Source organism: Nicotiana tabacum, chromosome 12, assembly GCF_000715075.1.
Source record: "Nicotiana tabacum cultivar K326 chromosome 12, ASM71507v2, whole genome shotgun sequence".
In the NCBI taxonomy this organism is placed as follows: Eukaryota; Viridiplantae; Streptophyta; class Magnoliopsida; order Solanales; family Solanaceae; genus Nicotiana; species Nicotiana tabacum.
In genome coordinates, this window is record NC_134091.1 from 7,166,364 (window position 1) to 7,238,452 (window position 72,089).

General features: G+C 36.6%; 3 protein-coding genes across 4 annotated transcripts; 2 read left to right on the plus strand and 1 right to left on the minus strand.

Moving 5' to 3' along the window:
• The first annotated feature begins 39,266 nt into the window (after positions 1-39,266).
• Positions 39,267-45,317, plus strand: LOC107787968 (auxin response factor 5). Its single transcript, XM_075226103.1, has 14 exons — positions 39,267-40,006; positions 40,311-40,423; positions 41,223-41,321; positions 41,418-41,474; positions 41,601-41,753; positions 41,846-41,930; positions 42,062-42,152; positions 42,289-42,453; positions 42,537-42,659; positions 42,765-42,840; positions 42,946-43,081; positions 43,157-44,406; positions 44,682-44,872; positions 44,995-45,317. Exons 1-14 carry the CDS (start codon positions 39,904-39,906, stop codon positions 45,131-45,133), a joined length of 2,781 nt encoding a protein of 926 aa, XP_075082204.1. The 5' UTR covers positions 39,267-39,903; the 3' UTR covers positions 45,134-45,317.
• Positions 45,318-47,642: 2,325 nt separating this feature from the next.
• LOC107764097 (uncharacterized) lies at positions 47,643-54,080 on the plus strand. 2 transcript variants are annotated; one of them, XM_075226105.1, is made up of 7 exons: positions 47,643-47,884; positions 49,710-50,321; positions 51,476-51,663; positions 51,794-52,017; positions 52,112-52,308; positions 53,580-53,705; positions 53,801-54,080. In XM_075226105.1, exons 1-7 carry the CDS (start codon positions 47,732-47,734, stop codon positions 53,897-53,899), a joined length of 1,599 nt encoding a protein of 532 aa, XP_075082206.1. In that variant the 5' UTR covers positions 47,643-47,731; the 3' UTR covers positions 53,900-54,080. The 2 variants fall into 2 exon arrangements, with proteins under 2 accessions (XP_075082206.1, XP_075082205.1); XM_075226104.1 differs by having other exon boundaries at positions 47,645-47,884; positions 51,473-51,663.
• A 691-nt stretch (positions 54,081-54,771) lies between these two features.
• On the minus strand, positions 54,772-57,412 carry LOC107773733 (uncharacterized). The gene is made up of 2 exons (XM_075226106.1): positions 56,954-57,412; positions 54,772-55,098 (listed from the first exon to the last, which is right to left on the minus strand). The coding sequence occupies exons 1-2, from the start codon at positions 57,308-57,310 to the stop codon at positions 55,069-55,071; spliced, it is 387 nt and encodes a 128-aa protein (XP_075082207.1). The 5' UTR covers positions 57,311-57,412; the 3' UTR covers positions 54,772-55,068.
• Between the last annotated feature and the right edge of the window lie 14,677 nt (positions 57,413-72,089).

Below are 72,089 nucleotides of genomic sequence, written 5' to 3' on the forward strand. Positions count from 1 at the left end.
TCCCCAAAGCTGCAATTTTTCCCGTTAATCTTTGTACTTCCTTTTTATTAGTAAGTATATCCGGGATTTCTTCTATTGCTTTGATCTGAGAAGGATTCACTTCAATACCACGATTAGAAACAAGAAAACCCAAAAACTTACCTGATACAACTCCAAATGCACATTTTCCTGGGTTGAGTTTCATATTAAATTTTCGCAAAATTTCAAAAGTAACAGATAGATGAGAAATATGATCGTGAGATTGTTGGGTTTTCACGAGCATATCGTCTATATATACCTCCATTGTTTTCCCTAAATGTTCTTGGAACATTTTGGTGACCAACCTTTGATAGGTTGCCCCAGCATTTTTGAGGCCAAAGGGCATTACTTTATAACAGTAAGTCCCCCTGTTTGTGATGAAAGAAGTTTTTTCTTCATCACCAGGATCCATTTTAATTTGATTATATCCTGAGTATGCATCTAAAAAACTTAAAAGTTCATGACCTGCGGTTGCATCAATTAGTTGGTCTATATGCGGTAAGGGAAAGGAATCTTTTGGACAGGCTTTATTTAAATCGGTATAATCTACACAAACACGCCACTTACCATTTTTCTTGGGTACGACCACCATATTAGCTAACCAAGAAAGATATTTTACCTCACGGATTGATCCGATTTTAATAATTTTTGGACTTCATCCTGAATCACCTGGTTCTTGAAAGCACCTTGTTTCCGTTTCTTTTGCTTTATTGGTGTGAAAGAAGAGTCCTCATTGAGTTTGTGAGTCATCACATTTGGTGGAATCCCTGTCATGTTAGCGTGGGACCAAGCAAAGCAGTCTAAGTTAGCTTTTAAAAATTCGATTATCATACCTCGCATGTTCGTGCTTAAATTGGCCCCGACATAAACCTTCTGTTCAGGCCATTGATCAAATAACATCACTGCCTCAAGCTCTTCAATTGTCGTTTTGATGCTTTCATTTTCTTCAGGTTCTTGAATTGTGTCAGGTTTTGAGTCCAAATTCGTCTTTTCCTGTTCAGTTGAAGTTTGATTTTTTTACCTTCAACTGTTTCCTGTAATTGCTATTTTTCTTTATTTTCGGCGCTCGTACTTGTTACAGCGTTGACACTTTTAGCCATCTGCTGATCCCCACAAATTTGGCAAATTCCCCATGGTGATGGGAATTTAATAACCTGATGTAGAGTTGATGGGACAACGTCCATATCGTGTATCCATGGTCTCTCCATGATCATATTGTAGGCAATTTCCATATCAACTACCTGAAATTTAGTTTCCTTCACAACACCCATAGCAAAAGTTGTTAGAAATACCTCACCTTTTGTTACTACACTTGAATTGTCAAATCCTGACAAGGTGTGCGCCTTGGGTATCATTTTGTCTTCAGTTTGCATTTCTCGTAGTACCCTTAGTAATATAATATTTACAGAACTCCCTGGATCAATCAAAACTCGTTTTACATTAGTATCATGTACAAGTAAAGATATTACCAGTGCGTCATTATGTGGAGTTGTCACTCCTTCGGTATCTGCGTCATCGAACGAAATACTTTCATTTTCAAGGACCTGCCGCACCCGTTTCCCGTGTGTAATTGTTACCTTAGAAACCTTGTTGGAGGCTGTGTAGGTTACGCCGTGAATGTCCTCTCCCCCGCTTATGACATTCACTGTCCTCTTGGGTGAAGGAGGTTGTGGTGGCTCTTGTCTGTTTTTCATATAAGCTTGTTTTCCTTTCTCACTAAATAACTCAGTGAGGTACCCTTGCTTCAATAAATGATCCACTTCACTCTGCAGGAATCTGTATTCTGAAGTTTTGTGCCCGTGATCGTTGTGAAATTCGCACCAATGATCCGGATTGCGTCTACTTGGATTTGACCGCATCTCTTTTGGCCACCGTACCTTATCTCCCATGCTTCTTAAAACAGCTACGAGCTCGGAGGTAGAGACATTAAAATTATATCCACCGAACCGTGCCTTTAAACTCCTGTCATCATCTCGTGATTCTTGTCTTTTCCGATCATTCCTGAACTTTGAAGAAGAGCCAGAATCCCGTTTCCTCGATTTTTGATCATATTGCTGGCTATCTTGTTTCGACTGTGGGTCCTTTCCTGCGGGTCCCATATATGGATCGTACCTATTTTTACCTGATCTTTTTTCGGTTTCTGACCTTCAGGTACCACCCCTTTCTTCATGATGGAGCTTAGGTACGGTATCTTCTTCGATTCGAAGCTTCGTGCTATACCTGTTGTAAACATCATTCCATGTGGTTGCAGGAAATTCTCGAAGACTTTCTTTGAGTCGTCTCGTGGCTTCAGAACTTTTGTCATTTAAATTACTTGCAAAAGCTATAGCAGCCCAATTGTCAGGCACACGAGGTAGAGTCATTCTTTCACGCTGGAATCTATCAACGAAGTTTCTAAGCAACTCCGAATCCCCTTGTTTGATTTTGAAAATATCTTCCATCCTTTTCTCAACCTTTTGTGCTCTCGAATGTGCTTTAATAAAAGAATCTGCAAGCTCAACAAAAGAACTAATAGAATTTTCAGATAAAAGAGAATACTAGGTTAATGCACCCTTGGTGAGTGTTTCTCCAAATTTCTTGACCAATACTGATTCAATTTCTTGTTTGGTCAAGTCGTTGCCTTTTACGCCGGTTGTAAATGCAGTCACGTGGTCACGTGGGTCTGTAGTACCATCATATTTCGGGATGTCAGGCATTTTGAACTTTTTCGGAATTGGAAGGGGAGCAGCACTAGGCTTCCATGGTTGTTGTGAGTATTTGTCCATGTCTACTCCTTTTATTATAGGTGGAACTCCAGGGATTTGTTCAATACGCTCATTTTGTTCCTTAAGCTGTTTCTGCAAGGTTAGTACTAAATTTTGCAAATACGAATTATTTAAATTACCTGGTCCCCCTTCTTGTGGTTCACTGGGGGTTGCTCCGTTTCCAGAATTATCAAGACCAGAACGGGTGTTCTCCAATGTATTATTATTAGGAGTTGGTGTAGGTAGCGCAGCAGGCAATCGACTAACAAGTGCCTAAAGAGCTTTGCCGACCTGTGCATCAATTAGCTTTTGCAAAGCTTCAGTTGTAACTCCTTCAAAATGTTTAGATTGCTCTTGTTGATCAGCACGGGATTCAGTAACATGAGTGCCTTCACGAGATTGACGTGGTGAATTTAGAGGAGAGGGAACCACGTTATCTTGATTTTGATGTATTTGATTCTCATGGTTTCCCAATGTGTTATTACTATTGTTGTCGGCGTTGTTGTTTGACATGGTGATGACAATAGATAAGATATAGCTTAAAAGGAAAGATTATCAGATTCCCGGTAACGGAACCAATTTGTTTAACCAAAAATCTGAGTCTTTGGTCAAAGCTAAAAAGAAATTCGGGTTACTGATAACGAGGAGAGAAAAATAAAATACTTTTGAGAACAATATTAAAAAAGCAAATAGATGTGTATTTCAGTAAATTCACAATAGTATTCCGTGTCCTTACAAATGATGATACTTCTTCCTTTTATAGATAATTCTAGGTAAAGGAATGAAGTCTCAGCTTTAATGATATAATCATGAGTAATAAATGACATTAAATAAGCCGTTATATAATCATTCCTATTAAATACCAATTTCGTAACGTATCAAGTATTTAATAATGAATTTGGACTCCTTTCTGTCATCAGATTTTTGCTTTCAATGACTTCTATCCGTTGGCTGTAAATAATTTAAATTGGTACGAGACTCGTATCTATACGTCGTCTCGTGCCTATTTAAATTCTTCTTCCCGTGGCTGTTTCCATCCGTGTCTCTTAGTCAATTGCTGTGCTTTGACCATTTAACTAATCCACGTGTCATGCCACATCATCTTTTAATATAAACTCAGTTTTTTTTCCAATACACAGTGGCAATGATTAAGTTGAACTGGAATTTCAGAGAAAATTAGGAAGATCAGAAACTTAAATATGTGCATATGTGGTTTGCAATCAAGGGACTATAGAGTCCTGAAGGGACGGCCTAGTTAAGTTTGGAGGGAATTGTCCACACGGGCAACGCGGGTTCGATCCCCCCTCAATGCCCTCTGGGTTTGAGCCTGTCGCACGGGGTTTGTCTAGTGTGGTTTATATCTCCTGTGTGATTTTCAGGTTATTACATAGTGGGGGTTTATCCAGTGCGCACAACCATGATTGTAGCGGCTGCCGGTTTTCTTGGGGTTCCAAAAAAAAAGGGACTATAGAACTTTGAGTTATGTACTATAGATAATTTGTTCTAGATCTAAAATAGGAGATGAAAGTAAGCAAGCATAGTATACATAAGATTTAACTGTAATATTGATTAAATCACACTATATAAGAAGAAAATGATTATTTCCATAATGTTTAACAGTCAATGAGGAATGTTTTTATTTGTCCCCCCCCCCCCTTGCTTCTTCTTGTCACTTAATTCATAATCTAGATTTTCTCCCTTATCCAACGGTCATTAACCATAGTACATAAGTCATTTGATTATATTACGGGCTGATCCTTTGAGATGACGTGATATCCAATTCGCCCCTCAAATATCCTAAATACATGACCTCGGCCGTGGTCAAGATGCGTGTCGTTACAGCGGAGTATGGATATGACAGTTTCAAGTAACTTTTCGTTGTCTCTCCCTACGCCGATTCTTGTCTGGTTAGATTTTGACCTATACACTATGATGTATCGACTAATTAGTTATGTGAATTTGTTCGGTACGACTATCTGTAAATATATGAAACACGTAGCTATAATTATTTTGTTTATTATGTGCTTTAGAAGAAACCTTGTACAAAATACTCGCATCCCATTCGCCCTAAAATTTTAGGAATCACAATCAAGATTACTCGGGAAAAGGTGTGTTCGGGATGATCGACCGATAGGAATCGAAATATCATCGTTATTGGAGAGGTAGAGATCAATATGATGTTTGCTGACGCAAAAAAAGTTATCTAACACAAGCTTTAAGTGAACATACATTTGTTAGCTGAACATGAAAAATCATGATATGTACGTATTTGAAGTTATTGGCATAGTATTTCAAACGAAATAACAGATCTATGCAAATTGTAAAATATACTTTGTCAGACAACACGATGCAAATTGGCAAATTAGCATTATCTTATGGCGTTGGTGACCTCAAATAATCCTCCCTGGATATAGTACATTGGAATTGAAAGGCAGGTTTGAATCATTGTCAATTTGATGTAACATCGTTCTTACATCCACGTTCAGCAACATGCTAAATGAACAAATAACCGGTCGAATTCATTGTTTAGTCTTCGGGTATAGGACTCTATGAACGAGACTTTCACTAAGAGAAAGATGAGCCTACAATAACAGGTCGAATTCATTGTTGACGCGTATGAATTATCTTTTCAGCCCGAGAAGCTAAGAAAAGTAGTATTGCTTATATACATAGACAATGCGTTCATTATACACGGTTATACATAATTATAGATATTTTATATATTCGCGATTATTTTTAGTTTAACCGAATGAATGAGCTATTTAATTAGGTTAATTTTTATATTAATTATATTAGGGGTCTGTAAATAAGTTGCTTGTTCCCGAGATATATTAATTAGTTCCCATAATCTCTACGAGCATGCAGTACAGCCCACAGCATTCATTTGCGTACACGCCCCTTACCATACCTTTTTTTATGTAACCTATCAAATTTAAAAACATTTCAAATTCTACAACAAAACGTTACTCTACAAAGTACGTCCTACATTTAGGCTAACACATCTTATTGTATGAAATCTACGTATTTTTACATGCAGTATAGGGTATTTGCATGCAATTATTATTGTTCGTTTTTAGTTGAAAATTAAAGTTAAAAAATCATTGATAATTGTCCTGCATTTCAGAAGAATAAAATTATGAAAATTGAAGTTGTATTTGGAGATAATTATTTTTTCTGAAGATTTCTTTTTGTAATTACTTTGAGTGGAATAAGAGATCTTGGCCAAAAGAATATGAATAATGTGGTTTGTTAAATTTATTTTTCGTGTTGTTTATGTAAGAATTTAACTTGTCATTTGATTGAACACTCTGCATGTTACTTTATTTTTTTTTCCTACCAAAATACTACTCCTATCATAAAAAGTAGAGAGGAAATTAAATAACCTCTAGTGGAAATTATATACCATTTTCTTTCTTGTCTCTTATTTCCTCTCTTCTTCCTACTACATACTTCAACTTTTTCTTTTCCTACTATTTTCTTTTTTACAAAAAGAAAGGAGAAAAAAGGTAAACAAATGCAGTAATACGGTTAACAGTTAGAAATATATAATTAAGAATGGGTTTAAGCAACTCATTGACGTGATTAAGGGACATAATGATGTAACTAAACGACCTTTATTGTGACAGTAGCGATAATGCAATTGTTTAATAACCAACAGGCTTGGTGGGTAGGATGTTGAAAATTTAATTAGTCTCAATCTTCAATCATTTTTACAATATTATTTATAATCTTTTAAGGGATCCAAATGATTGAAAATGATTGATTCACCAATATTGCTGCTATGCAAATTAGATACAACTATTTAATAATAGCCTATTATCATAATCATTTAGTGATTTTAGTGATTACGTAGCTATACACAGAGCTTAGAGATTTTCATCTTATTTTGTATTTGCAGTGATCGTTCTATATATTTCGTCTTTAATAAAACATTAGTAAAACAATAGAGCCAAAAAAAAACCTAGGGCGAATAACATTGGAACTTCATTAGCTTAGACATCGTGGATGTTACCTCTACTCCTTCACCTAGATACATTTTATTCTCCGCGCATCAAGTGGGTAAGTATACTAGTTTATATATATAAAAAATATTAAGATAATAACTCATTTTTTATAACGGTAGCGTGTAAATCGGCTCGTATACATCTCAAATCCTTGATTATCTTGATGGATACTTGTTACATGTTATTAGTGTAAGTATCGGTAACTCCACGCCAAGACTTAAATGAATTAAAAAAACCACATAATATTTTTTTACTTCTCTATTGAAATAGCAACGTGGAAGTGTCACAATTTGTTATTTGCACTTAAAAGAAAGACGACCAATGCACAAAGTATCTCGTATACAGGGTTCGGTTCAGAAACGTATCACAGATAATGCGATGTAAACAGTTTACCCTAATTCAAATATTATTGATTGCTTCCACGTCTCGAACCCGTGCGTTCTTTCTCACAATAGGAACAAAAGTAAATTTTATTAGCGCCAAATATAATAATACTCACCGACTGTTCCTCAATTAGAAACAAAGGATTCAAAGAAGTCATATCTCTTAGCGCAATTAAGAAACTCAAACTATTGACTGGACATAGAGCTAAAATACGAAAACCAAAGCTAACATTTATTGTCGCAAACATTAGTAATTACCAAAAATCATTTGCAGATCACATCTATCGAAGATACATGCAATATTAGGAGCATCATTTTTCTTTTAAAAAATGAAATCTGCCATAATTCATATCTGCAAAAATCTTTAAGATCTGTGGTCATTACGATAGTGTCAGAAACTAAAGAAGTGTGGGTCAAAATTGTAAACCAAACCAAACAAAGATTCGAGAAACTTAACTACTAACCCTAGGAGTATATATTATATAATAAACTTCTTATGATTACCCTCTTATTAAAAAGGAATAAAAATCAAAATACTACTACTACTTTTTAACAAAACCTGATATGGGCTATTTTTTATTCTCTGATCATTGAGAGAGAGAAATAATAACGAGCATGGAAGCATGTTAGCAGTCCGGATTAAACGGGAATTATTGTTTTTTCTCTCACAATTTTTTTTTTCTGATTATAAAATTTCAATCCTCACATGGGAGGAAGATGCATCATTTACCAAACTTCAAATAAAATGTACTCCATAGCTCATTTATCCCTTTTTTGACTAGTGCACCATTTATTTATCTATAACAAAAGTGTATTAACTAGCCTACACATTTTAGTTATTTCAGTGGATATCCATTACCTTCTACCAGTATAGGTATTAAGTAACTCCTTCCGGTAAAACTTAAACGGATTAATCACCTAATGTTTTTATCTTTACGGAATATATGGATCTTAGCGGGCGTTTAGACTTGAACACACTCTGGAGTTGTTTTTACATTTTTGTGACTGATTTGAAGTGAAATTTTGAAAAATAGCTTATTGGACGACTTTTTAAAATTTTCGAAAAATTTCGAAATTCAACTTCAAGAGAAATTTGAAATTTTCATGGCCAAACACCGATTCCGAAAAAAAGTAAGTTTTTTCCAAAATAAAGGCGAAATTTGTTTTATGGTCAAAGGACCCTAAAATCTTTCATGATTTTTCATTCAGATTCATTGATCACTAAATCACATTGGTTATTTCGATTAGGGGAGAACTAGGTAAAGGGAAGGGAGTTCAATTGAATGCACTCCATTAAAAAATAAGTTATGCAAGCAGGATAAAACTATCACTTGTTTTTGTTATATATAAATTGTTGATAGACATACGATGAGGTGCAAAATCGAAGTGAGTAATTAGGATACATTTTTAGCTTACCGAATATATGACCCTAGATAGGAGGATATGAAAATCGATTATTAGGGTAGAACGTTAGTAGGTAGCTAAGTTTAGGACACCGTATTTGTTCGGTATTTTCCATATCAATATTATTATTATTATCATTCTCATATTTTCTTATTCCTCGATCTCTGTTACTACTTGTTGTTCCCTTGCTTCGGTTTTCTTGTTGTTTATTATTTTGTTCTTGCTACTGTTCATGTCCGATCCGCATTATTTTCAACATGACTTCTTCATTACAAGTTTTCTTATTCAAACCTGCTAAGAAATGCTTTTCTTTTTTTCTTGAATCGAGGGTTTATTGGAAACAACCTCTCTATATTCACAAAGTAAGGAGAAAATAACACGAGCTAACCAGCTTTCGGACAAGTAATCCAAAAATAGCCGGCATTTACAAAGTCATAGAAAAATAGCCGTTATTTTGCTGAAACATAGAAAGTTCCAGCATAATATGCGGGATTATGGAGCTCCTGAATATAAACTTCCAGCATATTATGTTGGAACTCTAGGACACAAAAAGTTCCAACATAATATGCGGGATTCTGGAGCTCCTGCATATAAACTTTTCGCAGCAAATTATACTGGAAGCTCATATATAAGAAATTCGAACTCAACATACTACGCCTGAATATTTCGAGATTTTTAAGAGTGTTAAAAGTTGGTTAAATTTCGATTAACTGTGGTTATTTTTCAATTATCAGTTATAAATCTGATTATTTTTTATTTTTTCCCTAAAATAAAGGTAAGATTTGTATATACATTGCCCTTCCCATACTATGAAAATACAGTAACACTAGGGATATATTGTTGTTCTAACTGTAGTACTGAGTGCGACTCATGCGATCATTTATTATTTCAAGTAGTATTGTGTTTCTATGCAGCTATCATTTTCATCTGGATTTTTAGTGGGGTCATATTAGAAACATTAAAATATTTTGGGGGCCCATTAAGGAATATGGGTTGTTGTTGACAGAAACCCAATAACCAATTAATATTGTGATTGATTGCACTATAGTGAAACTTGTTTCTATTTTCATCTCTCTCATTCTCTTTAGTAATCATTAAGTACAATAGCACAAACGTAATGTACTTGCACCTCACACCACCAAAAGAAAATTTATTTTTCTATAAGATTTTTGAGTAAACAAGAAGGAAAAAACTTTCGAGTTTAATAACTATGCTTGATTGTGTAAAAATTATTTACACAATTAGGTAATTTAATTTGTCTTATAACAAATTAAACTATATTAATAGTATACAAAATCTTTATGCATTGAATTTTATTTTAAAGGTACGAATATCAACATTGAGATATTTTACTCCTCTGATCCGTGCAGTCTTATTAGGCCCAATGAGAAATGTGGAGAAATCAGAATGGGCTGCCTAAAACAGTATAGGCCTACTATTATCAATTACCAAAATGAATATGACTTCTTGGGCCATCTTAAAAAGCCCAACAATCTCATTGGGCTTGGGAGCATTGGAGGCCCATACAATTTGTGAGATCCAAATCCACTATATTCACATTTTCTTTGGGGGCTTGACACAAATAGCCTGTTGGATTCACCGTTATCTTTTCTAGCTGTTATACATAGATTATACACTGATTATACTCGGTTATACATATATTCTACATGGATTATACATATATTATACATCTGCCGGTTATTTTTAGCTTAAGTGGTTGGATGGCCGCAATTTAGGTTAATTCTTCATTTTCTTTGAACACTTTATAGTTTATACCATCTGGGCTCAATAGTTTGTCAAGATATTAACACTGCAATATAGATATTTGAGAAAGAAATCTTGAATTAAATAGGGATTTTTACTGAGATATACGAAATAAAGTCCAAATTTACATTAACTCATTCCAAAAATTAATTCTAGTTAATGATATGTTTGGTATGCAAGAAAGCATCATCATACTATTTCAAATTGAATCATTAAATGACTTCCTATATAATAGTAATAACTCTTAAAGATACTGTTTTGTTGTTGTTGTAACTCTTAAAGATATTGCTATTACAACAAAGTTACAATATTTTACTTAAGTTATGGTTAATCAAATCTCAATCGTAATTTACATAAGGCAAAATATAAAATTGGCCGATCGACCAAAATTAATTGTATTTTCTAGTTAAAAATTATATAAAATATGTATATTATGTGTATCTGATATACATATATACAAATTTATTGACTATTATTTTATAGATAGGCTAAAACTATATATATTTCTCTTTTACATATGTATCTCTAGGAATAAAATTAAGGCCCACAACAAGTAAAGGACCAAAGTGAAGATGCATATATATAGAGAACAAAAGAAGAGTTGAGTTTAAGAGGGACAAAATGAACATCAAACAGAGAACAAAAAACAAGAAATGTTTCCTTACTTCCCTACACTTTATACTGTTCTTTTGTTCCCCTCATAGCACGCCCCAATTCCAATTTTTCATAGTAATTTCACTTTCAATCATCACTTGTGGACCCCAAAAAAAAAAAATTTACCCCATGCCAATGGAGTACAAATAGCACTTTATTTGATCAATCTATTATGGTATTTTTCTTTTCTCTTTTTTTTCCCTTTTAAAACTTTGTTGATTATTTTAATAAATCTTATTATTTCTATAATGATGGTCTTAATCATTTGCCTGTGCCATAAAGTTCAAGCACTTAGTTGACTAATCTATGGAGTGCATATCCAATAACAAATCCTTAGTACTTGATATAGCACCCCACTTCCAACCGAGAGGTTGTGAGTTCGAGTCTCCCCAAGAGCAAGATGGGAAGGATGTCGGGGGTCTATTTGGAAACAGTCTCTCTACCCTAGGGTAGGGGTAAGGTCTGCGTACACACTACCCTCCCCAGACCCCACTATGTGGGATTATACTGGGTTTTTGTTGTTGTTGTTGTTGTTGTTGATATCCTTTTGTTTTGTGCTGAGTCCACTTAGTTGATTTTCTCATTAACATGTTTCACTAAAAAGAAAAAATGGAGAAAAAAAGAGAAGAAAAATAGAAAAAAGCATTACACCTTTCCCTTCCTTTTTTTTTTAAAAAAAAAGGGTTATATGTAGAAGGTATGGGAAGACAAAACCGGGATTATAAGGTAAGGAATCGAAGTGTCGCTAACAAAGTGTAAGCTCGGGTAGTCAATCAATTGAACTACTAAGATTTTCTAAACATTATACTTTCATGTATGAAATTCTAGTAAAAAAATGATTAATGAATGGTAACCAAAAAGTTTTACATGCAAATATGCATGCAGATCGATGATTTTGTGTTCGATATTAGGGTTACGGGTTCAAGTGGTTGAAGCAGTCATTAATGCTTGTATTAGGATAGACTGTCTATATCACACCTTCGGGTATGACCTTTCTCAAACCCTGCGTAAAAGCGGAATACCTTATGTATCGAACTGCCTTTATAATCAATTATAAGAACAATATAAGATGGACAATAGTCACCAATCTTTTTTCATCATTCAACAATCTTAAATTATTAAAAGATTGATAAAACACTAATTATGCATATTTTGTTTTTTTCTTATAGCATGAATAGCATAAGATATTATTCTCAGATGGTTATAATTGACTCTCCACTCTCACTTTTTTGAGTCTTTTTTTGTTTTCTAGATACGTATCTCACACTTTAAGAAAGTGCTTTTGCTTTAATAGAAGCAATCTCAGGTCAAAGAAAAAGAGAATAAGGACCCCTCCTTCACTATATGATTAGTTGATTTAGCCAGCAAGCTGGTGTTATAATTACCTCTTTTTTTGTTTTGTTTTTCTCCAATAATTTTTTTTTCTTTTGGTGGAAAAGACTCATCTTTATGTACTTCTATTGATAACAGGTGGGGTACGGGGTACCATTTTTCAATCAAAGTGATTGAGAATATAATAGGGAGTATAATTTATGAGTGAAAAAATGAAGTCAAATATCAAAATTTTCTCATGTTTCTTTAAGCTTTTAGTAAAAGGTTTGGTTGTTAAAGAAATTTGGCCTGCAAATTACGGTTACTAATGATCTTTGATTAGGAGTGTCAAAGTGGTGTAAGTAGGAACTAGGGATGTAATTAGGTTTACAAACGAATAATGGGTGATGTAAATTTGTACATGGACCTTTTTATTTTCCTGATATACTTGTCAAGAATAATTCTTTCTATTTATGTAATATTATTTTGAAGATTTTATTATTTATAAAAAGGGGTCTTCATGCTCCACTAAAATATTACCATGTGGCAAGATAGGTGTTGGTGGTATTCGAATTAGATTGTGTATACCGCAATTATTTCATTGAATATTTGCACCTTCTTTTATAAACTCCCTTCACAATTATCGACCCATTTTAGTCTATATTGAATATTTCAATAAGTTCAGTCTGTATTGAAATCTTCAATAAGTAAAAATTAAAAAAGACTCAACTATAACAACAAACGCGTAGTATTTTTCTTTCTATTAATTTCTACAATAATTTTTTAAGGAAATTCGTGTAAGATGTGTCTTTAAGTTCTACTCTATTAGGATATTACCATGTGACGAGTATCACTCTTTATTTTTTGATCCCGCTTGTTCAATAGATATAACTTTAGTTTAACAAGTGTTACCCCTCGCTTGCCCCGGCAAGCGGCAAATATTTTTAATTTTAAAGGTTTGCCAATAGAATAATGGCGATCAAACAATCAAGATTGTCCATTTTCAAGATTGTAATTTCTGAAATAAATTAAGAAAATCAAAAAGGGTTTTGTCACTTAATTGTAACTATGTAATATATATTTTCACTTTAAATTTTGATCCTTATGATTAAATTATTTGGTTTTTTTATAAACATTAAGTACAGATAAATATTTGCCTAAAGAGATCCTTGTGGATAAAGAGATATTCGTGTTTAATCGAGACTTATTTTAGAGGACGAATGGATTAGTTTTTACTACTTTCGGTGCAAATCTTGTTTGTTATTAGGACAAAAGATGTCCAATTGTCCAATTTGACTAGGTAATTGAGTTCAATTTCCTTAATTTGTTTTCAGTGCACTCTTTCATTTTTGTTTTTCCTTTTTCTAGAACAAGATTTGTCTTTGGTCGTACTTTTTCTGCTAGAGTTTCGGCCCCTAATAATTTAAAGATTTTAATAATTGAGCATGCTAAATTGGCCTCAATATTTGGTGCAATAAGACTAAGGTAAAATTATTGTTGTCAATAATGGCATTACTTTCATTCTCAGCACCATTATTAACTTAATAGTAGTACTCCACTACTTTTAGTTTTGGCTGCTAATATTATTCTTTTTCTTTTCACGGTTAAACTATTAAATATAATAAAATCATCATTATAATCATATTTATTCGACAATTACGCTAGCACTCTAGTACCTCAATCATGAAAAAGAAATACTACAATTTACTAAATAATAGAAAATTCAACAGATTAAATTTTCTTTATGAATCTTCACAAAGTTAATATACAGAAGTTGGTTTAGGACATTAATTTCAAATCTTAAGCTAATCGCTTCTAAAGTATTCACCTAAACTTGTTGTACACTACATTTGATTTGTCGTATTATGGACTAAATTGCAGGTATAAAGTTAGTAGTCTATTTGTTTCAATTTATATAATATTGTTGCTTTTGTACTTAATTAATCGAATATTTTTCTTATGAGGAATTTCCAATCATTCATCAAATAATCACTAAAAATATAATTTATAATAAATATGTACTTAGTGCACTTGGCTTGATTCAAAACTTTTTTAATCAAGTGTTCAAATTATTATTTAAAGTATTTTAACTCGCAATGATATGATATATTAGCAATTAATATATAGCTAACTAAATAAAAGTATTCTTCCCCATTATTTAAGTAAGCTTTTTTAGACTAGAAACTCGTACAATTCACCATATTAGAACACACGAAAAATATAGAAGAATTTATTTAAATATCCATGCTGTCCACAATATATATGATTAGAAAAAGTAAACAGTACACCGACTATTCATGTAAAATTCCTAAAATTTTATCAGGTAAATTTGATGTTTTAGAGAAATAAAAAAATCAATCTGCGAATCAACATTAGAAACGGCAGCGTTTGCTTTGAAAAAAGTTCAAGAAAAGGTCAGCTTTGGTTGAAAATTTTGTTTTTATGAAAAGCTAAAAATATTACTCGTAACTAGTCGTATTAATATTCAAATCCATTCGTAATTTCCACGTCACGAAATCAAAATGCGTCATCGATCCACCGCCTAAATCCAAGAGGAAATAATCAGGGACCCACAAGCAGTATACATGATCAACACGTGGAGACAAATCAACGGTGTTGGGGAGAAGGAGATTGTGGAAAGTATAAATAGGGAAGGGAATAATAGTGCAGGGAATGCGGCGAGTTTAAGTTCCAAAGGACCATAGAAAGCTGCGCTACTGCCTTGGCCCTACTCAAATACTACTTCCTTCGTTCCAATTTACGTGAACTTGTTTGATTGGGTACGGAGTTTAAGAAAAAAATAAAAAATTTTGAAATTTATGATTCTAAATAAGTTTAAATGGAGCCCAGAGTATTTGTGTGATTATAAAAGCTTCTCATTAAGGGTAAAGTTGTAACTTTAAGCTAAATTATTATCAAATTTAGAAAGGGTTCATTTTTTTTTAAACGGACCAAAAAGAAAATAGGTTCACATAAACTGAAACAGAGGGAATACATCTTTTTGATTTCTCTCAGATATTCATTTTAAGATCCGACTAAATTAAAATTAATATCGAAAATTTTATATTAGAGGTTAGATCGCTCCATAGCAAAGGTCAATTTACGCCCAAAGTTCCAAAGATTTCTGATTAAAAACGAAGAATACTTATCCCGTGATGACTTGTGTATTCTTTTTGGATATTTGGGCGTGCTAATTAGCCGAATCCCCATGTACTCCTAATTTCAACGGCTGTGATTTATTTATAAATCTAAGACAAATGCATGCGTGCATGATAATTCGTGGTCCTCATGCATATTTTCACGTGCCTCTTCCGGGATTGGTGCCTTCCCCTCCTGTTCCTTTCCTCTCCTACATTCCCATTCTTGCCCCCAAATTTTCATTTTGAATACTTTCTTCCATTCATATTATACGAGGTAGTTTGACTCGGCACAAATTTAAAAAAAAAAAAAAAGATTTTTAAAATTTATGATCTTAAAAATTTAATGAGTAAAAAGTTTGTGGGGTCATGGTATTTGTGTAGCTATAAAAGTTTCTCATTAAAGATAAATAGGTAAAATGAATGAGTTTAAAGTTAAATTATTTCCAAATTTAGAAATGTATCATTTGTTTTGGAACAGACTAAAAAGGAAAGTATTTCATTTAATATGAAACGAAGGGAGTACAAATTTTTAGTACTACTACATTTTCTTAGCTAGCTTTGGCCATAAATTTTAAATTTATTTTGAAAAAACTGATTAGTGAAGTTTGGTTTGAAGACGAAAATATATTTAGACATCAGTTTTTAAAATATATTTTTCAAATTTATTTTAGAAAAATATGAAGCATGACTTATACCCACAAGTTCTAAAAACTATCACAAATACCCAACAATATCATTATCAATAACATTTATTATATTATCGCAACTATACTATGTGGTTGTTGTTGTTGTTGTATATTATCGCAACTATAGTCCTGCACATAAACAAATTTGATACAAAATTATCATTTTTATAATGAACTAAATGATTGTTGCTCCCAAACGCACACGCAAGTATATGTGGTCAACAAGTAATATAGGATTGTAAGTCCAGATATCGTACGCACAAGGACTTGTGATTAACTATCAACTAAATTAAATCAAACAATTAATCTATTCAAGCGAATCCTAAAGTATGAATATTTTACTAAAATTAATCTAAAGTAACAAATTAAGAGATCAAAGAAAACAACGACAAGCTTAACGGCGAATTCAATGTGGGTGAATATTCTAGAGTTATGGGTTAGCTAACAATCCCGTTGAGTTTTCCACTTAAATCGTCTAATTAATTTATCTGGTTTGTTGGTTGACAGGGTTAATATTGCTCGTAGCTTTATCCCGAAGTACAACTCGCTTATTCAAGCTAATCTAACGCCTATATTCCTATGGAATTAGAATTAACAAGAACGTATTAATAATTCCTGTATAGTAACCAAGCAAGGCGATTAGGTATATTCCTACCCTAACAACAAATCCGCCCTCCCAAAGAGTTAAGATCTTGTTCTACTCAATCTTATATGCAATCTAGAATTCCCTCTCCCGAGTTCAATCCTAGATTCGTAGATAGTATTCAATTGGTGATCAAACAATTAAATATTAAGCGCAAGATTGAATAAATAAACCAATGTGATAAAATAATAAGAACAATCTAAGCTTCAAACTACAACGTTCACGTAGCACCCAAAACTCTAGAACTAATAAACTATGAAACTAAAAGAAGAGAAGAGAAGAAAAACTAGTTGGAAGCCTCCTCCAAGCGTGGTTTGTCTTCCTCCACATCTAAAGTGTGTCTAGGTCTAAGATCTGTCAAAAGTCTGTTAGATATCTTCAAAGTAACATTATTCCATGTATATATACCAAGTAGGATCCGACCCAGACGAAAACACCTTTTCTTGCGCGAAATAGGACTCTAGCTCTATAAATTTTGTACAGCCGCGCCGCGCCATGCGGCGCGCTAATGGAGTTTATCAGCAGCCTCAACTTTTCGCATCAGGCAGCATTTTACACTGCTGCGCCGCGCCTTGCGGCATCCCATGCGGCGCGGCAGTGTAATTTTCTCAAAGTGAACTTATTTCGTCCTCTTTTAACATCCGAACTTGGTATACGACCTCAGAACACAATCTCGTTTTAATGTCTTGGGCTTTTACTCAGACTTCAAAGCTTCAAACCACTTGAATTCATTCCATAACGCCTACATAGATCAGAATCACTCCTACAAGGCATAAAACACATATTTAGTGCAAAACACTAGCGATTAAAGCTCAAACTCAACTAAAGTACAGTAACTTAGAGTGTATCAAGCGACTAAAATACACAATTATTACCGATCATCAACACCCCACACTTAAACCATTGCTCGTCCTCGAGCAATCAAGCTACACTTTATATAGACACGACCTTTTTAAGCAATTCTCCTAATTCATCACACCAAGAATATTTAAAATAGACTAAGCACAAGAGTGTAACATCTTCACCTCAAGATTTGACTCACAAGTACCACGCATTATTCGCAACTCACCCACTTACTCTAACATAGAGGTCACTGACATTACCTTTCCTTCATGAATCAAGTGCCCTCACACAACAAAAGAGAGTAGTTTCACACACTAAAATTTAAGAACAATTAGGAACTCAAGATAGAAAGAATTCGCTCACTCTCAAAAATAACATTCATATGCCACAAAAGATGCACCATAGGCTTGCTCGTAGTGTATTACTCTACTAATCGAGCTCATTCAGTTTAGGATCAAGTGGGACTTTATTTGGTTATAATGTAGATATAAGAGTGACTATACCTCCCTAAGCACTTTAATACATATACTTTAACATTGAAAACCCAACACTTATGTCAAACCATAACTCCAACTTCATATCAACATAGATTAACTCCCCATTTCTTTAAGCACAATTACATCAAGAGTCACCACTATCAAAGCATTCTTTTCACAGCAATACAACTTTTTTTTCTTTTCAATTCATGTGGCTCTTACTTTTTCAAAACAGTGCACCTTTCTCCTTATTTCATTAGTTCCACTCAAAAGCCAAACCAATCACCCTACACTTTAACTTTTACAAAGTTCATAATAATTCAAATGCTCGTGAGAGGTGAAAAGGTTCAAATAGATGGTTAATTCAAACGAATGGGTAAGGCTTGTAATGTGGTTTCCAAATAAACAGGATTACAGGCTCAAAGGGGTTAACTATGATACATAACAATTAGGCGGGTAAGATATTTATATGGCTCAACAAAGAAACGCCTATATCACTTCCAGGACTGAACAAAACAACTATTTCACTTTGCAAACACACGGGGCAAGTTCTAGGCATCAAATGCAATGCACAGAATAACACAAAACCTTACACACACATGGCACATAATTCACTCGGGATTGGACTCATCAAGACACTCTAGTCAAAGAAGTTAAGCAAAGTTAAGATCATACAATTTAAGGTACTTATATAAGAGTCAAAAATTAAACTTAAGTGTCACAACAAAAGTACTCACTATTCTCAATGTATGACAAGGTTAAAAGAGATTGCTTCAATTCAAAACATAGCACAAGACTTCCTATTTATAAAAAATAAAAACTAACTATATCCGGTTCAAACAAAACTCTTGGAAAAGAACTGCGACACAAAGAAAAACCAAGGGGGAATTGCTACACTACCTACGAAGAAAATCTTTTTGTCTTTTTTCTTTAAACTTAAGCCCCTCAAGAAAACTGTCTAGGAAATTCATCGTTGGGAAAAGTCCAATTTTATTTTTTTTTGACAAAAACTCCTACTACAATTAAGCTAAAATAGCACAAAAAATCACCCAAACAATCTCCTCACTCCACACTTAAAATTGTACAATGTCCTCAATGCACATTATAAATAATAAGAGGGTAAAAGAGACTCACTGGTAGGCCAAAGGCCGAAGAATTAGCAGCTCACGGGATACTCAGACTTCACCCAGGTATGATCCCTTGTGCGGGTACCTCACACTTAGTTTCAACCACCTGCTCACTTTTGCACATGCCTATTGGCTTTGCCTCCTGCTTCTACTCCTACAAAACACAAAACTAATACTTCAAAAAAAAATCAACACAATAAAATATAAAATAAATAAAAGAAAAGGAAAAGAAAAAAAATAGAATTGGGTTGCCTCCCAACAAGCGCTTGATTTAACATCACGGCACGACGCCATCACTTCACTACTTTTGCTTCCACTTTGAGGATATGAATTGTGCCCCCAATTTTGTATCAATTTTTCTGTCACGTTCATGAGGCGGTGGTGTGAAAATAAAGGAACCAAGCAATAGATATCGCATCTTGCACTTCTTGGCCCTTAAGTGAGGAATGTCGTTTTGCCTCCTCGATATGGCAAATTTCAGAATTAAAAACTATGTTCCTCATCTATTGACTCCTCCATATGCTCGAATGGATCAGTTTCCATGTCACCAACCAAACACAATGTTGAAAAGTGTTTAGAATGAGGTCTAATACGCTCCAACTCCAAAATTGCATTATTTTTGACATCCTCAATTTTGCACTCTTCGTCAACCTTGGCATCATTAATAATATTTTGGTCGGATAGCTGGAATTCCTCTTTCCGCTCCTCAAGCTGGCCAGTATCTACAAAAATTTGTTGTAGGGCATCAGACGCCTCAACCTTTTAATTCAATTGATCATGAATGTCATGGATATCTAAGCCAAATTGGTCTATTTCTTGCCTGAGTTCAGTTCTTCCTTCTATCAGTTGTTCTATCAAATTTGAAAGACCATCACGGAGAAACTCATGAGATTTTATCAGTTGAGCTTGTTCCTCAAACCAAGATTGGCTCACTATATCTGCTTCTTCAAAATGATCTTCTTGTGGGAACTCGCTCTCTTTATCGAATTGAGGTTCTTCTTGGAAATTGGTTATTAATTCATCCATTCTAGCATGGAGCCTTTTGATCGTTAAGGCATCAAGACTTTGTTGCTCGACTATTTGCCTCATCATGCCCATAATACGAGCCATGCTTTCCATATCCTCCACTTCATTGCTCCTATTAAACTCATAAACATTATTAGAAACATTATAATAAGAACTCTGAGAAGGATAATAAGAATTAGGACAACCATCCAAATGGCCACCTTGACCACCACACATATTACAAATATTCCACCCATAAGATTGAGATTCACAATTTTGCCCTAAGTGTGGTCCTCCACAATATGGACAAGGATCACCATAATAAGAATAACCAATATTCAAGCAACTATCGTTCCAAGCCATATCAACAAAGAGAGTAAATATTAAATTAAGATACAACTAATAATAATAATAATAAAAACTTCAGTAGACAAAAAGTAAAAATCTAATCTAATAGACTAGTTAATTTCTAAGTCCCCGGTAACGGCGCCAAAAACTTGTTGCTCCCAAACGCACACGCAAGTATACGTGGTCGACAAGTAATATAAGATTATAAGTCCAGATATCGTACCCACAGGGACTTGTGATTAACTATCAACTAAATTAAACCAAACAATTAATCTATTTAAGTGAATCCTAAAGTATGAATATTTTACTAAAATTAATCTAAAGTAATAAATTAAGAGATCAAAGAAAACAACGACAAGCTTAACAACGAATTCAATGTGGGTGAATATTCTAGAGTTATGGGTTAGCTAACAATTCCGTTGAGTTTTCCACTTAAATCGTCTAATTAATTTATCTGGATTATTGGTTGACAGGGTTAATATTGCTCGTAGCCTTCTCCCGAAGTACAACTCGCCTATTCAAGCTAATCTAACGCCTATATTCCTATGGAATTAGAATTAACGAGAACGCATTAATAATTCCTGTATAGTAACCAAGCAAAGCGATTAGGTATATTCCTATCCAAACAGCAAATCCGCCCTCCCTAAGAGTTAAGATCTTGTTCTACTCAATCTTATATGCAATCTAGAATTCCTTCTCCTGAGTTCAATCTTAGATCCGTAGATAGTATTCAATTGTGATCAAGAAATTAAATAATTAAGCGCAAGTATGATAAAATAATAAGAACAATCTAAGCTTCAAACTACAACGTTCATGTAGCACCCAAAATTCTAGAACTAATAAACTATGAAACTAAAAGAAGAGAAGAGAAGAAAAACTAGTTGGAAGCCTCCTCCAAGCGTGGTTTGTCTTCCTCCACGTCTAAAGTGTGTCCAGGTCTAAGATCTGTCAAAAGTCTGTTAGATATCTTCAATCTAACGTTTTTCCATGTATATATACCAAGTAGAGTCGGGTCCAGACGAAAGCACCTTCTCCTGCGCGAAATAGGACTCTAGCTATATAAATTTTGTACAGTCGCGCCGGACCATGCGGCGCGCTAATGGAGTTTATCAGCAGCCTCAACTTTTCGCATTAGGCAGCATTTTACACTGATGCTCCGCGCCTTGCGGCGTTCCATGCGGCGCGGCAGTGTAATTTTCTCATAGTGAACTTATTTCGTCCTCTTTTAACATCCGGACTTGGTATACGACCTCCGAACACGATCCCCGCTTAATGTCTTGGGATTTTACTCAGACTTCAAAACTCCAAATCACTTGAATTATTCCATAATGCCTACATAGATCAGAATCACTCCTACAAGGCATAAAACACATATTTAGTGCAAAACACTGGCGATTAAAGCTCAAACTCAATTAAAGTGTAGTAAATTAGAGTGTAATAAGCGACTAAAATACATAATTATAACCTATCATCAATGATACACTATCAGATAAGCTAGAAGACGAAGCAACATTGTTACAAAATAATATGAGTTTTTTTTATAAACTACAAAAGTTTGGGGCAATTTTTAAAAAACATAATAGTGATATTTTGGCCCAAAACCAGCTATTGAGCTAGTTTTGGGATTTGGAATTTTGGGTTTGAGATTTTAACAAACTGTAGGCAAAATTTATGGTCAAACATGTGGTTGCCAAATAAAACCAAAATTTATTTTGGCAAAATCTATGACCAAACAGGTTCTTAATTAATTTATTTTAATACATAACTCCCCCCCCCCCCCTAAATTTCTTACTAAATCAAATAACTTCAATTGAAATAAAGGGATTACTTTAATGTACTTCATAAAAATAGAAATCAGCTACAAACTTTATCGTTAATTTATCACTAACTCGCTCACAGTTAACAATTTTTTTTAATAATCTGTCGCTAATCTGTTGCTAAATTGAGTTAGCGATAAATTTTTCTGTTTAGCTACATAATTTTACTGTCACTAATTTTTATTTTTTATTAGTGATGAGTCAACATATTAAACCAATAGTGCATAACATGAATTTTTCACATATTCTAAAAATTCATATTAAATCAAATGTTGTACCATAAATTGAAAAGTAAAATAGAAAACTTATAATGGGTCAATTTATCAAATTAATAACTACATGACATGAGTTTTTACATATTATTTAATACTATTTCCGACTTTAAATATTACTAGTTTAGGGTAATTAATTATTTATTCAAACAAATCTGATATTTTAATAAAAATCATTTATTACTTTTTTTTATCCTTACTGTTTAATTAGTGAGATATTATTAAGTGAGACATTACGGCTAGATATTATTGTTTTACGGCAAAACTTGGCTTCTCTCACTCTCAAGATATGGCATATTATGTATGCTTTAGCTTTGTCTATTTCTCTAAGTAGCTTCCATGTCACATTCATCAATACGTAGAATTATATAGTTGTTTTCCTGTTTCCATTCTCACACTTAAAGCCATATATATCCTCTTGCTTTGATATTGAGAACCAAACACACACACACCAGGTCAGCCATGTGCTCTTCTTCGGCGACTCATAATATCATAAAAATTTACTCGTACTTGATTTTACTTCTAATTATATTAGTTTATCATAGTTAACGGCAAAGATTGAGATGAGAGTATAAAATCACGTGTCATGTATTTATTGAGTACTATAAACTTCAAGCATGAGTAAGTTTTTTCTGTCGTTGTTATATGACCAAAGAATATATAAAATAACGAATATAATTACAACTAACTCTATCTTTTGACCACCAAATTAAAGGATGGGTGCAGCAATGAAATTGTTATTCCCTTAATTAGAGGTTTCGAGTTCGAGCCTTAAGTATGGAAAAATCCTTGATAGGAGCGCTTCTCCTAAAATGGGACCTTATGCGGTGTAGGGCTGGGCATATATCGGGTAAAACCGATAACCCGAACCGTTAATTTTTTATTGGGTTATCGATGTCGGATTATTGGGTTAACGGTTCGATAACGATTTAAAATTTTTTTACTATTGGGTTATCGGTTCGGGCCTCAGTTTGCCAACTTTTTTAATGGGTTAACCGATAACCCAATAAGAATTAATAAAATTACGACTTTATCCTTAAGTATATACAAATGCTAGGGTTTCTTCATTCTCTTCTATTCTTTCTCAACCCCACTCTTCAGTTGCTTCATCTTCATTCTTCATAGACCTTACTAGTTACTCCTACCGTAAGTCTTTAGCATACTATATGTAAATTATTCTCTTCTTTACTTAACTTCGGTGAATTATCTTTTCTTTTTTGCTTAACACCTAATTGAGTTATATTATCGGGTAAACCGATAACCGAACTGATAATGATCGATAACCGATTAACCGATACCTGATAACCGATATATTATCGGTTAGGTTATCGATTTATCAAATTTGTAAACCGATAACCGATAATATTTATAACCGAACCAATCGATGCCCCCTCCTAATGCGGTGCGAATCCGGATATAATCGGGCTCAAATACGGATACCGAATACCAGGTGGGAAACCAAAAAAACTCTATCTTTTGATATCATTAAAAGTAGGGGTGTACATGGACCGAGTTGGTCAAACCAACTATATCGGTCAGGATTGGTTCGGTTTTGTCGGATTTTTCGGGTTTTCGGATTTTTTGTTACTTATATATTATTTCAATCTTACTTTGTTAAATATTTGATAAGTATATATCTACTTAGTAAAAATATAAATAATTGACAAACATATTATCGATTAAAATATTCTTATGGGAGAATTCTATTAGTAATACATAATAATTATTTTTTTAGTCGTCTCCCAATAATTTTTCCTTGATATACACTTTCAGGTTAACCGAATTTATTAATTAAACATAAAAATCAATATGATACCTAAATATTAATAATCACTTCACATTCGAAAAAGATATAAGAATTTAATAGATCTTAATATATGATATTGTCACGACCCAAATTTCCGAACCCGGTCGTGATGGAGCCTCTCGTAAAGACAAGGCCAGCCAGATCAAAACGGAACACCTCTTTAAGCAGTTAATTATCATAAACAGTAATAAACATAATATAATATTCATAAATTGCGAAAATTTAACGATAACAATAGTGGAAACTATCCCGACATAGCCCAAACCGGGGTGTCACAAGTCATGAGCAACTAAGAAATCCAGATACAAGTCTACTGAACACTAATTCCGATACAATAGTTCTAAAAACATGAAAATGATAAGATAAGGGAGGCACGGGGCTGCGAACACCAACAACTACCTCGTAGTCTCTGAATCACTGCCTGAACTGGGAGAATCAGCACTCACGAGCGGACTCTGCGATGCCTGAATCTGCACACATGGTCCAGGGAGTAATGTGAGTACTCTGACTCAGTGAGTAATAATTATAAATAATGGCTGAAAGTATGAAAACACGTAAAGGCACAAAGCAATTCCATATCAAGCAATAAAATCACTTAAAACAGTAAATCAGTGAAGAAGTCAAATGATATTCCTTTTTAAAACAAGTAAAACAGGTAATTTAACAAGTAAATAACAAGTAGAAATCCGCACCTCAGGCACATTATCAATCGCTAAGAACAGTATCAGCCCCTCGGGCTCAGTATCAATCACTCAGAACAGTATCAGCTCCTCGGGCTCACTCTCAGATCATAATGGGTACCCGTATTCACTGTGGGTGTGCAGACTCTGGAGGGGCCCCTTACGACCCAAGCGCTATATCAAGTCACCTCGTGGCATCATCACTCGGCACTCGGCCGCACATCACTCGGCACTCGGCCTCACATCACTCAAGCTACCTCGTGGCATATAAAGCATCTCAGGCCCTCAGCCTCATATCACTCAGCATATCCTCGCATATGGCCCTCGGCTTCACTCCGTCCAAAAATTATCACAAGCCCTCGGACATTAGTAAAACAGTAGTTCTTAGCCCAAAACATGATGTAGAAATATCATTAAGTTTCAAATCTGAGTAAAAGTGGTTGAGTTTGTAAAACAGTAGATATCAACAGGACTGATTTCAAGTAATAAGTCAAGTAGTAAGGAAACAGTGATAAAAATCCCCGAAGGGTTCAAATAGTTGGCATGAAACCCAAATATGGCAATCAGCCCAAATCGTGATGATAGCAAATAAATTTCAGTCAAATACGCGGTAAAATCATCAATCGGGACGGACTAAGTCACAATCTCCAGTAGTAAAAGACCCCACGCTCATCATCCATAGCGTGTCTCACCTCAATACAGCACTACGATGTGCAATCCGGGGTTTCAAACACTCAGGACATCATTTACAATCATTACTCACCTCGAACCGGCTAAATCTCTAGCTCGCAATGCCTTTGCCCTTCAAATCGGCCTCCATGAGCGTCGAATCTATCCAAAATGAGAACGAATACGTCACAATATGCTAAGGAAATAAAGCCCAAGTGAAAACAATCAACAAATGGCACGATTCCCGAAATTACCAAAACCCGAGCTCCGGGCCCACGTCTCGAAATCGGGTAAAATTTATATTTTCAGAATTCTCATACCCTCACGAATCTAACCATATCAAAATTATCCAATTCCGATACCATTTGGTCTTTCAAATCATCATTTTACATTTTTGAAAGGTTTCACAATTTTCTTCCCAAATTCCATCCCAAATCACGAATTAAATGATGAATTCGTTCCGAGGCCTGCAACCCTTCTGGACTTGCTACAGCTATGATTTTTGGCCTAAAACATCCTGGAACCTGCCCGGATCTCCCGGAACTTCAAACCAATTGTACCAACACATCCCATGACATCGTTCAAACTTGTTCAAAACTTCGGAGCTCTCACAACAACATCAAATCACCAATTTAACATAGGATTCAAGCCTAAAAACTCCAAGAACTCTTAAATTATGTTTTCGATCAAAAAGTCTATCAAATCTCGTCCGAATGACCTGAAATTTTGCGCACACATCCCAAATGACACAACGAAACTACTGCAACTCTCGGAATTTCATTCCGACCCTATATCAAAATCTCACCTATCAACTGAAAAGCGCCGAAATCTCAATTTCGCCAATCCAAGCCTAAACCTTCCGCGGACTTCCAAAAATGCATTCCGATCACGCTCCTAAGTCCCAAATCACTTAACGGAGCTAACCAAATCATAAAAATTCTAATCCAAGATCATATACAAACAAGTCAAATATTGGTCAAACCTTTCAAATTTTAAGCTTTCAACTGAGATTGTTCTTCCAAATTAAATTCTGATTAACCTGAAACCCAACACCAATGATTTACATAAGTTATATTGCATTACACAGGCCAAGTCATGCCCGAGAACTGGAGAGTGAAATGCAAAAGCTCAAAACAACCGGTCGGGTCGTTACATCCTCCCCCATTTAAGCATACGTTCGTCCTCGAACGTGCCCAAAATTGTTCCAAAAACCAACCAATTGCTGAATAACCTCACCATGCACATACCCGGGGGTGATCCCACGTCACCCTATCTCACATAGGTTCAGTAACATAATATAACTGAATTTTCACAATTCATCCTAGTCCATAAGCCATAGAACCACATTTCCTTTTCTGAAATCATTCACAAGATCAGAATCTCACATCTATTTTTCGAATAAGCCCGAACAAGCTGTAATCACCCATATATGCTATCTCCGGTGCAATCACATGATATACCACATAACTCAACACTTGTAGTGATAACTTCTAATCACAGCAATTGCACACACCATCTGCATACCGATAGAAAAACCCTTATCAACTAAAGTCTCATCCCAACACTTCCATATAATGCCAATGATCACTAAGACATACGGTAAGCCATAACCATTTCCCAGATCAACCATTCAAGAAGCCACTCCCCCTTTGGCAAATACCACAGTAAATTTTTCGAACCGAAGTTCAATACTCCTTCCCAACGATCTCCTCTAATCCAACACATTACTCTGGTGACATGACACATCCATACAGACCTAAACCACAACTTGCACAATACACGCATCAATACGCAATAGTTCGAACATACTCAAATCATGAAAATGACTCGAATGAAAGAGTTGAACCTCAAGTTCACTAGTACCACCACAACACAAGGCTGAGAACCCGTTTCACATCATAGTAACAGAACACACGAATCTAACCTACAAGGTCATACCTCCACATAACTTCGCTGCGATGTGCGATCCTATCCAACACTACTCCACATGAACCACCTTAGTCACATTGCTCGAAATCGACAACCACGCACAATTCGATGTCTGGAACCAAAGCAAATCATCATACCCATGGTGAAGCAAATAACATACACCATACTAACCCGAAAGGACATAACCGATACGCCATTCACTGAGCAACATCAAATCACTTTTCCCGCTCGACTTCCACTATGAAACCCCAATAGAACCGCACCATATGTGCCCATAACCAACAAATCATAACATCTCGCAACCAGAAAGGTAACTCATGGATCTCCCCTAATTACTACTAAGCTCAATAACACTCGAATCAACACATCCCTCAACAGTACAATTCGGAGCCAACCAAGCCGACTCAAGTTAGAACACACATCCATATTGGCCTGCCAACGAACTCTTTATCAAGGTGAAGCTGCTCATTCTGCCCTTTTAACTCTGCCGTTGCCATACGATACGATGCCCGGTATCAAATCAATACCGAAATCAACAATCCTGCCCGGCGACATGCCCGACCACAAGAAACATATCCGAAAAGTCCCTCACTACCAAAACTGAATCAGTGGTAGGACCCTCTGCACTAACATCTATCACGAAACCCGACTAAGAAAAATAATCTTTCCCAGCCACCTGTTGGGTCTTCGAAATATAAAACCACTCCACTAGAACATAATCCGTCGAACCTCGCCACTCAATCCGTGACATTTTCGGCATAGCCAACGATGTCGCCTTAGTGTAATAGTCCAGAATGACATCACACAGAGACAAACAATCTGAACCCGATATCACATCCAAAATCTAAAATACCAAGTAACAAAAGATCTGTTCGGGTCTCCAAATCTCGATAGTCACTAAACAGTGCCGATACACACGACTTACAACCACAACATAGCTTGAATGTCAGCAGTCGATCTAACAAGAAAGCGCCGTAATTCTACCGAAACACCATCAATTTAATCACATTGCCTCTTCTGAAATATATACCCACGTCAAATCACTCCCATTTAGCAATACCATTTCCTTAATCATCTGGAGATCATCCCCTAATAATCTAAAACTCATTTCTCTAATCATCTAAAACTGCCCGTGCTGCCTAAGAATTTTATGACTTTTCGTTCAAGACTGAACTGTAACCTTACACACGCAAATCTCAATCCTCCACAACATACCGCATATACTATACCATCCTAGGATAACATGAGAACTTTATCTCCCTTCTGAGCCACAAACATCTACGTACTCCACTAGTCAAGAACTTTCCATTGATCCCCTCTAGAAGGAAATCACTATGCATCACGTGCTCCTCGCGCCAATAGGAAAAATTACCTCTCTAACTGTGGTGGAAACCATCTAGAACTCCCCGAATTCTTTTTGCACAACACTAACTCATTAGGATTGAATCCTTCTAACTCAACCGAGCTACGCATGTCACTAAAACCCAAAAGAATTGTCGCAAAACACCTGCAGAGACTCGTTACCTCGAAAACACCCAAGGAACTAATCATATCATTACCATACCGATCTGGCATACTACCACGCTATCCCATCTATTTGAGTTTCCCTCTAACCTACCGTTAACTTGACACTTCTTCTTGCTACAATGCCACATTTCCTCAACCCAGACTCACCACGCGAGTCCCAAGCATGAAACCACACTATCTAAGGCTCATAAGCCGCTGAGTACTCTCTTAAATATTTTCAAAAGCACCACATTCAAAATACCTACCCCGAATGGACTTCCTGCGAATCTGGAACCATTACCTTCCTAATACTAATATATAGAATCCCATAGTTAATGTAGAAAGTACCATAAGTCTTGACATTTTCCAAATGAAAACTCAATTCCTAACCACATATACAACTTTAAAATACCCAATTGCTATATGTAGAACCTTGAGCACATTAGAACCATTCTCGAGAGTCATTCACTCTATTCAACTGCAATTAGTCTGATCAAATGAACCGAACAACCCGTGCCTCATTAGCACTTCGTCACCGCAGAATGTAACCTTATCCCAAACCAAGCAACTTCCTGCTCTATGCACCGAGCATTCTTGCCAATAACAACTCAAGACATCCCTTGATTCTCACACACCTATGAAGCATAATATAATCTTCGTCAAAATTTTCTTTTACTCGAGCCATCCTTGGTCTCAATTTCCGCAAGCCATAACTGATTCACCAGCGCGCCTCAAACTGGAACCAACATAGCACCTAACCATGCAATCGTCAAATCAATAGCAGGCTCCCCTACTTGGCTCAAAGCCATAGTTCAGCACACACTCAGTAACTTATAACGATTATACTCTATTGATGCCATGATACCATAGTGAGATTAAACACAAATCTTTTATAAGCCCGTGAAAACACAGTTCATCTAGAATTTTAACTCTTCTACAAATCTCGCATTCCACTCTCGCAATAGTTACACCCACTCTCTAAGCGACCCAATTTAAATTGCAACACATATCCTTTACTCGCAAATGAGATCTTTTAACAGACACATATCCCGATAGTCACTGAACAGTGCCGATACACATGACTCACAACTACCACATAGCCTGAATATGAGAACTTCCCGTCTCCAACTCCATATGGCCCATGAATCAACATATCTGGTCCCAATTCCGCCGTCCGAATGCATACCACACCTCAAATACCCAATCATTCCATGAGAGATAATCTAGAATTCCTCTGTGCCACCAAACAAACTCGAATATCAGCAGTCGATCTAACAAGAAAATGCCGCAATACTACTGAAGTATCATCAACTTAATCACATTGCCCTTTCTGAAACATATGCCCTTGTCAAATCACCCCAAATTAGCAATACCATTTCCTTAATCATCCGAAGACCCTTTCTCTAATTATCTGAAGCTCATTCCTCTAATTTTCTGAAACTGCCCGCCGCCTAAGAGTTTGTGACCTTCCTTTCAGAATCGAACCGCAACCTTACACACACGATTCTCAATCCTTCACAACATACTGCATAACCCGTACCATCCTAGGATAACCATGAGATCTTCATATCCCTTCCGAACCATAAGCAACTATGCATTCCACTAGCCAAGAACTTTCCATCGATCCCATCTAGAAGAGAACCACTACACATATGATACTCCTCACACCAATAGGAAAAATATACCTCTCTAACTGTGGTGGAAACCATCTAGAACTCCCCAAATTCCTTTTGCACAACACTAACTCATCAGGACTGAATCTTTCTAACTCAACCGAGCTACGCATGTCACTAAAACCCAAAAGAATTGTTGTGAAACACCTACAGAGACTCGTTACCTCGTAAACACCCAAGGAACTAATCATATCCTTACCATACCGATCTGTCCTACTACCACGCTATCCCATCTATCCGAGTTTCCCTCTGATCTACTGTCAGCTTGACACTTCTTCTTGCTACAATGCCATAATTCCTCAACCCAGACTCACCACACGAGACCCAAGCACAAAACCACACCGTCCAAGACTCAAAAACCGCTGAATACTCTCTTAAATATTCCCTAAAGCACCACTTTCAAAATACTTTACTCCGTGGAAAACTTCCTGCGAATCTAAATCTGTTACCTTTACCTTCCTGATACTGATACATAGAATCCCATAATTAATATAGAAAATACCACAAGTCTTGACATCTTCCAATGAAAACTCAGTTTCTAACCACATATACAACATTAATATTCCCCATTTTACATGTAGAATCTTGAACACATTAGAACCATTATTGAGAGTCATTCACTCTATTCAAAATGCAATTAGCCTGACCAAACGAACAGAACCACCCACGCCTATATAGCACTCCGACACGCTGAGTGAAACCTCATCCTAGAACAACCAAGTCACTTCCTGCTCTATGCACCGATCATCCATTACCAACAATTCAAGACATTCCATGATTCTCATACCCTATGAAGAATAATATAACCTCTGCCAAAATTTTCCTTTACTTGAGCCATCCTCGCTCTCAATTTTCGCAAGCCATAACTGATTCACCATCACGCCTCAAACTGAAACCAACATAGCATCTAACCGTGCAATCGCCTAATCAATAGCAGACTCCCCCACTTGGCTCGAAGCCATAGATCAACACACACTCAATAACTCATAACGATTATACTCTATTGATGTCATGATACCATAGTGAGATTAAACTCAAATCTTTTATAAGCTTGCGAAAACACAGATCATCTAGAATTTTAACTCTTCCGCAAATCTCACATTCCGCTCTCGCAACAGTTACACCCACTCTCTAAGCGACCCAATTTAAATTGCAACACATATCTTTCACTCGCAAATGAGATCTTCTAGCAGACACATAAGGATCGCACAACCTTAGAACACTTCGCAGGAGACAACCCACCTGCTTTGCCTCTAACTAACACTTTTGTATACCTTCCACCGTCATAATCTGTACATAGTCATTTAGTCTTCCTGAGTCTGAACTCATATCGCAACATGAAATTTACTTCACTCACAACTAGGAAACATGAAAAGATCCTTCACACGCCCATAACTCGGGGCTATACCTCGAATCAAGATGGAATTCAAGCACCTAATAGTTCTTCTATTCTCTAGCAGACCTTCTCGTCGCTTCCAAATCATGTGGATACATCTCGCAGTACCAACATACTCATCACATAGTTATCCAGTCATCACTTCCACTAGTAGGGATAATACCGAACATATATGTTCAAAAATACTTGCTCACACAATCAACACCTCGGTGCTCAAGCTATAGGCAAAGATTTGGCCTCAAGTCCTCCAGACTGACCCAACATCAACTCATAGAGATCACATCTCGCCCCTCGATCAGGGAATTACAAGCCATCAAGGCACATCTGATACTGAGCGCTCATGCGCGCATACGAACGTGTGGAAGGCATTCAAGAGTTACTTTTCAAGCTGAACCAAAGACGCACGATTAGAATAAAAAAATGTGAAGTTTTCCTAAAGGTTCTGCAACCTCTCGAGGATAAATACAGACGTCTCCGTATCGATCCGCGAGACTCTACTAAACCTGCTCATAACTCACGAGACCTATGTAACCTAGGCTCTGATACCAACTTTTCATGACCCAAATTCCCGAACCCGATCGTGATGGCGCCTCTCATTAAGACAAAGCCAGCCAGACCAAAACGGAACACCTCTTTAAGTAGTTAATTATCATAAATAGCAATAAACATAATATAATATCCATAGATTGTGAAAATTTAACGATAACAATAGTGGAAACCATCCCGACATAGCCCAAATCGGGGTGTCACAAGTCATGAACAACTAAGAAATCCGGATACAAGTCTACTAAATACTAATTCCGATACAATAGTTCTAAAAACACGAAAATGATAAGATAAGGGAGGCACGAGGCTGCGAACGCCAACAACTACCTCGTAGTCGCCGAATCACTGCCTGAACTAGGAGAATCAGCACTCAGGAGCGGACCCTGCGATACCTCAATATGCACACATGGTGCATGGAGTAATGTGAGTACTCCGACTCAGTGAGTAATAATTATAAATAATGGCTGAAAGTATGAAAATACGTAAAGGCACAAAGCAATTCCATATCAAGCAGTAAAATCACTTAAAGCAGTAAATCAGTAAAGAAATCAAATGATATTCCTTTTTAAAACAAGTAAAACAGGTAAATAACAAGTAGAAATACGCCCCTCGGGCATAATATCAATCGCTTAGAACAGTATCAGCTTCTCGGGCTCACACTCAGATCATAATGGGTACTTGCGCTCACTGTGGGTGTGCAGACACCAGAGGGGCTCCTTACGGCCCAAGCGCTATATCAAGCCACCTCGTGGCATCATCACTCGGCACTCGGCCTCACATCACTCGGCATTAGGCCTCACATCACTCAAGCAACCTCGTGGCATATAAAGTATCTCAGGCCCTCGGCCTCATATCACTCAGCATATCCTCACATATGGCCCTTGGCCTCACTCATTCCAAAAATCATCACAAGTCCCTTGGGCATTAGTAAAACAGTAGTTCTCAGCCCAAAACATGATGTAGAAATATCATTTAAGTTTCAAATTTGAGTAAAAGTGGTTGAGTTTGTAAAATAGTAGATTTCAACAGGACTGAGTTCAAGTAATAAATCAAGCAGTGAGGAAACATTGATAAAATCCCCGAAGGGTTCAAATAGTCGGCACGAAGCCCAAATATGGCAATCAGCCCAAATCTTGATGATAACAAATAAATTTCAGTCAAATACGCGGTAAAATCGTCAATCGGGATGGACCAAGTCACAATCCCCAGTAGTAAAAGACCCCACGCTCATCATCCAGAGCGTGTCTCACCTCAATATAGCACTAAGATGTGCAATCCGGGGTTTTCAAACCCTTAGGATATAATTTACAATCATTACTCACCTCGAACCGGCTAAATCTCTAGCTCACGACGCCTTTTCCCCTCAAATCGGCCTCTACGAGCGTCGAATCTATCCAAAATCAGAACGAATACGTCACAATATGCTAAGAAAACAAAGCCCAAGCGAAAACAATCAACAAAGGGCACGATTTTCAAAATTACCAAAACCCGAGCACCGGGCCCACGTCTCAAAATTGGGTAAAATTTACATTTTCAGAATCCTCATACCCTCACGAGTCTAAACATACCAAAATTATCCAATTCCGATACCATTTGGTCCTTCAAATCATCATTTTACATTTTTGAAAGGTTTCACAATTTTCTTCCCAAATTCTATCCCAAATCACGAATTAAATGATGAATTCAGTGATAGATTCATGTTTTCTAGCCAAATCTGAGTTAAAATCACTTACCCCAATGAATTTCTTGAAAAATCTTCGAAAAATCGCCAAAATTCGAGCTCTCTAGGTCAAAATATTAAGTAAAATCCAAAACCTCTTATTTATAGAGTACCCCTCAGATTTCAGCCTTTACGGGCTGCACCAAATCGACCGCGGTCCGCACAAGCCAGTGCGGACCGCGCAAAAACAACCGCGGCCGCACAAGCTTTCCTCTGCAGTGACAAGCTTTAGTATATTGGCCATAACTTTGTCTACAGATGTCCAAATTGCAATATTTTGATCTTTCTCTAAACTAGAAACGAAGGGCTACAACTTTCGTTTGTGAATCATCTCGAAATTCCTTGTAGATCAAAAGATATGAGCTTCCGAAGTAGGACTAGCAAATCGTTCCCCCCCGCGGCCGCACACCATTTAGTGCGGTCCGCATGACACCTACCGCGGCTGCACTTCTTTTTGTGCGGCCCGCACAACACATATCGTGGCCGCACGTCTTTTTGTGCGGACCGCGCGGGTGAGTTCCGAGGCGTGCAACCCTTCTAGACCTGCTACAACTATGATTTTTGGCCTAAAACATCCTGGAACCTACCCGGAACTCCCGGAACTTCAAACCAATTGTACCAACACATCCCATGACATCGTTCAAACTTGTTAAAAACTTTGGAATGCTCACAACAACATCAAATCACCAATTTAACATAGGATTCAAGCCTAAAAACTCTTAAATTATGCTTTCGATCAAAAAGTCTATCAAATCTCGTTTGAATGACCTGAAATTTTGCACACACATCCCAAATGACACAACAAAACTACTGCAACTCTCGAAATTTCATTCTGACCCCTATATCAAAATCTCATCTATCAACCGGAAAGCGCCGAAATCTCAATTTCGCCAATCCAAGCCTAAACCTTCCACGGACTTCCAAAAATGCATTCCGATCACGCTTCTAAGTCTAAATCACCTAATGGAGCTAACCAAATCATAAAAATTCCGATCCGAGATCGTATACAAACAAGTCAAATATTGGTCAAACCGTTCAAATTTTAAGCTTTCAACTGAGACTGTTCTTCCAAATTAAATTCTGCTTAACCTGAAACCCAACACCAACGATTTACATAAGTCATATTGCATTACACGGGGCAAGTCATGCCAGAGAACTGGAGAGCGAAATGCAAAAGCTCAAAACGACCGGTCGGGTCGTTACATCGAATATAGGAGAACAAAGAGATAGACGCATTCCAGTAACACTTGATAAGAAAGTGATCATACAACCCATTATTTAAGGTCAATAAATACGGAGCACTTCATATTCTATTAAAATTTATATCCCGCAAGAGAATCCCAAATATTTCTAAATATTTTTAAAAGAATTTTTTATATATAATCTAAAGAAAATTCTATATAAAATCTTAAAAGTATATATAAAAATTATATATTTATATGTCGGGTTGGTTCAGATTTTTTACTCAATACCAAACCAAATCAAACCAAACCAAATCGAATTTTTTAATTGGTTTGGTTTGACTTTTCGATTTGGTGTGGTTTTTCTGTTGGATTTGTACACCCCTAATTAAGAGTATTGAAGTCATGTAAGTGGCATGACCCCTTTATTACGCTCAACACAAAGTCATTACTCATTCCTATATGCCTTCTAATTTGACGTGTACTTAAGGCAGTATGAATTAAAGGGCTGTATTTATTTATTTAGTACTGTTTCATATAGATTTTTAAAGATTACTGCGCATAAAAAAGAAAGAAAAATATATTGCTATTAATTCCTTTCTCCGTTAAGTTTTATTGGAAGTGTAACTTGCCCAAAAAAATACCTTTACTAGTAAAACTTTTCTAAACGAAATACATGCATGCATTTTGTTAGTCTATTCGTTCAGACGAGAGAAGGAGAAAATTATACACATAAGGCATATTTCTTTCCCCTCAAACTTTTTTCTGTTTAAGGACAGTTACTAAAGATAGTAAATATCCAATGAGGGTAATTAAGTAAGCCACCATTAAGCATATTTAGAAAGAGAGATAAGTGTACGTATTTGTTGGTTAATGAAGATTATAGAAACAAAGAAGAATGATTAACTCGGAATATTTCTTAATATGGGAGTAGAGTTTATTCTCCAATGAGACTTAACTCGGGAAGTTTATGAAATATTATAGCTCAATCATCCAAATATCAACATGTCAATATAGAAGCCATGAATTTATACGTTTGGACATGAGAACTTATAAAAATTTAAAAAGGGTTCTAAAACAACTTGTTTGGTTAATATTTTGCGAAAAAAGTTGAGTGACGAAGCTAGCGTTTGGACATAGATTTGATTGAAATTTGAAAAAAGTATTTTTAAAGTTGCGTTGAAAAATAATTTTTAAAAGTTAAATTTTTGTTAGGACATGTATTTTTTTTGAGGAAAAGTTGAAATGTTGTGAGTTGAAGAAAAATTTTCACCAAAAAACCGCCTTAAATAAGTTTTTGAAAACTTGAAATTTTTTGAAGTTTTATTTTCTCACAACATGATCATATATCATAAACAAACAATATTTTTTTTTTGAAATAAAGCAAAAATCTATGGCCAAACGGGAGCGAAGTGTCATAAGACCTTTTTAAACCAAATAATTTTGTTTCACTTACAAAATATATATAAAAAAAACTTGAAAAAATCTGTCACCAATTAACACAAAATTCGTTTCAATAAATTGTTTTCTCCAAAATTAGTGTTCAAAAAAATTATGAAAACATCCTTTGTATTTCTATCAAGATTTTTTTTTCAAAAAAAAATATTCTTTTCCCAGTGAATTTATCTATCCAAAACACTTTCCAAAGTCTCAAAATGAGAAGTTTTTAATTCAACGAAGCTATGCTAACATGCGCCGTTGCCGTGTAGCGCAGGCGTGTAGAACGGTCAAATATCAGGCTGGGCAAAAGTCCAAAGGATAAAGCAATTACGTCTGAAAAGAGATAGAAAATGAAAACCCTACGCCGAAAATTTTCTTCTTGGGTTTATACCAAAAAACACCACCTTTGGCATTTGGCATATCTTCGTAATCCACGTACTAAAATACGCCTTTTTTATTTTGTCATTTTCTTTCTTAGCCCACCCGTCCTTTTCTTCTTTCCACATGAGAAATAGAATATAGTTTATGTAACAATTTGTCAAGAAAATAAATATTGAATCTAACTCAATTTTGAAAGTTAGTTCGTAATATTCTAATAATCCAAAAGTATATAAGAAGATTATTTCACATATCACTCAATCGATAGGGGATTCTAATGTCTCTCACATGCCTAAGGCATAATATTTGAAGTTTGGACGACATAATATAATATTTAATATTTAATAAATTCAGATTATAGATTAGCCTGACTCTTATAATATGTTAAAATAAACCTTACATTACAACAATAAGGATTATCCAAAACAAACCATTTTATGATGCGAAAATAGTACGGGCTAGCTAATTTTTTAACTGGTAATTGAAAAATAGTCAACTTTTGTAAAGTCATGAAAAAATAGTTATCGTGTTGCTAAAATACAGAAAGTTCCGGCATAATATGCTGGGTTATAGAACTCATGTGTATAAACTTCCAGCATATTATGTTGGAACCGCAACACACAGAAAGTTCCAGCCAGAGGCGGAGTCAGGATTTAAAGTTTATGGGTTCTGAATTTATCTCGAAACCGATAGATCGTCTTAGTTACTGGGTTCACAATTAAATATTTGTACATATTTAATGAATTTCTTAGTATAAATATAGTGTTTAAGCGAAAGTGACTGGGTTCGGCCGAACCCGCACGTATAAAGCTAGCTCCGCCTCTGGTTCCAGCATGCTGAATTATGAAACTCTTGCGTATAAATTTCTAGTATATTATGTTGAGCTCCAGTACATTATGAAATTCCAGCATATTATATTAAAATCTCATTTATAAAATATTTAAATTCCAGCATATTATATTAAAATTTTTTCGGATTACTAAGAGTATTTTCGTTCAGATTTTATCTTTACATGCAAAAATAGTTATATTTAATTTACTTTAAAATCGTGGCTATTTCCAATTTTTTTTTTTCCATTAACAAAATTTGCATAATTTTGTGCAATAAAGAATGTCTATGAAATATTTGTAGATTGTCAAATGACCCATAATTATCTCCCTTCCCTCCATTTCTTTATTTAAAAAAAAAGGAAAAAAGAAGAGCATATACATTTATTACTCCTATGATCTCTTTATTCAACTACTACATTATTTATTTTTTTATATTTAAAAGAGTACTTAGTTTATTAAGTCCTCGTTTGCATAGTATAGGTTCAGTTATTTATGTCTGCACACTGTAGTAGTATTGTGTGAAAGCAAGCAACCATTGTACGTTTTCCATTTCTTTATTCCTTTTATTAAATTCCTGACTTTCTTCCTCACAAGTATTAGTACGATTTCGTGTTAACTTAGCTTTTCCCCCTTCTGCTTTTCTTTTTCTTTAACTGCAAAATTTTTCAGAGAGTCTCAAAAAGCTGCAAAAGAATCAACCAAAATATACAGAGAAGAAGAAAAGTAAGTGTGTGTGTGTGTATGTGTACAGGATAAGAGCATGCAACACTCTTTTCCACTTTCAAGAAACAGTATATACAGAGTTAGAAAAAAGAGCAACAGAAAGTTGAATTTTTTTTAAAGGGTAATATGGAAAAAAAGGGATTTTTTTTAAGCTTAGAAGAGTGGAATCAGAAATGATGACTACTTTCATTGAAAGGTCGGTTTCCTTTTTATGCGAGAAAAAAAAATACAAAGGAATTGATAGCTATGGCCCCTTATGCTTAGGTACGCGTGCTTTGATGAAAAAAATAAGCTGACCCCTCTTTGTTTTTTTTTTCCATTATAATTTGAAAAATTGTTTTTTTTTTTGTGATATTTGGTTTTGATGGGGTGTTGATGGAAAGTGTAAGGCCCACTTAGATTACAGACCCTTTTTGCAGTGTTTGTTCTTTGGTTTTGGATTATTTGGGCATGCTCTCCTCTCTCTGCTGTCCAATTAAATTGTTTTCTTGTATAATAACTAGATTCTTTTCAGCTTTGTTCTTTGGTTTTATTCTCTCAGTTTCTCCAAGAAAAATGTGTCATTCCTCATTCCCTTGACGTGGAATGTGTCATTCTGCAGTTATGTTAGTTTTTGGTTATTTGAACAAAGAGAAAAAGATGTTATCTTGTTGACTACTGATCAGTGGATAGTGGGATTTTTGGCCTAAAATTGTGGGGTTGATTTGGTTTGTTAGCTCATGCAAAAGATGGGTTCTTTAGTTTTGATTTTGGAGTTGATGTAAGGGAAGTTACAGAGAGGTTTTTATGGGTTCTGTTGAAGAAAAGCACAAGCCAGGAAGTTTGGTTAGTGGAGCACATACTCTACTTGAGGAAATGAAATTATTGAAAGAAATGCAGGATCATTCTGGTTAGTTTCTTTGTCAATCCTTGATTTTTCTTGTTCATTTTGTAAATATGAACGTCTATCGGAAACAGCCTATTTACCTTTTTCAAGGTAGTGGTAAGTACGTCTTACCCACTATCCTCCCGAGACCCATCTGTATTACACTAGTTTTGTTGTTGTATTTGTTAATATGAATGCTTTGGAGCAGTATATGAGCTCAGCTCAGGCTAGGGAGAAATAAAAATTGAATCTTGAAACTAACCATCAAGCTTTAACAGTTTTAAATTTAAAAATATACTTATAAATGTTGAATCTTGATACAATATAGGAGGAAGGAAGCTAATAAATTCAGAGCTGTGGCATGCTTGTGCTGGCCCACTTGTAACATTGCCTCAAGTTGGAAGCCTTGTGTATTACTTCCCACAGGGGCACAGTGAACAGGTTTGTTTCCCTATTATTGTTATTTGTTACATTTTATTGGCATTTCTTTACAAAATTGTGCATTTTCCCTATTCAAGAACTCAAAAACTGTAAGACTTTCTAGTCCTTAAATATTGATGTAAGACAGAATCATTCTACTCTAGTTCTTTAAACCTTATATCTGCGTATATTGCTTTAACTGCTTCATTTTGTTTTCGGGGCTGAATCGGAGAAAATAAATGTCCATGATATGCAAGTCCAGTTTGAAGGTTTCACACAGATATATGAGTTTGTTTGCTTTGTCCAACTAAACTCTCTCTAATCCTGCTGATACAAACAAATGTTCAAAGAAGAACAGTTTTGTCCTTAGTTCCCTTTTATTATCGTATTAGAATGTTCCAAGAGAATCATACAACAAGTTGTAAGTCCATATTTGCTGAATTTAAACTTTAAATTTTGTGATATAGCTAAGAGTTTCCCTTCTCTGTTTCACTTGCTAAGGTTTCATTCTACACTAGCAACAATAGACAACCTGAAAATATTTATTCCTGGAGTTGTGTCATTGTAGTTCGAAAACCCAAGAAAGATGAATGATCGCATGTATATAAACTCTCCTGCAGTAGAATTTTGGTCTAAAAGTCTCCCGCGACTCCCATCCACTGCAGAGTTCAAACCTGTTAGGAATGTGCTTTTCTATCTCTTATAAAACTTAGTTGCACAATAATCATGTGTTCTATCCTTTCACGGCTTGTGCTTTGTTTGTTGAGGATATAATGACATGTATGAGAGGAGCTAATGAAAATCTAACTTGTTGCAACAGGTGGCAGTTTCCACAAACAGAACAGCAACTTCCCAGATACCTAATTATCCAAATCTTGCTTCTCAGTTGTTGTGCCAAGTCCACAATGTTACCCTACATGTATGTGCTTTTAAGATTTATGCCCTTCATATATAGGAGTACTGCTTGCAGTTCGTCTCATATCATAACATTGTTTGCTCGTCCCGTCATTTACAGGCAGATAAAGAAACAGATGAGATCTATGCCCAAATGAGCCTCCAACCTGTGAATTCTGTAAGTTCTTAATGTATTATTTGTACTAAAATTTAATACAGATACTAATGTATTGATGGAGGTGAAGAATGTTTTTACTATCGAAAACATTTTGAAATTTTTTCCTTATACCTGTTACTTGATCAGGAGAAAGATGTCTTCCCCATTCCGGACTTTGGACTGAAGCCTAGTAAGCATCCGACTGAGTTCTTCTGCAAAACTTTGACTGCCAGTGATACAAGCACACATGGTGGATTCTCAGTTCCTAGAAGAGCAGCAGAAAAGCTGTTCCCGCCCCTGGTGAGAATCCTTTTTTTCTTGAATGAGCTATAATTGCCAACTTACTATAAAAAGAAAAGAACACTGAAAAATTGCCCCGGTTTTCTCTTCAGGATTACTCAATGCAACCTCCAACACAAGAGCTTGTTGTACGAGACTTGCACAATAATACTTGGACATTCCGTCACATATACCGCGGTGAGCATGCTGAGATTGGATCTCACCATATACTATTCATTTATTCAATTTCGATGAACAATCTGGAGCTGTTTGTCTTGTGATGATTCATTTTGCTGTTAGTTTTATGATTTTTCCACCTGTTTATGTAGGGCAGCCAAAGCGACATCTTCTCACAACCGGCTGGAGCATGTTTGTTGGAGCAAAACGCCTTAGAGCAGGAGATTCTGTTCTATTTATCAGGTAATTGCAATGAAAAGTACTGGAAGTTACACCTGCACAAGTTATTCAACGTTCCAAAACGTCACGATGGCATGCAAACAAGAGAGTATCCCTTTAGTTGAACACAAGTTATTCATTTTGTATTTTAATGCTGTAGAGATGAGAAGTCACAGTTAATGTTGGGAGTGAGGCGTGCTAACCGTCAGCAAACCTCGTTGCCGTCTTCAGTTCTGTCTGCTGATAGTATGCATATTGGAGTACTTGCAGCTGCTGCCCATGCTGCTGCTAATAGAAGCACATTCACAATTTTCTACAATCCAAGGTTTGTTCAGCCTTCATTTCAGTATTAGCTTTGCCACTGGCTTGTATTACTTTGGTTGTAACTACGAACGGACTTAACTGCAGGGCATGCCCTTCAGAGTTTGTTATTCCCTTGGCCAAATATAGAAAATCTGTTTATGGCACACAACTGTCAGTTGGTATGAGGTTTGGGATGATGTTTGAAACTGAGGAATCGGGTAAACGCAGGCAAGTTTGCTTTTCTGGATTCATGAGATCACATTCTAATTCGATTCTGATAATCATTATTGTCCGCTTCATTTGACTTTGAAGTCCTGTTGTCCCATTTTCCAGATACATGGGCACTATTGTTGGCATTAGTGACTTGGATCCACTAAGATGGCCTGGTTCCAAATGGCGGTGTCTTCAGGTGACTAAAATTTGACTGAGCACAAGCTAATTATCTCTTTTTGCTAAGTGAGCTAATTGGTCCTTCACGATCTTCCATCAATTTGACGCGGCTTCTATTTATCAGGCAGAGTGGGACGAACCGGGATGTGGAGACAAGCAGAGTAGAGTTAGTCCATGGGAAGTTGAGACACCAGAAAGTCTCTTCATATTTCCTTCTCTGACTGCAGGCCTCAAACGACCTTACCAGTCTTCCTTTTTGGGTAAGTTGATCTATACTGCTTTCTGTCATTTGACTTATCCAAATTCCCTGATAGTTTTACTTTTGAATAAAACAGGAGCACAAACTGAGTGGGACAGTTTGATGCACCGCCCTTTCATGCGTGTTCCTGAAAATGTATATGGTGAACTTCAAATTTCCTCAATCTCAAACCTATGGTCAGAACAGTTAATGAAGATGCTGGCAAGACCTCCTGGTGTTACTGGTCTTCAATGCGGTGTCCCCACTGTACAAGATATTAAGGTTGCACTACCTCAAGAATCTAGGAATCTAATACATGCAGCAGGCAACCAGAAACCTGAGCTAAGTACCGTAGAAGATACATCTGTACAAAGTGAAAGAAATCCTCAAGTCATCCTCAATCAACCTTGTGTTGTGAACTCAATTTCTTCACCGCAAGCAACTCTGCAGCCAAAGTCTCAACCTCCAGAAAAAGTAGGCTCCGACACTGTAGGAATAAGTTCTGAGCAGGCAAAAGAAACTAGTGTTTCAGTGGATAGGTTAGATCAGTGTCAGTCCCTAGGGCAGTGTAATGACGAAAAAGTGACTATAAAGCCCGCAAGTCCACATATTCTCCCGACTGATGCAACAGCTTCCCACCAGAACAGCTTATCTCAATTGCAATCCAGTCCATGGCGTCAAATTGAGGCTGCTAGTGCCAATAATATCCTTCAATGCTCCAATAACAATGAGTGGAATCTGCCCTTCCAGTCTACTGCTGGATTGCTCAGATCTCCTGTGTCGAACTCCACTTTGACGAAGCACGAGCATTCTTTTATGTTGCCTGATTCAGTTATTGGTCCTGGACTAGCTCCAATAGGCCAGGATTTGTGGGATCATCAGTTGAATGATGTGAAGTGCTTTTCCCAAACAAACCTTCAGGTTCCGCTGTTAACGCAAGACATAACTAACATGCAGTTCTTACCTGATTCATATGGTTTTAAAGACTTATCAGAGGAGAGCCATAACCAAAGCGACATATATAGTTGTCTTAATTTTGATAGTAACAGTGGGAGCACAGTGATTGATAATTCTGTTTCAAGCACAGTGTTAGATGAGTTCTGCACTTTAAAACATACCGATTTCCAGAGTCCTTCAGATTTTCTATTAGGCAACTTCAGTTCTAGTCAAGACGTTCAGTCTCAGATTACATCAGCTAGCCTGGCAGATTCTCAGAATTTCTCTGTACAAGATTTTGCTGACAACTCAGGTGGCGCATCATCAAGCAATGTAAATTTTGATGAAAGTAATCTTTTGCAGAATAGCTCATGGCAGCAAGTAGCTCCACGTGTGCGAACATATACAAAGGTAAGCAGTTTATATGTCATGTTACGAAACATGCCGTTGCAATACAGTAATAGCTAAGTGATAGCAATCTCACTAGCGATGACTCTAAGTTGATGGATGTGCTGATGCTAACTCATTCTCTAAGTTATATGCACTTTTCTTTACCTCTTCATTTTCATTACAAGTCCTTGCATATGCAATCTTCGTTAGTTCTTCCTCAGATTATATATCCTTTATTTGTCGTGAAATGGTCACCTTATGATTTACGTATTCTGACTGAGTTTACTGATTTACAGATTCAAAAGGCTGGATCTGTAGGAAGGTCAATTGATGTCTCCAGTTTTAAAACTTACGATGAACTGCGATCTGAAATTGAAAGAATGTTTGGACTTGAGGGGCTGCTGAATGACACGAGAGGCTCGGGGTGGAAGCTGGTATACGTTGATTATGAGAATGATGTACTCCTTGTCGGGGATGATCCTTGGGAGTAAGTTCTCTTGCACTTGCTTTTTTGCTTCACTAAACATTATATATAGCTGTCAATGTAAAATTGAGAAACAAAATGTGTATAATGTTCAACTAAAATCTTTGAAATGGTCGCGTTGCCAGGGAATTTGTTGGTTGTGTTCGATGTATCAGAATTTTATCGCCTACAGAAGTGCAGCAAATGGGAGAGGAAGGAATGCAGCTCTTGAACTCGGCCGGACTGCAGGGCATAAATGGCTCAACATCAGAATTTCCAAACTGAGTTTTAAAACAAGTGATCTATGAGTTCAAAGTGATTGATCACAAGCTGCATGGAACATTCAAAGTAATGTTGTAACAACCTTACGAGCATGAGATTTACTAGGTTTCTGTTATTAGCTGAGTTGTAATTTATGAGTGAGACTATGTAAGAAACAGCTTTAGCTTATTAAACTTTGCCTCTACAAGTTGGGAGTAGTATTCTCTTACATACACTCAAATTTTTTCTGTTGTTACTGAATATAAGTGAGAAATGGTAACCCAAGATTTGGGAAGTGGCAAAGGGCTGTGGGAAAGAACTCAAAAGAAAAGGGCAGCCGATGTACAAAGCCTGCATTCACGTAGGGTTTGGGGAAGACCTGCATTCCAAGAGGATATGATGTAGGCAGTCTATCCCGATGCAAACATCAATGACTGATTCCAGGGCTCGAATCCAGGATCTGTAGATCACACGGAGACAACTTAACCGTTGTTCACTCCCCTTCAAAGAATTGAAGTTATAGATTTATAAAACTATTGCTTTTAATGAAAGATAAAGAAATGGGCTGGCTATTATAACTCGTTTTGTTAAGTTTCCTAAATCTGCTTATTTTGAAAAGTTTTCAGTCAAATGGAGTTATGAAAAAAATAATATGGGAGAATAGGCTTATGTTAGTACTTAATTACTTATTAGAGAAGGTAAGCATGTCTGAAAAGAAGTTAAGTACTTACTCTTCGAAGTTTTATAAGCTTGAAAAGAAGCAAAAACTTTACTATGTCAACTAAGGAATTATCACCAGAATATATTATGATTTTCAGAGGACAAAGTAGTTGGTGTTAATACGTCACGTCAATGTGTTGAATTGCTGGCAGATTGAGGGTGTGTTTGGTATAAAGGAAAATGTTTTCCGTCAAAAATATTTTCTAAGAAAATATTTTCTTGGAAAATAAGTAGTAATCTTATTCATTTCTCGGTGATTGGTACGCAAATTAAGGAAAATGACTTCTCAAGAGTATTCATAAATAATTTAGATATAATAAACATGAAGCCATAAACTTTCAAACCAACAACTTTCCAAACCCACAAATTTCATAAACTTTCAAAATCGCGAAATTTCGAACCCGTAAACTTTATAATTTCTAAACCCGTAAACTTCCAAACACATAAACCTCCGAACTCATAATTTTGGAACTTGTAAAATTTTGAACTTTTAAACCGATAAATAAAAAAATTAAAACTGAAAAATATATTTAAAAAATAATTTTTTAGGGGGTTGGGGCAAGGGCGGCGGGACGAGGCGGGGCAGGGGAGGGGGGGGGGGGCAGTAAAACAAAAAAAAATAGAAATTTAAATTACAAAAAAAAGTAATTTTTTTTTGTGCGATGGGGGAGGAGGAGGGTGGGCAGGTGGGGGTTGGGGTGGGTGGTGTAGAAAAATGAAAAAATAGAAATTTAAAATTGTAGAAAAATAATTAAGGTAAAAAAAATAATTGTTTTTGCGGTGAGGTGGGGTGGAGGTGTAGTAGGGTGGTTGGTAATGAGAAAACTGAATTTTTTTTTTAAAAAAAAACCTTTGTCGGAGAGGGGGTGGGGTGGGTTGGTGAGGGTGAGGAAGGTTGAGAAGGAGTTTTGGAAAATGTTTTTCCTTCTCTTGATAAGGAAAACATTTTTCTCCAATTGAAGAAAAATAAATTCTCAAGTTACCAAATTATGTTTGTTATCTGTATTCGATGTCTACATCAAATCAATTCAACTTATCAACAACAACAACAACAACGACCCAGTATAATCCTACAAGTGGGGTCTGGGGAGGGTAATATGTACGCAGACCTTACCCTACCCCGAAGGGTAGAGAGATTGTTTCCAGGAGACCCTCAGCTCAAAAAGGTAATAGGAGCCGATATATTAGTACCATAAAAATACCTAATAAAATAACAACAATATAAGAGATATGAAATACAGAATACGAAATACGAAATAGATGGCTGGTATAGTAAAACTAGCAGGTAAATCCCTGCATCAATAGACGACCAATGACATTCTTAGACTAACTCCTAACTAGCTAGTCTCACTCTATTGTGCTGTAGAAATATTCACAACTTTCCCATAACCTACAACCTTAATACTCGACCTCCATAATTCCTTGTCAAGGGCCCGTCAACTCCTAACTAAATCAATTCAACTTATCATGGTTAATAAATTAAAAACATCCATTACTTAACAACGATGAAGTAATATCACTATGTATAAATAGTAAATACAAGTCATTATTCTATTGGTTTAGCTTAATTTTTTACTGTTTTTAATGGTACAAAGTTTTTACATAGTTTTGTGTCGTGTATAAGTCTCTTTGAGTTGTCCATGACACGTAGCAACAAGCCTCAGCTATTTAAAGATCTTCTTATCAATTTAAAATATCTAGCAAGTCATAAAGTTAAGATGATGTTACTTTTGAATAATATTCCCCAATAATTTAATATGGCTTTTCGCTGCCTTAAAAAGCCAATATATCGAAATGTATATAATCTCATAAATACGACGTGTCATTTCTATACAATTCATTGGGACTACTTAGTATTAACTTCCACCGACGACAAACGACAAACGGCAAACGGCAATCGGAATGGGGCAATCTTCATCGGCGGAGCAAGTGTCGCCGGAGCAAAGAGAGGCAGAATCTTTGGCTGCTTCAACTGGAGCTCTTCCTTCTCTACAAAAAGCATTCTCTCTCCTTTCTAATCCTCAAACTCACTCCATCCCCCTCCATTCCCTTCAGGTAAATTCTTTTTTTTTTTTACTGGCAAATACTTAAGCTTTAACAGCTTGTTTGGATGGTTGTTCCCCATTGTATCGTATTGTATTGTATTGTTATCTCAAAACAATGTTTGTTTTTGATTGTTTCATTAAAATTGTTTGTATTGTATTGTTAAATGGAACAATGAAAAGTCTTCTTTTTTGAAACATCCGATTTGGTGCGGCGATGTTTCCTATTTTTCTTTCCAGTTATGCCCTAACTTATTATTCCACAATTGTATTTTATCCTTTAGCTTTTTTTGCTATTTTAACTCCAAATCTCCAATTTATTTTTTTCTAGAACTTCTGCGGCTTAAAGGTGTTTTCTCGCCTTCTGTTTATATTTTCTCCTAATTTGCTTTTAACTCAATTCTAATTAGTTGTGCTCCTTTGTTTTGCCTTCTTCTTTCTGTCTCACTCCTTTGTTTTGCTTTGTTAAGGTGTTTTGCCTTTTTTCTGTTTTGTTTTTTAAAATTATTTTTATGCATAATTTTTAATAAATTTAATATTTAAACTATTGAGAGTATTTTAGTAAACTTATGAGTTACACTATAGTACGAAACAGTCAAACCAAACAGCAAAATATTACTATTTAACAATAACAAATAATACAATCTATCCAAACATTTTATTCATAAAACGAAACGATACAATACAATACATTATAAAACGATGGGGAACAATGATCCAAACAGAGTGTTATGTAAATATGTCCTCAATTTGCGTTTTTCTGACCTTTTTGTGTCACTCACAAGTGGGGTTTTAGCAAATGTTGGAATTTATTTTGGAATTTTTGGATTTCCCATTTCGTTCTTTAATGGAGTAGTTATTCTTTTGGAGCTGTACTATGAAATTTTACATTTGAAAGACTCTCTTTTGCATCACCCACAAGTGGGTTTATAGAAAAAGTTGGAGACTTTATTTAGTTTCAATTCAGTGTTTCTTTAGGCGTCTTTTAGCCCGTTTGTAGGTTCTTAATGATATAGAAAATATAGAGAACTTTTAGCGCATTTTAATTTCTTTTATAGAATATCAAATTGAGATGAGCTTGATTGGAGGGAATTCCAACCTGCTTGGGGTTGCGGCATGGTTGTAGTTGTTATTGTACTACTCCCTCCGTCCCAATTTATGTGGAACCGTTCAGATTTTGAGAGTCAAATTTCTTAATTTTGATTGTGAATTCAGACATAGAATCTTTAAATGTTCTAAAATAAAATTTACACATTTGAAAACTACGTAAAAAGTACTATAAGTCACAATAATTAACAATTCAAAATATTTAAAAGCCATATGAAAAATCGCGGTCAAAGAGGAACTCGTTGGACTCTCGAAATTCAAACGGTGCCACATAAATTGGGACAGACGGAGTATGATTTTTAGGAGTTATTCTGGTAGTGGATTTATATACATGTAGAAAATATAAAGGACAGTGCCTTTTACGATGAGCTTAAATGGAGCGAGAAAGAGATTCATGATTTAAAGTTTATGGATTCGAGTGTTGGATTCTACAACAACTCATTTGATTTAATGGCTACAAAATTAGTTATTTGTACTTATTTAGTGAATTTTTTAACACATATACAACGTCCGAGCCAAATCTACTGGGTTGGGATGTACTCTCTACATCTGCCCCTGGATGGAGGCATAGTAGTAGTTGATATTGTACTATGATTTTTACTTTGAGAGAGCCTCTTTTTTTGGCATCACCCAGAAATGAGTTTGTAGAAAAGTTGGAACTTTCTTGAATTTTCTGTTTTCCCCATTTGTTTTTTACTCTACTCTTATTAATTTGTGTTTCTTGGTTACAGAAGTGTTTTGGGTTCTCCTTTAAGGGATCAACAAGTGAAGAATCGACAGTGCCGAAGGAAATTCCAGTTTTGTTGAGTCATTTGAGTTCTTCAATAGTTGACTTGTTTTTCTTGTCTGAAAAAGGAGGTGTTAGTTGGGTTGAGTTCCTAAAAGGCTATACAAAATGTTCTGGACGGGCAGTTAGTTCAGCTTCACTCAATAATTTGTTAAGATTATTTGGGATGACGTGTGTCAAGGCAGGTCTTCCGGAAAAACTGCAGGTTGTTTCTGATGAGGATGATAGTAAGATTAGTGGATTTTTATCGCCTGTTGATGTGCAGATGCTTCTTTGGATGTGTTGGGTTATGTGGTGGGATTCGAAGAAGTTGAAGGCTTCTGGTAATTTAGGGGATTCCGGTCTTCCAGATGTTACACATTTGGTGTTGTCAGCTATAGACTCTTGCACTGAAGCTGATAGCAAATTGGATTTATGGGAGAACAGCATTTTAGACTTGGATATGCAACTTCCTGCTGCAAAGATTGTACTGTGGGCTTTGAAGACAGTACCAAGCCTTGCGGACTGCTTTGGACAATTCATCCATGCGAGAATTTGTTACATAGCAGCCCATGAGGTACTTTCCTTTTCAATTTTTGAATTGCACGAATGCATTTTGTGTTGGTTAATCTTTAATATCATAAAGATACAATGGTAAAATGTTAAGAAACAGCGTAGAGTACATGACATGTTTCAATATGTCCACAGGATTTCACAAGATTAAATTCTTGTGGAATAAGAGAAAATATCATAATATATATATATATATATATTCCCCTAAAGAGAGAAAATTTAATCTTATGAATATCCATTCATCAATGCTTTTACCAAGGAGTTTCTGCTCCTTATGTGTTGTTTTTGATAAGCTAATCTTTCTTAGAAGTCAGTCACCTAAATATTTACAATGCATAATATTCTGAAATACAAGAGTAAATAGTTCCTTTATCAAAGGTATCGTGCACTTGACTCTTTCCTTTGATGAAGTAATGGTTAGATTTCTAAGCTCTGTCAGTTTGATGTTTCTTCTGAGTATGCTTACAATTGTCATATCTAATCTCGGGATACTTCTGAAACCTTGTGGGGAGAAATTGAATTGGCTGAGAGGGAATGAACGAAAAATAAGTGATCCATGAACCACAGTCTTGAGATCTATATTTGCTTTTATGTGCATTATACTAGGAAAAACATACTTCAACTGCAAGTGGTTTTCTGTTCTGTAAGTTTTTCCTTGTTCTACAAGTTACTTCCATGCATGTTATGCCTCATCCAGTTTCCTCACATGCTGCGTTTGAGGAGAACCTGTGGTTTTTTTCCCTGTAAATAATATAGACATGTCATGGATTTCGTTGACTCCTCCTTTATTGAAAAGGAGTAATGTCTAGACACTTTTTGTACATCATGGCATTTTCTTGGTGCTAGAAAAAAAAGAAAACCTGCAGTTATTTTGGATATTTTTCATCTCTCATGACTAACAAGTCCTCCACTTCTTGACCATGCCCTTGATTTAAAAAGACTCTGGTAAAGGAATGAGAATTTATTACAAAATTTGGAAATTTCATCTTCTGGCTGATTGTGTCATTGTCTTTTGATGGGAGATGAAAACAAACTGTTATACATTTTCAATTGTTTATTTTTCGCCCCTTGATGCCATATTATATATGAATGCTTGCTAGGCCGTGATCAAGAAATTAGAATACACAATTACTAATTCCGAAGTTGAACTAATAGCAGGAAAAACTAGAGCAAGCGGACCTTTTCTTGCATGATATTTCTGCAAGCGAAATGAGCATTGGCAATCTCCTTACTTGTGGAAGGGCTTGGGCTATCTCACTTACATTGAGGAGCACTATGAGTGAAGAGATGTCAAAGGCATGTTTTCCAAGTACTGCCGAGGAAGTAGATGACTACCTACTTTATAGGTTTGTACCTGGCCTAGGTCGACTATTAGTCAAGCTCTGGGAATTGTTTGTTTACCTTCTGTCCTATTTCTGGAACTTCTATCACTTCCTATACTTTTTGAATTGATTTTCATTTTCCCTCAACCTATAGGTCTTCTATTCATGGAAAAGGTCTGAATAGATTTTGGTCAAATGTTGAAGGATATAATGGTCCATTGCTAATTCTTCTCTCTGCTCATGAGGTCAATAACGATTCAAGGAGATGGATTATTGGTGCTCTCATTCATCAGGGTTTAGAAAATCAAGATACTTTCTACGGGTCATCTGGCAATTTATACTCCATTAGTCCAGTTTTTCAGGTGTTAACACCTTCAGGTAGCGTTTCTGGTCTCACCTGCTTAGAGTGTTTCTAAACGAAAAGAAACATTATTAATGATATGCAATAAAGCTAGTATTTGTTCTTTGGCAGGAAGGGAGAAAAACTTTGTTTACAGCCACTTGCATGCAACCGTTAAATATGAAGCTCATCCAAAGCCTGTCGGACTTGCTTTTGGAGGATCCTCTGGCAATGAAAGAATATTTATTGATGAAGATTTTGCTAGAGTTACAGTTCGTCATCATGCTTGTGACAAAACTTACCAACATGCTCCTCTTTTTCCCGACCAGGTTAGCTAGTGGAGTCTTTTAGATGCATATATGTGACAGAGGTGTGAAAACACTTTGAGTTGCTAGAAATCGCATGGTATAGATGGACCTGGATAGTATATTGTTATGTAGTCTCTGCATAATGTTAGTCTCCTTTCCTGCCTCTGTTGGTGCTCGAGAACCCATCGACCCCGACGCAAGCTCTCTCTCTCTCTATATATTCACATAGAAGCTTTTTTATAGACGTATATAATTAATTAGCAGCACCCACTATACAAACTGTTGAATGGGTGCATTGGTCTGGGCCCCTGCTGTGACGTGCGAGTTTAGCGATGTGCAATAGTTGGATTCCCAGGTAATGTAACCTTTTCTCAGAGCTTGGGATTCTGTTGTCTTACTTATTCTCGCCGACTTTTTCCTTTTTGTCTATTTTATTGTGACAAAGAGAGAATAAATCAGCTTAAAACCCTTATCTTTCCAAACCAAAAAAGCAGCAACTGAGCAACACAGGAATTCTCACTTCGTAGCTGTTTGCCTTTTCCTTTCACCATGCTGCTGTTCAGTAGAGATAATCTTCCTTCAGCTCTATTTCCTCTCATATTTCTTGAGAAATTTTGGCTTAGAGCTTCCATAGGGATATTTTCTCGCTTCTCTCACTTTTCTGTTCAAATAGTTGTGCACTTATTGTGATGATTGATAGCAACTCTTCGCTAAAGGAAGGCCAGCATCCACGACCTTTAAAATCCTCGGTCCACCATCAAGAGGAAGTCCCATGCTTTAATACTTGACCAGAAAGAAGAAGTTGCTCCGTGGCGCGTGGCCCGTGGCCCCAGGGCTTTGGTTTCAATTGTAAGGAAGCAACACGTGAAGTGTAGGTTAGACGCACGTCACGGATTTGAATCCGCCGTGGACAAAATTCGGTACTTAAGTTGGGGGAGGGTAGAGGGTAGAGGGTCGGACCTATACGCGTGCGCCAACTGGAGTCAGGTTAAAAGTCCACAAGGAATTTCTTCATAACAAAAAATGAAGTTGCGGCAGCTTGGCAGTTGATTGATTGATTGATTGATACGTACAAATACAACATATTTAGATAGTTAGCTTGGTTTCTGCGACACAAATCAACAACCGCACTCATTCATTTGACATGCATTCGTTTAATGTACACGTGACTTTACTAGCAATAGCTCTCAGAATGCCGTTTGTGCTAATATTTCGAATGCTAACTAATTTTCTTTAGAAATGTCTGATTTTTCTCTTTTGAATTTCCCTCTCATCCTACTGCCTTCGTGCAGGGATTTTTACCCGTCGAAGCTTCAATTTTTGATGTGGAGGTTTGGGGATTGGGAGGTAAAAGAGCAAGAGACGTGCAATCATCGTATAAGAAGAGGGAGGAACTCTTTACTAACCAAAGACGAAAGGTAATTAACATACAGTTTGGACATTATTCACTGTTTCATCGCGTTTTGAGTAGCACGATAAACATAGTTTCTGTATTTTCAATATCTATCTACAGGTTGACTTGAATTCATTTGGAAATTGGGAAGATTCACCTGAGAAAATGATGATGGATATGGTTTCTGACCCCAACAGAGTTCGTCGCGAAGATCGATGAACAAATTCTTCAGTAGAAGAGATTTTCACATTATCCGGAACCTATATCAAAATGTATATGTAGAAATAATCAAACTTAAAATTTTATTGCTATTTCATTTTGTGTAGAAAGTTTTATGTATGGCTCTATTCAGACAGAGGCATAGTATATAGTAAGTAGTATATAAGAGTATTTGTCTAAATTATCGTCTGGATCTCCCCTCACTCAATCTAATTGGAACAATATGGACTAAATTCTTGAAACGAATTTAGTCTACCAATAAAGGAGAGACCAAAGGTACTAGTAAACATCTAGGGAAAAAGTACTAGACCAAGATATAATATCTTGAAACTAATGTACATGTATTGTTTCTTCTTTATCAGTACCACCAAAGAGAAGAATGTCCTTTGTTGTATTACTTCTTTTTAATAGCAAATCCACTAGGCAGTGTGGGCAGTGTGCATAGTTTTTATAAATTTTCTCAAATCATAGTCCTTACAATATGAAAGAAATAAGAGCGGGCAAAATTATAAAATCTAGTACCAATTTTGAATTATACGATAATACAATGTGTAGGGACTTAAAGTGAAAGACATTTAATAGTTTTAGCCATAAAAGTATTTTGTCTAATACAGTTTCTCTCCTTCTACTTAAATCGATACTCACTAATAGGGAAAAAAAGTACTAAATGACTTCCTATTTTACTAAAATATAAAATATTTGAAACAAATTTAGTTTGCCAAAACGACTAATATTTGGTCGGGTAGTAAACATCTTAAAGAAAATACACAACTTATTACGCTATAAAACAGACTAGCACTTGGCAACAGAGCTACTAAATGTTAACTCTGTGAGGTAAAACGTAAAGATGGCCCTTGAATGCACATATTATAGTCAATTCCAACATGAAATCAAATATTTAGAAAGGAAATATTATTCTTTGAAAGGGCAAAGGGTAGAAGAAACGAGGATTGTCAAGACATTTCTGAGTCTCACAACACAATGGACAGCAAGTTCAGTTCATGATCTGGTGCAAATCTAATATTATTGTTAACATACATCCAACGAGAAAAGCTAGCTTTGGCCCTATTTGGAGATCCATCTCACTGAATTAGAACTCTGTAATGTCATCGAGCTGAGCTAACGCTGATAAAAAGCCCCAACGACAAGCTAGGTGTGAGTAGCTGTGATTACTGCTTCTTCTCTTCCGCTTTCTTTGGCTGAAAATTTGCAAATAAATGAAAGTTAGAAAAACAACCATATAGATAATTAGGAATAATAAGTTCTCAGAAAGACAAACTCTTTGCAGGAACAATTAGCTAGACAAAAACATTTAACTAACTTCCCTCCCTCTCCCCACCCCTAAAGTAGGTACCAATTTCAAAGCTTCACTTATGCGATTACGAAAAGTTTCACCATTTTGGGGAGTAGAGCATTATATATGCTAGATATAATCTTCTTAGAAGGCTTAATCTTTCCTCTAGAAAGTAAAAGGATAGCGAGAAAGATTTCATCTCTCCTAAAATGAAATGCATGTACTTCCAGTGTCCAAATCTCTTTCATATTCATAAAGAACAAGCACACTGGAGGACGAGCAGAACAGAGGAGAACAAGATGCAATACGGAGTAGGGAACACGATGAAAAAGAAGAAGAGACTCCAAAGCAGCACACGTCAATAGCCAAACTCAGTGTCAAAGTGGTGTCGAAATATCCAGATAGAGTACACACACGATCAGAAGTTCAAAATCAGCCTTTTTCATTTTTTTGAAGATAGATCTGATCATACCTGGTTTTAGAACTTCACAATAAGTCGACTAAGTGAAGGTCTGTAAGAATTTCTTAGGCAACATAACGTATGGGCAACTACCAACTAGTAACTGTTGAAGCTTAACACTCCAGACTTCACCTCACCATTCACATTTCTGTCAAGATGTCACAACTTTAATATTTCCGCACTCAATCCTAAACCCTGTGATCATGGCATGCTCAAAATTTTAAAATCTGCATCAAACATTTAGCTATTCCGACAGGAACTTCTAGGTAACCAGCCTCCGTAGACTAGTACCTAGCAACTGATCTTGGAGCACACCAACAAGAGTAACACTTGTAATGGTAACAAAATCAGTACATAGAAATAAATTCTTCCTCTTATGAATGATTGTCTTAAAATCAGAAAGCTACTAAATTCTTCTATAATTTGATTTTAAACAAATTTTTCCAAGGCTCTGGATTCAATCCTGAAAGCTCCTCTAAACTACCACACTGCCTGTAACTAGAGGTACGGGGCATAGTAACCCTTTAGCTCAGCACTTTTACAACTCCGTCACACACAGTAACAGTGGCATATTATAGAACTGGGGAAAAAAATTCAGGTCAAGGCTTTTGATATAAAGGAGAACTGAAAATGTTACAAAGATATCAACGTGTTATTCTTGGTCTACTATGTATTATGCCAGTCAGGGGCAAATATAGAGTGTTGATGACGGGTTCAATTAAACCCATAACTGAAAACGTTACAAAGATATCAACATGGTATTCTTGGTCTACTATGTATTATGCCAGTCAGGGGCGGATGTAGAGTGTTGATGATGGGTTCAATTGAACCCATAGCTTTCGACACGGAATAAAAATTTATATGTAAAAATTCGTTAAAATTACAAAAATAATAAATATGAACCCATAACTTTAAAAATATAATGGATTCAATGCTAAAACATTAAAAGTAAAACCCATGGAGTTTAAATCCTGGATCCGCCTCTGATGCCGGTGATATTAAAGTTGTGTCCTATTAGGAAAATCAATTAAGGTACACTAATTTCGCCTAACTAGTACAACATCACATCTTCATTCTGCCCAATTTGACAACCTTTTAGAGTATAACAAATAAACTCTAACATCCGGAAATCACATATATAAAGTAAAACATCAACTTCTCCTATAAAAATCTGATTTTTTTAACCACAAAATAGGCATAGGCAGGTCTAAAAGCTATGTATTCAATCTGTTCAACGATATGCCTCAACCAAATCATAACAAAAACCACAGCATTAACAAAAAAAGGGGAAAGCACCAACCTTTATTCCGAGAAATGGTTGTTGAAGCTCTTCATCAGGAATAACAACAGGCCATTTCTCACCAGCTTCACGAAACATTTGTTCAGTCTCAAGATACTGACCCTTTTCAAGAATCATAGTACGGATGTTCTGTGCGGGTGTAGAAGTGGCATCATAGCTTTGCTCGACTCCATTGACGAAGGTGACGGTGATTTGGGGTGGGTGATCATCGGTGCGGCGCTTGACTTGAACCTGACAACTTGGGTTTGATTCTTTGGCTTTAGGAGCATTACATTGAGCCAAAAACTCCATACATGAAGCTATTCTTGGGTCTAAGGCATTGAATTCGATTTTCACCTTTGACAAGAATTTCAACATCTTTGCTCTTAGCTCTCAAACAATTTCTCTTTTGTCTTCTCAAACACTGATTTCCACTTCCCCTCTCTTGTATATATTTCGTTTTAATAAATTATTTCATAGTGAAAACTTTTTTACTTTATCAATTTTTTGACAACTTTTTATTACTTCTATTTTGGCTTCGACACATGTTTTTTTTCTTTCTTTTTGTGCCATTTAGTGGGTGTTTGGACATAAGAATTATAAAATTTCAACAAAAAATAAAGAATTTTTTTTCAAGTGAAAATAAAAGTTGTGTTTGGATATGAATATAATTTTGGTGAGTGATCTGGGTGAAAATTTTAAAAAATAGTTCTTTTTGGAGTTTTTTAAATTTTCGAAAACTTCCAAAATTTATTTTCAAGTGAAAATTGAAAATTTTATATCCAAACACTGATTTGGAAAAAAGTAAAAATTTTCTTATGTCCAAACGTGCTCTTAGTTTTACGAAATTAATAATAAAAAAAATTAAAAAATTTCTTATGTCCAAACGGGCTCTTAGTTTTACAAAATAAATGGTCAAAAACTTACTCGCACATGTATGTACATCTTTTATAAGAGGAATTTTCACAAAATAAAATAATAATAATTCTAAATATCATTTGTGAATAGAGAAAAGGAATCAAGGGCAAGATGTGCGAGATATTATTTTTGGTGGAAGCCAACCAGCAAGTAAACGAAGTCTCACTGAATATCCGAGCTCAGTCAATAATACAAGAATAAATGTTTTTCTAGAATGCTTACATCACATAGGTATGCATGATCTTGGTTTCACTGGCGCACGTTTCACCTGGTGGACTAATGAAAGAAAGTTAATGCGCACACATATATTAGAACGACTTGACAGATTTTTAGCAAACTCCGATTGGTTGCGCCTCTTTCAAGATTCATTTGCATTACACCTCCACCTCCCAACAAGAAGTTGTGAGTTCGAGTCACTCCAAGAGAGCAAGGTGGAGAGTTCTTGGAGGAAGGATGCCGGAAGTCTATTGGAAACAACCTCTCTACCCAGGATAGGGTTAAGGTCTGCGTACACACTACCCTCCCCAAACCCCACTAGTGAAATTATACTGGATTGTTATTGTTGTTATTTGTATTACACCTCCCTCGCAGACACTCTGACCATTGTCCTCTTCTATTAAATCTTGCACGTGCCACCTCTAGCAGCCGGGATTTAAATTTGAAACCATTTGGCTCACCCACCCTGACTTCATTCGCATAGTACAAAATATTTGGTCTACAACCAATTATTACATCCCTCCCCTCCAACACTTTACCGAAGTTCCTAAAAGTTGGAACTATTCCTGCTTCGGGAATTCCACCAAATGAACATTATTCAAGCTAGAATTGATGGACTCCAAAAAATGGTCTCACACCTTAGAACAACTTACCATTTACACCACGAACACACACTTATTCAATAATTTAATGTACTCCTACAAAACGAAGAAGAATTTTAGAAACTTAAAATCACGTATACAAAACCTTTATGACGGTGATGCCAACACCAAAATTTTCCACGTTAGTACTATTCATCGTCGTCAGAAAAATCGCATTTTGGGCCTTCATGACACTGTCGGTAATTGGGTCTTGGACCCGACCTTCATAAATAACATTATCACAACCCATTTTCAATGGACCTGCACCACTGAACTTTTCCTCACCTTAAAACAAACAGCAGTACATGCACTGCAAGCACTTACCTCAGAAAATTCTCTACACCTAAGTCGTTCAAAGCACCAGGTCCACGTGGATTCCATCCTCTTTTTTTCCAACAACACTGACCTCAAACCAAAGGAGCCATCACCCGATTTTGTAAGGATATATTCTCCACCTCCTTTCTTCCACCTGAAATTAATCAAACTTATATTTCATTAATTCCTAAGATTAAAAATCTGGAACGCATCACCCAATATCGTCCCATCAGCCTCTGCAACACTATTTACAAAACAATTACGAAATTTATTGTCAATCGCATTCAGCCCTACCTCCCCTTCTTAATTAGCCCTTACCGGAGTAGCTTCATTCCAGGCCGTCGAGCCATTGACAATGCAATTATTGTCCAAGAAGCAGTGCACTCTTTCAACAAACACAAAGGAACTGTAGGTCATATGTTGATAAAAATTGACCTAGAAAAAGCATTTGACCGCCTTGAATGGTCCTTCATACATTACTCCCTGGCTAACGTTAACTTCCCACCATCCTTAATCACACTCATTATGAACTGCATATCCACTTCCTCCATCTCCATTATGGTTAACGGCAAACCCATACTTTTCTTCTCACCATCTAGAGGTATCCAACATGGCAACTCCCTATCCCCATATATATTCATTATTTGCATGGAAACACTTACTTGTCTTATTCTACATGCCACAGAGGCTAAGGAATGGGACCCCATTCCAATCTCGCGACATGGGCCCTTTATCTCCCACCTAATGTTTGCTGATGACCTTATTCTTTTCGCCAAAGCAGACGTTAAAAACGCATCTAACATTCACTCCATCATCCAGCGTTTTGGCATTCTCGCTGGCCAACAAATCAATTACGCTAAATTAGAAATTATTTTTATTCTCGCCAATGTATCTCTGCTATTCTTCGAATGTGTACATCCTCCACTATTGGTAAATACCTTGGACTACCCATCACTAACCTTCAACCCAAGAGTAGCGATTACCAATATCTTCTTGATCGCATACGCACTCGATTACAAGGATGGAAAACAAAGATTCTTGACCTGGCGGGTCGTACTACACTTATCTAATCTGTCCTAGCCTCCACCCAACTTATGTCATGCAAGTAATCTTCTCCCTACAAAAATTCTCCGCCACATTAATCAAATTCAACGAAACTTCCTTTGGGGCACTATTACAAAAAAGAACATATTCATCTAGTCAACTGGCAACAAGTTACCCTCCCCAAACGACAAGGTCGATTGAATATTCAAAAAACTAAAGGCAAAATTATGGCCCTTCTTATCAGTCTAGCTTGGCGATTCCAACAACCAAATACCCTTTGGGCGCAAGTCCTTTGCGTCAAATATCACCACCACCAACAACATCCTAACACTCCTACAACCAAAAAACATACTTCTTTCATATGGAAGTCCCTAGTAAAAGGTTATTCCCTTTCAACACACGCTGTTAAATGGAAAATCGGCAACGGATCACTCATCAATGTATGGAATGATACTTGGCTATCTAACAACTTCCCCATTCGAAGCCTTATCCATGGCCCCCTCACTTCATCCGAATCTACTATCACCGTTAACTACCTCCTTCAACAAAGCCAATGGAATACCCCTCTAATTTCATTCCAGTTGCCCACACACGTCTTGCGACTCATCCATAATACATATTTTTACCTATCCCTTAACCGAGTTGATACACTCTTCTAGGTTTTTTCGCAACAAGGCTTCTCCACTGCCTCCGCATATCAGCTTTATCTACACATCTCTCTCCCTGAACAACCATATGTCACTAACCTACCTTGGATCTGGAAACTTAAAATTCCACCAAAACTCAAAACCTTCCTCTGGCTTCTTCTACTACAACGCCTCCCCACAGCTTATTTCCTAGTATCCATCAATATGCTTACTACACCTAACTGCCACTCTTGCCCCCACGTACTTGAAACACTCACACACCACGACTGCACATCGCGCATGGTCTTTCTTCCACATCACACCACCAACTACAAATTTTTCGGCCTGGCTCAAGCTTTATTGTGCCACCCCACAGGAACCTTTCACCTATTATGGTATTGATGTTCCTGCATCACTCCTGGTTCCTTTTATCCTCTGGCATATTTGGAAAACCAGAAATGATAATCTCTTCAACAACCTGTAAGCACGTGATTTTTGACCCTCCCCGGGAATTTTTACGTTCTTAGCTTAAAATATTTAATTTAGGACTAATATAGCTATTTTGACTAATTTTACTTTATTTTCTCGCAAAAGAAAAATTACAAAAAATATATATATAAATTTTAGTTTATGTATCCCTCATAAACTTGAAAAAAAATCAAAAATTGCACTTTATTTTGGTACTTTATATAAATTCGAAAATTACAAAAATATATAGTTCTATTAATGTTTGCAGTCATTATAATTTTAAAAAATACAAAAAAAATATTACTTCATATTTTTGTCTTTATTAAAAAAATGAAAATTACTAAAAAAATAGTTTTATTAATATTCTATAGTCATTTTAACTTTGAAAAATACAAAAATATTACTTCATATTTTATCTTAATATTTAAAAAAAACGAAAATTACAAAAATAGTTTTATTAATATTTTGTAGCTATTTTAAATCTTGAAAAAAATATTTAAAAAGATATAGTTTTGTTTAAATACTAGTCTTATTTTTGGTAGTTATTTTGCTTACATAGGACTAGTTAAGCAACGTGTTCCTATTTCTCGGGGCCGGGCAAAAGGATAATATTCGGGTTCAAACTACCCGGTTTTAGGCCTAATTTTCGGACCTAGCCCATAATAAACCGAGTCCAGGACACATGGAGAACCCCACCACGCGTGGGGGACACAAGTCTCGAACCCCACCACGCGTGGGCTCATTTCCCTGGGCAAAGCCATGTCAAATACACGGACAAACATTTGGAGAAAGGGAACTTTTGAATTTTTGGAGAAAAAGTACTGTTCACTCATCTTCTTCCTAAAAAGGAAGAAGAACTGAAAACCCTAACGATGGAGACCCCCCTCCCAAAGCCTAAACCCCAGCTCCCTCCCGTTCGTCACTGCCCTTTGACACCGTCCAAACACCACCCCGACTCCTCCCAACTCCGTCGACCACTGCCCAAACAGCCCGTCGCACCCCCCGTCGCCAAGAACCACCATCTCCTCACGTCCAAACACCAAACACCACCTCCGCGAAACCCACCATTGTTGCCGCTACCAGTTTCCTCCACTGCGTCCAGCCTCTGTCAAGTAGCAACGACTGTTGCTTTCCCGGTCGTCGCCCCAGCTCCCTCTCCGACTCACGACCACCATTAACAACCCTCCATAACCCTCGACCCTACTGTCAAAAAACCATCAGCCCACGTCCATTCCTCCTAGCTCCATCAAAGCTGTCCGGACTCCCTCCATTAAATCCGACGACCACAGCTGTTGCTGCTGCGTCGTCACTACACGAACGACCCTCCATAGCTGCTCCTTTCCTCACCTCCAACGACCCCTTATGTTGCAGCTTCACGCAACAGTTGCTGCGTCGAAAAATACAGCAGCTGTTGCTGCGTCGCTGCGTTGCTGAGTAGCTCAGCCGTTGCTTCAGTCCGGTGAGTTTGTTTTGCTCGTCGAGGTCCGGTACGTCGAGGTCGCTGTCCGAGGCGTCAAGGTCCGCCTACGGTTCGTCGCGTTTCAAGGATAACGCTGCCTCGCGGTTAGTTGTTTTTTTCAGATTTGTTTGAGGCATTGTTGGCATTTCCCCTCGTTGCTTCAGTAGACTTTTAGTTGTTCCCTGCTCATATGTATATGGTTATTCACTTGTTTCGTTTGATATGAGCCTATGGTTGAGATTCTGGCAAAAGGTGCATAATTATGCCTAGTTTTCTTTTTGTTGTTGTTTTGTTTAAGTTTTGTTTCTGTTACTTTTATTATTAGGGAACATTGAAGTTAGGTTATAGATTTATTTTTACGCGATTTTGCTCAATGGACATAGTCTAGTGCCATGCTCTTAGGAGTTGCGTAAATATGGGCTTAAACCGTTGGTAGGAGTAATCCTTTGAAATCAGAATCCTACGTGTGTCATTTTAGCAAATTCTATGTCCATCGCAAGGTAAAAAAAATAAAAATAAAAATAAAAAGAAAAACGATGCAAGCTTCACCAAAAAAAATAAAAATGCACAGATTGCGGAGCCCTCACAAAAATATATGCATTAAATACTTAGATTCCGGGTCGGGCCGTTTAGCGAATTTCACGGCCCTACCCCAAAAATAATAATGCGCTAGTTGCTTTAGGCGCGCCTTCAATAATGTTATCTCCCTAAACTCGGGTGCACATTTATGTGACCCAAATCCAAATCTCAACGAAATCGAAATGTGTCTCTAATCACGGGTACATTGATTGTGACGTAGTTCGAGATGCGTGTCTATGACGTTGCAAATTCATTTTTAAAAAAAAATAAGAATGAGATGAGCCTCGCCAAATAAAATACAAATTGTGGGGCCCTCAGTAAATATTTGCTTTAAAAATTGTTTAGACTTAGGGATGGACCGTTTAGTAAAATTTCACGGTCCTACCCAAAATAAATACGCTAGTCGCTTTAGGCGCGCCTTTAATAATTTAATTTCCTTAAACTCGGGTGCACATTGATGTGATCCAAATCCAAATCTCAACGGAGTCAAAGCGTGTCGATGACCACGGGTACATTGATTGTAACGTGGTTCGAGATACATTTTATAACGTTGCAATTCTTGATAAAAATAACGGTAAATGATAAAAGCGGTTGAAAGATAAAATTTGCACATAAGTTCATATTATATTTAAAATCAGATAAATAAGCCAAATATAACAGTTGAACGACCGTGCTAGAACCACGGAACTCGGGAATGCCTAACACCTTCTCCCGGGTTAACAGAATTCCTTATCCGGATTTCTGGTACGCAGACTATAATATGGAGTCATTCATTTCCTCGATCCGGGATTAAAATTGGTGACTTGGGACACCCTAAATCTCCCAAGTGGCGACTCTGAAATAAATAAACAAATCCCGTTTCGATTGTCCTTTAATTTTAAAAAACTCCCCTGCACCCCCTCGGGTGCGGAAAAAGGAGGTGTGACAGCTCTGGCGACTCTGTTGGGGAACCAATGACCCAGAACCACTGGTTCAGGGTTAGAAATTCGAGCTTAGATAAATTGTTATATTTGGTTTTATCTGATTTTTACATGTTTGAGCCTAATGTGCTAAATGCTACTTTTACCGCTTTGATATTATTTGAACTGTATATAAACTGTGCCGAAACCCTTCTCTTCTTACCTCTGGGGATGTGCTTACTTGTTGAGACTCCCTATTCTGTTAGTGTCGTACCCTAAATAAAAGAGGCTCGGAAAGTTTCTAAGCCGGCTGGCCTTTTGGTTCCCGGAAAGGAGCTCCTTCCTCAACTCGAGTTGTCCGCTCGGGTACACTGTCTAGAACACCGACCCAGGTCTTTGAACATAGAATAACGTGACTTCATACCGGATCCCTAGTAGGAACGCTTATTTGCATCATGTTGCATTTGACTTAGGGGACTCAACATAGGGGTTGGGTCCGTCTAGGACAAGCAACCTGAAAATAATAGACCATCTTTCGGCATCCTATGTGCTACATGTTATATTTAGTCAAGGGCGAATGGGTCATTTGGTCATTTTCAGCATGGTGTTATTTTAATCAAAGCATGGGGAACATTTGTGGAATCCAAGAAGCCTTGGAATTCCCCTATGTCCCCCCACGCTTCATTTTTGAAAAGCACATTTGCGGAATCCAAGAAGTCTTGAAATTCTCTATGTCCCCCATGCCACATTTTTGAAAATATAATAAATATAAAAAATAAAATATATATGTATATATATAGAAAGAAGCATTGGAAATTCAAAAAAGGGATTGTGTATGGTTTCATCATCCACAAATTAGAAAATAGTGGAAAAGAGGAGAAAATAACAGTGTAGAGATATGGCTACTTATTGTTAGAAAAAAGAAACCAATGTCCGAGTAGTATTGAAACTCTGCCGAAATTTTGAGAAAATGAAAAAAAATGTCTTATTAGTTTGTTATATTAAAAGCAAAGGAAAAATAGAAAAAAAAAATCATCTTTGTTCTGTCTTGTTTTTTTCAAAAATATTGAAAAGAAAATAGTTTGTTTTGCCATTAAATGAAAATGAAAAAGAGTCTGGTTTTTAAAATGTTTATTTTATTTTATTTTTCTTGTCTATTAAATTCCAAAAAAAAAAATAAAAAAAAATATAAAAATGTCTTATTAGTTTGTTTATTTTGCTTGATTTTATTATTTGTTCCAAAATAAATATATATATATAATCCAAAAAAAAATTCAAAAGAAAATTCAAAGTTCAAAAAATATTTTTTTAAGCATTTCTTTTATTAAAGGTAAAATTCCAAAAAAAAACATTTTCTTTTTTCTTCAGAAAAACAAATGAAAAAACGAAAAATTATTATCTTCCTTTTGAAATTCTCAAAGTTCGAGTCAAAAAAAGGAATTCTTAGAAGTCGTTCTTTCAAAAAATAATATATATATATATATATATATATATATATATATATATATATATATATATATATATATATATATATATATATATATATATATATATATATTTACTCCCTTCTCGTTTACCCGAACTACGCGGGTTTGATTCTCACCGGATGTGAGATACGTAGGCAACCCTCATCGGGTCCAACCCCACCTTTTGCTAAAAAAACCAAAAACAAATAAATAATAATAAAAAAACAAAAAACAAATAATATGTCAAATTTTAATTTTGTCATAAAGAAGTCGGGTGATGCTGTTTTGTCATAAATAGCCGAATGTTCCCAAAAGGGACGCCGGAAGGCTGACTTTGCATAAATAGCCACCATCGGGTCATTTTTTAAGATTTGGTCTAGTTGACCCTCACAGCCTTAAATATCTTCGTCCCCGAGGCGCTGAAGGGCCGTGTTTGCAACACCAGGTTTTTTGTAATTTTGAAAAGAAAAAAACAAAGAGTCAGCGGTCAGGTGGATACCGTTTGAATTTTGTCATAATAAGCCGAGCCAGCTTAGGCCGCGTCTTAAACCGTTCTTGCCGAAATAGCCTTAGAGTATCTTTTAGTTGTCGAAAGGTTATTTTCGTAAAAGAATGGACAAGTTTGTAAAGTGTCAAAATAATCCTCCCCGACCTCAAAATTCATGTGAAATCTGGAAGGGGCCACATTTGCAAAAATAACCATTTGGTTGCATTTGTCGAACAGAGAAAGGGAGCTAGCCTTTTGTTCTTGAGTTTATAAATCTCTTGTTTAGAATATATGGGTTGTTTGATTTTCGAGTTCGCATGTCATCTTTAAACATTTGAAACCCAGTTTGTTTTATTGTGAAAATTGATAAAAAAAATGTGTCTCATTGTTGTTACCTTTCATTTGGTCCGAACTACGCAAGGTCTGATTCATGCGGGGACATGATACGTAGGCAATCTCCATAAGATTCGACCACCACTAAAAAAAAAGTAATAATAATAATAATAATAATAAAAAGAATAAATAAATAAAGGAAAGTGTGGGAAATTTTCAGAGGGGCACAATTGTCTGAATGCTTAGGTGCATTGTATCCCTGATATATGATTGTCTGTCAAATGCCCTAATACTAACGTTGATGGCTTCCCTTTGCTGTGTTCATATATAGAAAAGTGGTTGGTTGTGGTAGCTCCTCCCTGCAAAGCAAAATCAAAGGACAATGGCCCAGAACCGCAGAACCGAGTGGGTCGGTATCGATGACCGACAACAATTGGTCGAACGGAACAACGGGTTGGTAGAGAAAGTGAAAATGCTGAGACAACATGTGGCAGATATGTATCAGGCATGGATAACTGGAAAAGCACCGCCCCCTCCACTACCAAGTCTCTTGAACTCGGTCAATTCCCAAGCACCCAACACCATAATGGAAGATCCCCCATACTCTCCATCCCAACCCACTTATGGCAGCTTTCCCAGCTATACGAGTAGCTCCATCACTTCTCAATGCTTCTCCGCTCCCCAACACCATTTCTTTCCCCGTGACCTCAAAAGCCATACCTCACTTCCCAGGGACCCGACTCCACGAAATGCTTACCCACCCATACAAGCCCATCAAAAGCCATCTGGATCAGGTTTCCGGCCCTGTCAACATGCAAGAATGAAGAGGTTGCTGAAACGAGGAAAGGCTCTCACCCCCATCGGGGTATCTTATGCCAGTCTGTTTGAAAGGCTAAGGCATGCTGGTTCGATTGAGCCACTCCCCGCATGCACTATAAATCCACTTGCAACAAGCTTTGATCCGGCAGCGCGATGCGCCTACCACTCCAATGTCATAGGGCACAACATTGAGAGCTGTCATAGTTGGAGAAGGGAAGTAGAGAAAATGATCCGAGAAGGGCAGGTTGCGATTAATAACAGTGACATGGAGCACTCGAACCTCCTCGAGAACTTGCCGACGGAGGTTGATGAGGTTGAAGCTGGTAATGGTCTCGGCAGTATTGATGCAAAGCTCAGTGGCTAAAATGCCAATTTTGATAAAGTGGGAGGACGTTTTGTTCCTTGGTCAGCAAGAGAGAAGCTTGTGGTGGCTCATTTTGTTGTCATTTCTGCTGTTCGGATTATTAGGGTTATGAGTCGGATGTTGTCTTGTCCAGTTTGTTTTTAGGATTTTGTTCTGGATTGTTTTGTTTGTTTTGTTATTTAAACCATTTCACCGGTAGTCTAATACAAAGTCCGGTCTTTTATTATTTCCAGTCATCTTTTTGTTTAGTCCTTTTACCATTTTTGTTCAATGCCGATTCTAGGGACATGACATGCGCACCCAGTTTGGGCCTAATCTTAAAAGTTAATCATAAAACCCCGAAAAGGTGATCAGACCATTTAAAGGAAATAAGGACGGTTGAGATTATTCAGAGCTCGAGTCATATGGAACTAGGGCAAGTAAAATACGAAGAAAAACCGTTAAAAACAAGATTCGCCAAATTGGCATGATGGGCGTTCATGATAATGAGAGTGTCGCCCAACGGTGCTTTAGAAAGGACCAATGAAAAAGCAAATATTGAATATAATTGTCAAGTCCAGCACCATCAGAAGAGACTACAAATTTAAATTGTGTTGTTTGCACTTGGCATGTTTTGAAGACTGGAATGACGAAGGCATTTTGTTCTGCTACCCAAACACTTTATCCCTCGTTAACCCCTTTTAAGCCTTATTTATTTTTCTTTCATACCCCTCGTTCGGAATTAGTAGCAACGAATAGAATACGCAAGCGCGGCAGGTAAACAAAAAAAAAAAAAGAGAAAGAAAGGAAAACAACAAAACGAAAAAGAAAAGAAAATTGATAACAAAGGAAAAAAAAGAAAATTAAATGAAAAAGAGGAATTGGGAACTACGTTTGACCTGATTCCTCAAAGAGGATACGTAGGCGCTTCACGGCTCGGTCATAGTTTTGAAAAAAAAAAAAAAAATTCAATTAAGATATCCCCAAGCAAGAAACTGGGGCAGAGGTTGCGTTCGTTGTAAATAAATCTGGTTCCGAAAGTTGTAATTAATAACCCAGAATCGATGCACTTTTGAGCCTTTAATACCCTTTCTTTCTAGCCCTATCCAAAACCCACATTACGGTCCAAAGAAAGACCTTCTGATCAGTCTTCAAAAGATGCCAAGTCAGACAAATGAAGAGTCTTACCGGCAAACACAACATCCTGTTCCACAGCAGAAAGGACTCTAATCTCCAACAGAAAGAGTCATACCAGAAACACTCCAAAATCCCCAGCTGGAGAGAGATATAAAACGAGAGAGTCTTATTGGTGAAAACCTTCACAGGCACCATAAGGCGATGAAAGCTGAGAGAAGAACCAAAAATGAGAGAGACTTGATAGGGAAAACCCTTTGGGCACTACAAGTCGAATAGGATTGAGAATCAGATGGGGAATTGTCAATTGAGGATCTTGAAAGATGATTGACGGTAGAGGATAGGCCACATACGCATGTCATGACCATTAGAGTCGGTGTCTGCATTTGATAGGTTTTATTTATAGTTTCTTTTGTTAAAGAGTCGTCTTTCCCTTGGTCTTTTTTATTCTGTTCTTTTTTTTTTATCTTTTTCCTTTCATAGAAAAATCCCCAATAGAGTCTGTCTGGTCAGAACAAGTATGAAATGACTTCAAATATGCCATCAGCTTTTCAAGATGAGATCTGACTAGTACATCCAAATGGTATAGTCAGCAAGGAACAAGCGCGAGGCCAGTGTCAATAAAGATATCCCCAGCAAAATTGACAAAAAGATTGACAAATGTCAAGAGGGATACCCTTGCCAAAGTCAAAGGTTATAAATCCCAAGGCCAAGGCCCATAAACAAAGCAAGGATATTCATCCGCCCTCAAATAGGATATGTTGGGTTCATCCGCCCTCAAATAGGACAGGTTGGGTTCATCCGCCCTCAAATAGGATATGGTGGGTTCATCCGCCCTCAAATAGGATATGTTGGGTTCATCCGCCCTCAAATAGGATATGTTGGGTTCATCCGCCCTCAAATAGGATATGTCGGGTTCATCCGCCCTCAAATAGGATATGTCGGGTTCATCCGCCCTCAAATAGGATATGTCGGGTTCATCCGCCCTCAAATAGGATATGTCGGGTTCATCCGCCCTCAAATAGGATATGTCGGGTTCATCCGCCCTCAAATAGGATATGTCGGGTTCATCCGCCCTCAAATAGGATATGTCGGGTTCATCCGCCCTCAAATAGGATATGTCGGGTTCATCCGCCCTCAAATAGGATATGTCGGGTTCATCCGCCCTCAAATAGGATATGTTGGGTTCAGTCTTTATATTTCCAGAGTTGAAGTTGGGAGCCCGCCCAGATAACAGAGGCATACATTTAGTCTTTTTATTTCAAGTGTTGAAGTTGGGAGCCCGCCCATAATAACAGAGGAATACATTCAGTCTTTAATTTCAAGTGTTGAAATTGGGAGCCTGCCCAGATAACAGAGGCATACATTCAGTCTTTTTTATTTCAAGTGTTGAAATTGGGAGCCCGCCCAGATAATAGAGGCATACATTCAGTCTTTACTTTTAAGTGTTGAAGTTGGGAGCCCGCCCATAACAACAGAGGCATACATTTAGTCTTTTTACTTTTAAGTGTTGAAATTGGGAGCCCACCCAGATAATAGAGGCATACATTCAGTCTTTACGTTTCAAGTATTGAAGTTGGGAGCCCGCCCAGATAACAGAGGCATACATTCCACGTCTTTACCCATAGGAGATGTATTTCCTCCTAAAGTTTATTTTTACCCATAGGAGATGCATTTCCTCCTAAAGTTAAGTTTTACCAATAGGAGACGCACTTCCTAAGATAAGTTTTACCAATAGGAGACGCACTTCCTAAGATAAGTTTTACCAATAGGAGACGCACTTCCTAAGATAAATTGTACCAATAGGAGACGCACTTCCTAAGTTAAGTTTCACCGATAGGAGACGCACTTCCTAAGTTCAGTTCTACCAATAGGAGACGCACTTCCTAGATCCATTGTACCAATAGGAGACGCATTTCCTAAGAAGTTTCACCAATAGGAGACGCACTTCCTAAGAATAGTTTACCATAGGAGACGCACTTCCTAAAGTTCAGTTTTACAATAGGAGACGCACTTCCTAAGTTCATTGTACCCATAGGAGACGCACTTCCTAAGTTTATTTCACCCAATAGGAGACGCACTTCCTAAGTTCAGGTACCAATAGGAGACGCACATCCTAAGATCAGTTTCACCAATAGGAGACGCACTTCCTAAGGAGGCGCACTTCCTAAGATAAGTTTCACCGATAGGAGACACACTTCCTAAGTTCAGTTTTACCATAGGAGACGCACTTCCTAAGTTCAGTTTTACCATAGGAGACGCACTTCCTAAGTTCAGTTTTACCATAGGAGACGCACTTCCTAAGTTTATTGTACCCACAAGAGACGCACTTCCTAAAAGGTTTTACCATAGGAGACACACTTCCTAAAAAGTTTTACCATAGGAGACGCACTTCCTAAGTTCAGTTCTACCAATAGGAGACGCACTTCCTAAGATAAGTTTCACCAGTAGGAGACGCACATCCTACGTTTAGTTTCACCAATAGGAGACGCACTTCCTAAGGAGACGCACATCCTAAGTTAAATTTCACCAATAGGAGACACACTTCCTAAGTAAGTTTTACCGATAGGAGACGCACTTCCTAAGGACAGTTTTTCCCAATAGGAGACGCACTTCCTAAGTTTATTGTATCCAATAGGAGACGCACTTCCTTAAGTTTAGTTTTGCCCATAGGAGACACACTTCCTAAGTTTACTTTTACCCCATAGGAGACGCACTTCCTAAAATATTTTCATTCATAGGAGACGCACTTCCTAGTTTAAAATCATTAAGGTTTCACCCATAGGAGACGCACTTCCTAAGACTATTTTACTCATAGGAGACACACTTCCTAGTCTGGTTCACTCAGGTTATACTTTTGCTTTAGGAGACGCACTCCCGAGTTTGGCTTTTTAGATAATATTTTATTTCAGGAGACGCACTTCCGGAATTGAGATTTCACCCCTAGGAGATGCACTTCCTAGTTTTATTCATTTTAAGTTCGACCATAGGAGACACAATTCCTAGTCCAGTTTTTTGAAGTTTACCCGTAGGAGACGCACTTCCTAATCGAGATTTTATTCATAGGAGACGCACTTCCTAGTTCTAGTCACTGAAGTTTTCACCCTTAGGAGACGCACTTCCTATGTTTAGCTCATTCCGATTCAACCATAGAAGACACACTTTCTAGTTTGAGTCATTGAAATTTTTATTTCTATTTTAGCAGACACATTGGCTAGCAAGAGTTTTGGTTTTACTCAGAGGAGATGCACATCCTAGCCTAGTCTTTAGTTTACTCTCATCATTGCATCAGTAGTGTAAGTGAGTTACAATTTTGCTAACGACTCACAAATCTTCCCAGTACAAACTGGGTTAGAAAATTTTGTTTGTTTTGTTTGTTTTGATTGTCAGGGACCCGCCTGTAGAACGGA

What these genes read in the sequence shown, in the direction of transcription:
- LOC107787968 (XM_075226103.1), top strand. Translation starts at nt 39,904, where the DNA reads ATGGGTTCTGTTGAAGAAAAGCACAAGCCAGGAAGTTTGGTTAGTGGA. An exon ending in AAAAGCTGTTCCCGCCCCTG is followed by an intron (nt 41,754 to 41,845) that starts GTGAGAATCCTT and finishes TTTTCTCTTCAG; the next exon opens with GATTACTCAATGCAACCTCC. An exon ending in GAGGAATCGGGTAAACGCAG is followed by an intron (nt 42,660 to 42,764) that starts GCAAGTTTGCTT and finishes CCCATTTTCCAG; the next exon opens with ATACATGGGCACTATTGTTG.
- LOC107764097 (XM_075226104.1), top strand. Translation starts at nt 47,732, where the DNA reads ATGGGGCAATCTTCATCGGCGGAGCAAGTGTCGCCGGAGCAAAGAGAG. An exon ending in GATGACTACCTACTTTATAG is followed by an intron (nt 51,664 to 51,793) that starts GTTTGTACCTGG and finishes CTCAACCTATAG; the next exon opens with GTCTTCTATTCATGGAAAAG. An exon ending in TTACTAACCAAAGACGAAAG is followed by an intron (nt 53,706 to 53,800) that starts GTAATTAACATA and finishes ATCTATCTACAG; the next exon opens with GTTGACTTGAATTCATTTGG.
- LOC107773733 (XM_075226106.1), bottom strand. Translation starts at nt 57,310, where the DNA reads ATGTTGAAATTCTTGTCAAAGGTGAAAATCGAATTCAATGCCTTAGAC. An exon ending in AACCATTTCTCGGAATAAAG is followed by an intron (nt 55,099 to 56,953) that starts GTTGGTGCTTTC and finishes GCAAATTTTCAG; the next exon opens with CCAAAGAAAGCGGAAGAGAA.